Here is a 69,904-nt window from a genome sequence, read left to right as displayed (position 1 = left end):
AATGTTTCCTTAAATTCGAGTTGGAGTCTTTTAAAGCTGAGAGAATATGTACTGCAAAAGAAGCTTATTTACACTGAAAAGTGAAAAGAAGTTAGTAATGCACCCCTTGATTGGATGACACCCGCAAGCTTAAGATTTTCCACGCTGTTGGCACTCAATTAGCCCCATGTATTCAATATAAGCAGAATAAGATGCTGTCACTAATCCCGATCATGCCGCCATCCATCGGCAGCCAGGCCCTGAGAGAGCACAATTGGCCTTGCTCTCTCCAGGGTGCAACGCTGGCCGGCACTGGTGTCTGCTGGCAAAAGCATCAGAGCTGAGTACACTGCACTTTCCTCCAAAAGCGTTTGGCTGGTTGGTGGCGGTGCATAGACGCACTGCGTCTGCCTTCACCCTCCTAGAGTCCAGAGTATTGCATGTGATGATCCAAATTATGGAGAAAACGAGTAAAAACAGAAGAAAATAAAAGATTTGACAAAACAAAATATTTATTTACAGTAGTACATATGCATGTAATGCGCATACAAATATCTTGTCCAGAACCTTTCCTTTAGTAAAAATACCAACAATAACAAAAATAACAACATAACAATAATGATGCTGATTAGTATTGTACAATAATGATGCTGATTAGTGAACATGTCTTTACATTGAAATCACTCATGTTGGACAGTTCCCAACACTGATGACTCTGATCTCTTTCCCTGAGCACCTCCAGACCCCTGCCTCACATTCTGTCATGGGCTTTGGGGCCCCATTCTCCACAGAGATGCAGAGGTGGGTGGAGCGTTCTAAACAGTCCTGCGGTTCTTTACATTTACACTCTGAACCTGGAAACACACAGCAGTCATTAGCTCAGCACAGTCATTCACAAGTATGAACGTACAACAAACCTGACTTTGCCATACGGCATAGCTCATTGTATATGAGAACGTATTTAGTACTGACAGCTCAAATAAACACAGCGCATGACAATATTTAACACTATGACGAGAACATTAAAATATCCTACCGTTGCATTTCTCCCATGGCTTACAGTCCTGACAGGATGTGAAATTGGTCTTTGGCCATTCACATGTGCTGTCCTGCAGCACGGAAAACGTCCGGCCCTGACACTGCAGGGCCCCAAGTTGGCACACACCCATTCTGTCCACCCGGCCAGGACGCACAGAGGCACACACTTGCAGAGAGGGCCTAGGAAATAAGACAGTCAGCCATAGGTTTAACTTATGTATTTCTTTTGAATACATTTGTGTTTTGTATGTGATCTAAGGGGGTCCTAACTTACTTGCATTCATATGGCATTTTGCACACACACTGCCCCTCCCCTGGTTTTTCCCATGGCTTACAGTCCAGGCTTGGTTGATTTTGGACCACTGAAACATATTACATTTCATAACAATTAAACCAAACAACAAAATATTATAATTCATATTTTACATAGATCAGATAGAGTAATTTTTTCGCTTTCTGTGATCCAATGTGACATTATTGGGCAGTAGCAGTGTGTGAACACCTTTTACTAATCGACAGCAGAAGGCCTAAGGCTGGTTCCTACCTATTGCGGCCGTGAAACGCTCACCCTAGCGCCAGACTGTCCACACTGCTTGATGTTTACATCTAATGTGACTGTGAAAACTATTCGTTTATAGAGGATCTGAGAGAGAAATATTCATTTATTTTGCCTGAGAGAAGCACAATGTGCTTAATTTGTAATGAAACTGTGGTCATCGTGGAGTGTGGTAACATGAGATGCCACCATGACAACAACCTAATGCCAGGTTTGGGCTAGAGGGGTATAAAGCCCCCCAGAACTAAGCTGTGAAGCATTGGAACTTTGTTCTCTGGAATGTTGGCGCTTCATCCAATACTTTTGGGATTCGTTAGAATGTCAGGGATGAGGTGGGGTGGTAATCCTCCAGCATTGTGACCATCACTAACACTAACTGTTGCTGAATGGAATCTAATCCTTACAGCAATGCTCCAAAATCTAGTAAAAAGCCTTCCCTGGACAGTAGAGACAGTTCAACAAACTGATAAAGGATAAAGCAGGATAAATTCCTATTTTAATACCCTTGATTTCAGAAGAAACAATGACTGAGCAGGAGTCCCAGTACTTTTGTCCATATAGTGTCCATATTCACATTATTTTTGGTCATCAGCCTTATTTTGTGTTGATATGAGGGCCTGTAGGAGACATATTTGAGTACCCCTATTCTAATTCTAATTTGTAATAGTGTACCAGAGCTAGTGCCTCTTTCAGGCGTGGCACATGATGGTTTTTGCATGGCTGTACCAATGCAGAAAAAAACAAAAAAGAAGGAGAAAAGCAGGCGGAGGTCATGGATTAAGTCATTTTTCTTTTCAATACTTTAAGACACAGTCGCCACAGTAATATTTGCCTTAGCTTTCGTGTAATGAATCCCTGACATAGTGTATGGCTTTACCTGTGGTGCATTTAAAGTTGCTTGGTGCTGGAGACCAGCTGAGGCCAGCGCGGCAGATGATTTCTGGTTCTCCTTGAAACTGCATCCCACTAGGGCATGACAGGGACACACTCTCTCCTATTACGTACGCCTGCTTCAAGGGTGTGGCAATGACATGACTCAGGAGAGGTGGAGCATCGCACGAGGACCCTGAAAAATAACACAAACAGCTAGTCTTGGGTTTCTCAGCACACTGAATAGACGTCTTGGGGGGCGGTTTCAGAGGCGTAGATTTAAAGGAAGTGAATCACCACTGGCACTGCAGATTAATCTACGACTAAGCTGAATCCATGTCCATGAAACTGGCCATTGATGTTTGCTCAGCACTGAAGCATATTAGGAACTGATAGTCGATTCCTGATGACTTACTCTTGCACTCCATTCGTCCTCTCCTCCAGTTTAGGGTGTCTGTACACTCAGCAATAGAGTTCCCAACAATGTAATATCCTTCTATGCAGGAGTATTCAATCTTACTGCCAACTGGATACACATCTTTGGGATTCTAAACACACAGGAAAAAACGTTCAGCAATAAGATTTTTGGTAACACTGATTCTGGAAGAATTCTGTTCAAAGCTGATCTACCAGCAAGTCTGACGAAATACCCACCAAAACAAATCCGTTTTGCAAGGGAAGTGGAACCTGGCATGACTTCACTGGTGCCACAGAGGGATCAAAGCAGTGAGGCTCCAAAAATCTAAAATGTGAGTCACAGTAATTAGGCTAAAGACAAACTAGCATGATAATCCATAAACAATTGATACAATGCATCTTCAGTATCACACCTTAAGTGCTCAAGATCTGGGTCCTCACATGCCTTCTGCTCAGTCATTAGCCCATTACAATGCTTGCCTCCGTTTCTTGGTGGAGGATTGTTGCATGTACGAGTCCTCACCATCCGACCTTGAGAACAAGCCCCCCAGGCAGACCAGCAGCTCCAGCCCCCATGAATCACTCCTACAAACACAGTCAGAGCCCAGTCAGTTTTCAAATCAGTTATCTAACTGTATAATGATTAGTAAGTGAAATACTACACTATTTTCAGTACAAGAAGAACAATAATAATGTAATAGTTCTTTAGAGTGATTTCACAGCCAAACCATCTTGATTTTCTTTTTTTTAATGGAAGAGTCCAATGATGTTCAGTTTAATCTGCCACATGTGAAGCATCCATTCATACTGGGAGCTTAATAAAACTGCTCTTATTCACCAACTGTTCTTAAAAAAATAATCTCTTGAAAACCACTTCTGCAGTTTTCATGAAGATTCTGACAGTCATAAATGTTTTCTTATTTAGCCTTTGTTTCAATCCACGTTTAGGCATTTCTCACATGCCTAAACATGGATTATTCAAAATTTCTCTAATTTAAGAAAAAAGTTAGGAAGCTATTAATGACTGAAGCCCAGTGTTTTCTGGCAGGAGAATGTTAAAATATGACTAACTACACTGAAATGATGCCTGTTTGAGAAAATAATATTTGAGACAATAAGTCAACATTTCAAGATGGACCTGAAAATCTAAAGGAGATGTAGATACAGCTTCAAATTCAAATGTGAAAAGTGCCAGAAAATTCTCAAAAAAAGACATTTGGAGACATGAAATTAGCCTGACAGTATTATGATTATTCTAAATGTAATTGTCCTTATCTATATCTGTAATTGTCTATTTATCTATACTAAATAACAAAATGTCATATCATGTAAAAGTTGGCAAAAGGTTAGTATTTTAGATGCTATGTCTAAAATTGTGAGAAAGTCATTATTTCAACATATTATGTCATTATATTGAGATATTAAGTCACAAAATGAGTTTTTTAATTTCTTCAAGATTCTTATTTAGTATCAACATTTTGTCTCTTCTAACTGACAGGAATGAGTGCTCATGTACACTATACGTCCAAATGGTTTTAGACACCCCTTCTAATGAATGCATTCAGCTACTTTAAGCTGTACCTATTGCTGACACAGCTTGCCTAGTCCCTGTAAAGAAGTACTGCCAATAGAATAAGACTCTCTGAGACTCTCTGCTCATCCTGACCTCACTAAAGCTCTTGTCGCTAAACCCAATCAAATTCTCACAGCAGTGCTCCAAAATCTAGTAGAAAGCCTTCCCTGGGCAGTAGAGACAGTTACTCCAACAGAAGCAGGATCAACTATTTTTAATACCCTTGATTTGGAAAGAAACTGTGAATTGTTGAACATTGTACATTTCTTTGTCCATCAATGACAACAACAAAAAAAACCCAGACAGAAGAGAAAGAAACTGATGATGGTTTTAGATGATTATGGGTGAGGTGTATAGTTATACCTGGCTGTTCTCCGAGGACATGCCCACTCTGGCAGGCTGTGCCACTGGTGTCAGGTCTACACACACAGGAACACACTCCATCACTCAGCACAGGCATACCATTGTTCTGGCATGGCCTACAGTGGCATGGACTATGGTCTTCTAGGAATTCCTCCAGTGCCCTCTTGAGGTGGAGCTTCTTTAGCCCAGCACATTGTACCTCCTTCACCAGCTCATATATTGGCCTCAACTAAGAACAGTCCAGTAAAACGCAGTAAATTAGGACTTGCCAGACAAACATCTTTCAAGGATTACTCCAACTTCCAATCTTTAAAGCAGAAAACACACTTATTTCAAACACATCCTATACAATAGAAGCCAACAGTCAGGTGCTAAACTTGCCTCTATTAGAAATTACCGCTTTATTTCAAAAACTAAATCTACCAAAATTATCTCACCTTCTGATTGATGACCTGAGGGAAATCCTTAACCGAGCCGGCCCATTTAGAGTACATGGCCTGGTTCCGTTCAGGGTTGTCCAGGTCCAGAAGACCCAGGCCAGCCACGTAAGCAGCATGGCCCCCAATTATGTTTGTCTTCACAGGCATTGTCTGGCTACTGTGTTCTGTGGATCAACACATTAGACAGAAGGCACATAAATGATACGTAATGTTTTAACTTGGACTCTTTTAAGAGCTGTAAAATGTAGTGAATGATCAGGAATAAACTCACGACTAGAACTCCGAAAGGACTGGACCAACTTTTCACACTTGGTCGTTGTCTTCTTTCGAAAAAATCGCCTCTTTACTCGAGTAATACACTGATGAAAGTCAATATCTTTCTGACCTACGTTCCAAATAAAGAAATCAGGTGTGAACCATATAGTACACATTTATACTAATAAATATTCCTGAATGATTCTTGGCTTGCAAGTATTGTTATTAAAAACTGGAACTGGTAAATAACTCTTACACTATGTAATTTGTACTGAACCAAATCAGAACTGAAGCAGTACCAATAGTTTGCTTTAATTAAACAGTCATATGTTTACAAAATATACCATTCAAAAGTGTTACAACTGTGTTTGTCTGTATCTTTAAATGGCAGCCCAAGAGGGTGGTCAGCTTGACCTCTTCTAACGCTCTAAACACTGACATTTCAAAACAAGCCACCGGCAAAAACAACCCAGAACTTCTTAGTCCCAAAATGTTGCTATATTGCTAAATCTTTGAGAAATTCCTGAAGCACGTTGTGTAACAACAGTAGACATCTTTCCTCTGGGTGGTGGGAGCAGGACTGAACCCACCTCTCCATCTAGTAAGTGCCAAACAGCCTAAACAAGCTTACTCATGTTCACACAGACTTTGCTTCTTCCCTCTTCCACCCATTTGGATGAAAAATGGCTGCAACCTGCCTAGACCCCTAGGACTAGACGTGTGTACAGAGTTTTAAGACTACACAAGGTTTGAATTTTGAGAACACAGTGAGGTATCACATACTCATCTCCCTCACGAAGCTAGAGTCAAACTCCAGCAGGAGCTGGTACTGGCCCCCCAGAGAGCCCTCTGCCATGTAGTGTGTGCCGTAGAGTTGCAGGAGTGAGCGGTAGGCTGCCGGCTCGTATGTGTTGGGCAGAGCAGACAGGGCCTTCCAGAACTCTTCAGAGAGGGTGAGGTACTGAGGGGCAGTGTTCTGAAACTGAGCTACCTCCACCTCGTTCTTAATGATCACCAAATGGTAGGCCTGGGGAAACAATGGTATATTTTAGGGGTTTTAGATTTAGATTTATTTAGGGGCCTCCTCTAAAAGATCTTCACTGGTTATATTTGGTTTTGTTTTTTAATTATTATATATTGGCTAATTCAAAAAGATGCTTATGTCTTAAAACCTGATGTTTGAACCTGCGGTTATCTGGTATTACATCAACAGCTTAAAGCCATACCTAGTGTAAAACTAAAGCCATAGAGTGTACCCTGGAGCTATACAGACTGTGAAACTAGAGGTGCCCAGTATTTTTGTAGTCTTTCCCCAGTGGACATATTCACATAATTGTACAGTGTACTAGTGTATAAATGGTCTTTACCTTATCCCTCTTTAGTTCACTGTGGAAGGTTCTGTGATCGTGGCCACCTCTGATTCTGTATCTCTCCTCCTCATGCTTTATATAGGACCATGAGCTGTTGTAGAAATCCTCACTAAAATCATTCTCTATTCCAACCTAAAGACAAATGTATGAGAATCTGATATTAATGACAAAATGCCTTGTTAACATTATATGTTCCATATATAACTAGGTAATGTCCTTATCTACTGCTGCCCACCTGAAAGCTGTATCTGAGGATACTCTGTGGAAGTCTGTAGTAGTCTTTGTGGTCCCCACTGAAAATTTTCCTGCACTGGCCACCAAAGCTGCGGGTGTTAATTACACCAGCTTTCAGCTTGCCTGTCAGCACGTTAAACCTGGGAAATACAGCAAATAAACATGTTAGCTTTGGCCAAATTTCTAATACACATTGATGTACAACCGGTTAAACTTTTATACTCCTTCATTCACACTGTAAAAATGTAAATGCAGTCCTTATAATGATAAAGGAACTAATTATAGTATTTTTTATAGTTCAACATTTTTGAGCTGAAGCTGAAATAAATATTTACATTTTCAGCCTGGATCCTCCACCTCAATTTGTTTATTCCCATTTGTAAGTTAAAACCTCCCCTGTCACAGGGCAGTGGTGGCTCAGCGGTTAGAGCTCCGGGATATCGATAACAGGGTTGTGGGTTCGATTCCCGGGCTCGGCAAGCTGCCACTGTTGGGTCCTTGAGCAAGGCCCTTTACCCTCTCTGCTCCCCGGGCGCTGGAGTTGGCTGCCCACCGCTCTGGGTGTGTGTGTACTCACTGCCCCTAACACACGTGTGTGTGTGTGTGTGTGTGTGTGTGTGTGTGTGTGTGTGTGTGTGTGTGTGTGTGTGTGTGAGTGTGTGTTCACTACCAGATGGGTTAAATGCGGAGGACACATTTCGCTGTACAGTCCACACTGTACAGTGACAAATACATGCACCTTTACATGAAATTGACAGTGGAGTTGTAGAGCCCTTTCTAGGATTTGAACTCTTGATCTCCTCACACTTGATGAGCAGCAGTTAGACTGTTGTGCCACTACATAAAAACACAGTTCTGAGTACATTTATCTTACCATTTTTTCTTGGACACAGAAATGTACAAGGTTTCATAGCTCTAGAGCGGCGTAACTGTCTAATTGCCTGCTTGTAGGATATAATTTATTAAAATCCTCTCAACAACACAGCCCCCAATGATGTGCAGTCTGAGACTTATACTGCCAGTGGGCTGAAGGAAATCGCTCAGGAGCATAACATACATACCTATTTTTGATCAATTTTATGCTCATTGAATGAGATGCTGACTGTTTAAATGAATAACTTCTATTTATCAGGACAATTATTGAACAGTTGGGAGGGCTAAATTCCCCTAAAGCTAGCCTTGTAACACCTCTGAGAATATTGTGAAAGTTTTTCAACTTAATACATCTGCCATTCATCTATCATACAATTGATTACAAAAGCCTATAAAAAAAGAACTGACAACCCAAAAGACACAGGGAAACATCAAAAATATTGTCGAGAGTAATCAGCAGTACAGTACAGCAGCGAGAGATTAGCGTTAACGCTGGAGGGCATCTTACCCTTTTCCTATGAGGTCTGAATTGGGTGGAGTTTTATGTGAATTGCACACTGCCATGCTAGACTGAGGACATTGCTGTTCGTCTAACCCATCCTCCTCACAGTCCTGATCACCATTACACACCAGTGAAGGGCTGATGCATTGACCTATACACACACACACACACACAAATTATACACCAGCTGGACGGACCTGGTTAATTATCCATTTGTCTAATTGGTACAATGCATCTGAAAGTTCAGTATTAATGTAAAAGCAGTAAGTACCAGAAGTGCAGCGGAACCTGTCCCCACAGCCTGTCTCCAATGGGCAGATCTTTTTGGGCACACATGCTTGACTTTGAAAGGCCTCCCCGGTGCAGGCACTCCCCCCAAACTGAGGGAATACTTCTACTGAGCGTGTTCGAACCTAAAAGCAAGCAACAATTTTAACAATTCCCAAACTTCTTATTTACTGGTAGCATTTCAAGCCTAAAAAAAGCACTGCTTGTTTATGTCTACCTGTGCTTTTCTGCAGCCGTCACACTCTGACCAGTCTCCATAAGGTCCCCATCTGCAGTGCATAGGCTGTTGACAACTGCCAAAGCAAATATGATGTCAAGCTACATTTCTGCCTACACTTTTGTTAACTGACAGTCAATCAGGCAATAAATGTATAATTCCTAATTCAAATACATAACAAACATAAGCCATTTTTATTACGCTATTAAGTTATTAACAGGCAGAACACTTACCTGACATATGACAAAGAGGTAAGCAGGGCCAACAGGCCAGATTGAGCAACAGTTAGTAGCATGATCTGGAACACAAGCCAGATATCACTGAAAACAACCGTAGCCTTTCACTCTTTATGGATACAGTATGACCCTATTGTTGTCTATTGAAACATGAGTGATTAGAGTATTACACACCGTTAGTGAAGAAGTTGTTCCTCCTCTAAAAATGTACCTTTCCAAAAAAGCAGCACTATGTAGCATTTAACCTTAAAATAACAGCCTAAAATCACTGTGATGCTCCACTGACCTGTAATAGGCCTTAATAGATTCCCTATCATTGCTACTCCAGGCTTAGCATGCTGCTAAGTACACTGTGTAACTTTGGTGAAGCAGGCGTAAATTGCATAACGTCATATTTGTGTTAAATCCTGGAATATTACTCTACCACCATAGTCCACATGCTTCTTTCACTTTCACTGACAGTTCTGTACCTTTCAGTTCGTCAACAAATACTGTGTAGAGCCTGTCCTGTGGATCAAAGCTTGGATTACACCTCCCGAGTGTAGGGGGAGCCCAGGTGCAAGACATACCCCTTCTTGCATAATGCTGCTTTAACTTGCTTTATTCTTTTAGGTATATTGATCATCACTTTAGTTCTTCATTCACAGAAATACCACATTTTTCTAATAGTTAAATGTAAAATTCTATGCAATAAAAGCAAATTTCACAGATTTTTTTAAAATCAATTATTAAAACATAAACAAATTCATTGTAGTTTTATAAAACTTAAAAAGATGGTTTAAAGCATTCAGTTACAGTTTTTGAGGAAAACTAATAATATTTATTTCTGATATTAACACTATTTTACCATCATTGCTATTACATACAAATCTTGGAACACACATGTAGGTTCCCTGGTCATTGTAGGCAACAAAATTGATCTATTTGCACTGTAGACATCATGGCATCTAGTTCATATCACAATCACTGTGCTAAAATCTGGAAGTCTGCAAGTTTCTCCTCAGTAAACCACTTCATTTCAATCCATACTTAATGATAGAATTATACAAGAATTTGAAAATGCTGGTGGAATTCCCCTTTAAGAGAATTTTACTTCTATTATTTTTATGCACATGAATGATTTTGAAGTGCATTCATTCTTCTCACAAACACAGCAATTATGCTGGTTTGGGCCATAACCTGTCTGCGCTTACCTTCATGCTGTACAGCTGAGGGACACTGTTCTCTGGCTGAAGCAGAAAGAGGCGGAACTCATATATCTCGGGCTGAGATTACTCAATGCGGTGATTTCCCGCACTCTGGACTGCCCAGATGACCCAATGAGTCTCTCACTGTCAGTGTGGGACAAGCGCTGTCCTGTTCTTTTGTTTGTGTGACTTCTCTCCTATTTTCATTTTCTGACCTCCTCACAAAAGCTGTCATTTCCAGTAAGCCACTCCAGTGCACTGTTATGCTTTTTGACTAGAGTGTCTGTTTATCAGAATAAGTGTGTCTGTTTATCAGAAAGCAAAGAGTGATGAAATAGTGCTTTGTCCGAAACTCATGGGACCGTCCAGTCCTCGTGGCCAAGGGGAATTGTGCAATGATTATCTGAGAAGCAGTTCCTAAATGCTGGGTCAGCAGTTGAAAGCAGTGAGCTGAATGTTCTAACGTTCTGAACATTTGATAATAATTATCAAACAATGTCTACATATCTAATGCTATTAGCACTATTGGCATCTAATGCTATACTTCTTACCTTTCAATGGAGGTCAGTGTAGAGAGGTTTTATTCCAGGTCATTTGAGATCATTTCTGTTTGTCGGTTCATCATGACATTTTTATAAAATGTAAAGAACAACTGCCAGATTCACATTATGTCAAAAAAGTGAAAAATGACAAAACCTTAATGGCAAAATGGCAACATGATTTACAGGAATATCCATCACAAAGCTCTCTCAGCAGTCTCATCACACCCCCATCTCATACAAACACACTCTGCACTCTGCACTTACTTATTTACTGGAACTGTGACCAACTGCTCAGTCACACTGCACCCACCAAAGACCCTCCTCACTCACACTACACTTGAATTCAATTGTCTATTAAACCTGTCTATTTTAAACAGTGCAATATTGTGTGTGTATTTTGTGTATAGTGTATGTATACTGTATGTATAGTGTCTGTGTGTGTGTGTGTATAGTGTATGTATAGTGTGTGTGTGTATAGTGTATGTATTGTGTATATTGTGTATACTAAACTAAAAATATATTATTATTGGAATTGAATATTGGAATCGTCACAGTGGTTTTAATGAATCTGGCGTTTAGAGTGAGGCACCAAATCGTTGTGTCGACACTGTTTTAATGCTTTGTGTCAAGCGTAACCTGTCTGTACACAATTAATCATGCTATGTAAAGATACAGTGCCTAGACATGCAGCAAGCAGCTTTATTCACAAACATCCAAGTGACACCACACAGCGTAATTATAATCCCAATAAACTGAAGACATTCAGTGCCAAGACATCCATGTGTCAACCCTCTGCCATATTTCAAAAAAATGTTTTTTTAAACAAGGAGAAACATTCAGAAACATCTCTCATTAAATAAAGCCACCACTGATTAAATTATAGGTTTGTCCCCAACTCTGCTTATAAGTTATTTACCTGAACTAATAAATCCAAGTATGTGTTAATAAAAATCATTATATTCAGTTGCAGTTTTCCAGTTTTCCATCACCATAAATGAGGGCTTATGGGCCCTGTTTCAGACACACCATCTTCCAGTGTTCTTGGAGCTGTTAGCATGTGAGCCAGTGGTGGAAAACATGAGCTTTTACTCATGAGGTAAATGTCATATTTGCTGCATAGGCCTCAAGTTTGAGGATACCTGGAAATAATTCAGAAAGCCAGATCTCAGAATGATCCCCTTAATTCTGTGCGCAAGTACTGTTTCATTAGTGCACTTCCTTAGACTTACCTTAAAATCTGTGCCAGTACAAGCTCTAATATCATCGGGAGTTAACCCCTCCCAAACCTCAATGAGGGTGAGCCCTCTGGTCTTGTCTACATCAAACACTGCCTGTTTCAAGAGAATGTTAGCTGTGTTTAGTAAGATACTAGGGATATTTACATAGCAGGATTTTAATGAACAAGTGTCACCCCCACCTTTTCGGTGATGATGCGATCAACACACTGCTTTCCAGTCAGGGGCAGTGTGCACTTCTCTAGGATTTTGTGTTTCCCCCCCTGCAAGTTTGCACATTGGATAGGAGAAGAAATTTAAGCATGTTCACATCATGTTGCACATCTCGGACAACCGTGAAAGTGTTTTACATCAGAATTACCAGCACTGTACCTTGGCTGAGTGTTCCATGGTGACTACTACTTTGGTCCCAGCACTGGAGACCAGGTCCATAGCTCCACCCATTCCCTTTACCATCTTACCCTATACAGACAGTGTGAGAGCCAAAACATTACTCATCTACTATGAGACACATGACCAAGCTCATAAATTAACCAAATAGGAAGGATCTCATACTGGAATCATCCAGTTGGCCAGGTCTCCGTACTTAGAAACCTGCATTGCTCCGAGCATGGTGAGGTCAACGTGACCACTAGAGAGCCATAGAATGAAAAAAAGAAAAATGTTAAGTTTGATTTCCAGCTCTTTGAGTTCAGCTGTCAGTGTCTCGCTCTCAGGACTGCAAAACAGACATACACTATATGTCCAAATGTTTGTGGACACCCCTTCTGTCGAATGCATTCAACTACTTTAAGTTGCACCCATTGCTATCACAGATGTGCAAATGCACCCAGTTGTCTAGTCCCTGTAGAGAAGCATTGTCAATAGAATAGGACTCTCTGCAGCAGATAAACATGAACCTATTGGCACCATGCCAGATGCCAGGTATGGGCTAGAGGAGTATAACCCCTCCTCCCCCAGCACTGAGCCCCATAATGTCCTTTTCACTGAATGCAATCATATCCTCTCAGAAATGTTCCAAAATCTAGTAGAAAACCTTCTTCCCTAAAGAAAGATACAGTTACTCCAACAAAAGCAGGATAAACCCTTTAATACACCTAAGTGATTGAGTAGGTGTCCCAATACTTTTGTCCATACAGTATACATGTCTACAGTAGTTATTGAATACATTATACACTCTTCAAGGCTCTTTAAGTTTTATTTAGCAAAAGCAATGGTGCTATGTCGATTCGTGACACATGGTTGGAACTATTTGGATGCAATAATTTTTGCTTAGAATGTTGCACGGATTTGATAATAAGGTTTATAATTAAAAGGCCCATGAGTTTTTTTTTCATGAGAAATTACATTGTCTTTAAATTTCCTATCAACTCTAAGAATGCATGCAGAAACACAAGGACACAACTCACCCCCTAATCATTGCGAATGATTCATCACTGGAAAAATAGGCAGCTCCTGGAAGAACAGTGACGGTCTCCTTACCTGCGGAGAAAGACTTGATATGTGAAGTAACCAAACCACACAACCACACAAATGAGCCATGTTAGCTTAAATTCCAATTGCTAGTGTGTTTGCTATAAAAAGGTCTGAAATGTGAGTTTATAAAACATTAATAGGCAAATAAATTATCCTATTTAGGTTCCCAGTAGAATCAAGAACTGAGAACATGCAGCAAGGAAGCTTCACTCTGTACCTGCATTAATGAGCTCAGGGTCAACCTCACTTTCTGTGGGATAAGGACCCTAAAACACATCAGCAAATATTTTGAAAGTAGAAAAGTGAATGTCTGTGTTTCTTTTAATAATAATAACAAAAAAGTTAACATAAATGGAGTTATGTCTACCCTAAAATATAGATATTATCAAATTAAATGTATATATATATTTTACTTACTTTACTCACTTTATTAATGTTTAATAAATAGATAGACTGTTTGTCCACATGTCCACACCCCTTCTAATAAAAATAAATCTACTTTAAGTTGCACCCACTGCTGATACATCTTGTCTATCCCTGTAGAGAGGCACTGCCAATAGAATAGGATTCTTCGAAGCAGACAAACATGAACCTACTGGCACCATTCCTAATGCCGGGTCTGGGCTAGAGGGGTATAAAGCCCCCAGCATTGCGCTGTGATGCAGTGGAACTATGTTCTCTGGAACGATGGCTCTCCATCCAAACCTTTTTGGAGGAGTTGGGGAGTTCTGGGATGAGGTGGGGATGAAGTGGGGTGGTGATGATCCAACATCCTGACCTCACTAATGCTCTTGTCTATAAAAGCAATCACAGCAATACTCCAAATGCTTTCTAGTAGAAAGCCTACCCTTGACAGTAGAGACAGTTACTCCAACAAAAGCAGGATAAACTCTCTTTTAATACCCTTGATTTTGATAGAACCAATGAATGAGCAGGTGTCCATATAGTGTAGACAGATAGATACAGACAGAGACAGATAGTGTGGTGTATAAGAATAGTGTTGTAATGTAGCTCACCAGTCCTAAAATGCCATTTTCACTCTGTAGATGAACAGTGATTTCAGGGCTTATGTAATTGCTGGCCAACATCGGAATCCCAATACCGAGGTTAGCTTTTAAGAAGGCAGTCAAGGTATTTGAAAACACAAAAGACAATCCAGTCACTGTTGTAGCTGATGTTGTTAAAATTGGCTTTACAGAAGAATGAAAAAAATAGTTCTTAACTTTAATGCGCATAAATGTAATGAGGATGAAGCAGATCATTGGTCATTTCTATAGGAGCATTTATCATGAAACATTTATGCAGTGTAAAGGGCAAAATGTTTTTCAGGTGGTGCTAAAAAAGAACCCAAAACAAACAAACAATAAAGTCATGAGACTTTTGAGACACATTTCCAATCACTTGTATACTTGTACTATCACACAAACCTAACATCAGGAGGTACTAAAGGATACCATACATCCCATCTTCAAATTCCATTGCTGCTCGTCTAATGATTCTCTCTCGGGTTTTATCTGAATCCTTGGCCTTTGGCTTCTCTGCCTGGGAGGACTGAACTATCCTTTTCTGAACAGATTCACATCAGGAACGTCATTCAAACATTCATGATTACCTCTAGCAGTTATAAACATTTAACTATGTGTCCATTCTTGCCTCTATTCTCTTCTCATAGACGTTGCCTTTTACCACCCGGTCAATGTAGATACCGGGTACATGAATGTCCTCTGCAGCAAAGCTTCCAACATCTACAATCTCCTCCACCTGTGGACCACAGGAACTCGTCTAAGCATGACTTACTAACCCAGACACTATAAATAGATACTCAGTAGGAAGATAGATTTCTACAAACCTCCACTATTGTTACTTTTGCTGCTTTACACATGGGCTGATTGAAGTTCCGTGTTGTTTTCCTGCAATTGAGACAAAACTACAATGAGACGAAACCCTTGAGGTCAGTGAAATGAAAAAACAAGGCCCAGTTTCTCAAAAGCATGTATGTTTAAGGATCATTCTAACTGTGAGAGAGAGTGTTCAATGTAATGCTTGCTTAAGATGCATTTAGGAAAGCCAGCCCAGCTTTAATTAAACATGGGTATACTGACCTCTTGTGGACAAAGTGGGACGATAACAGCATGTGTCAAAAGCTTAAAAATAAGGAATACTGAATAGAGACTATTTATAAAGTACAACAAGGCCTACAAATAATTAATTACGACTTCTAATAACAAATATATATACATATCTTTTTTTTTACCTAAAGACAAGGTTCCCGGCCTTGTCGCATTTCCAGGCCTTAATAAGTGCAAAGTCCCCTGTGATGGCTTTTTCCATGACATAGTGCCTTCCATTAAACTCACGAACCTGTAGCCAGAAACAACAAAGATAAATTTACTGAATGGCTTCCAAACAGCGTGAAAGTAAACAATCCCCTGGTTCTGTAGTTCTGATTAATCTCTCTTTTGGTCATGGATGTCCTGCTCTAGTTGTAAATCAGAGAGTAGAAATGTTCCATGAACACAACTTTATCAAAGACATTATGGCCTACCTCTCTCTTTTCACTGGCGATAGCTACACCACCGTCTTTGTTGTATTTAATGGGTGAGCCGCCCTCCTCAATGAGTGTGCCATACCCTGTGGCGGTGAAGAAAGCTGGTATACCCGCACCACCAGCCCTTATCCTTTCTGCCAATGTGCCCTATGTGACAGGTGAAAAAAGTCAAATGTTCCTAAATAAAAATAAATGGTTAGACAGTCTTAAAAAGGTTTTGAATATTCTAGGAAAAATCTTACAGTTTCTGGAAGCTTTATATGATGTAGAAGGTTCTTTAAGCTTTAAAGCTTTTATCTCATTTACAAATACAGCTCTTTCAAGAGCCAGCAATACAGATGTTCATTAAAGAACGAAACATGTTTTTTCTATTGCAAGGGGTTCCAGGCGTTTTTCAGACTTTTTTTACACAGGTTCCTTAAACGTTCCTTTACTTTAAGAATGGTTTTAACAGAAGGTTCTTTCTGTTTTTTAATATATACAGGCTTTAAACTCTATGGCACCATACCTTATGCCAGGCGTGGGCTAGAGGGGTGTAAAACCCCCAGCACTGAGCTGTGGAGCAGTGGAACTGTGTTCTCTGGAATGATGGTTCTCCAACTAAAACTTTTGGAATGGGTTGGGGATGAGGTGGAGAGGTGATCATCCATCATCCTGACCTTACTAACACGCTTGTCGCTGAATGCAGTCAGATCCTCAGAGCAATGCTTTAACAGCTAGTAGAAAGTCTTCCCGGGACAGTAGAAACAGTTACTTCAACAAAACTTTTAGAGGTTCTTCAATTTGAAACTGTGAAGAACCTTCAAGAAACCTTTTCCTTGAGCTCCACAGTGAATAACCTCCAAATGTTCCCCAAGAAACTTATACTTTAAACAGTGTATTGTTTGATTATTGCTTAAAGCCATAGAGGCTAGGCTGAAGACTTCACCAGGTGACACCCTAGAGCAACAAATGTGTGAAAGAATGATATAGAGGCGCTGCTTTTGGCTGGACAAAGAGTTTCCTATTTAACAGGCTCATTAACTCTGAAATCAGAGTCCATTCATACTTGTAATTCTGGAAAAAAGCATGCAGTACTTCACAATTATTTCTCACTCGTAGTAATAATAATACGTTTTTGTCCTTTATTGTTTTGTGGTTCAGTGCAAAAGGATGTCTCAGAGGCCTACCTGAGGGGTAAGCTCCACCTCCAGTTCTCCAGCAAGGTACTGCCTCTCAAACTCCATGTTCTCTCCTACATAAGATGAGATCATCCTCTTGATCTGTTTAGTCTTTAGGAGCAGGCCCAGACCAAAATTATCCACTCTGTTAGCAGATGTCAATAAAGGGGGATTACACAATTGTATTACACCCTATTGTTCTGCAGTATCTGTATAGGTTTACATATCAGCCTCTAACCCACTCCACTAACCCCCACTTTCCTGTGTTTAGACCGGACAAAGCTATTTCCCTTTCATATTGTCTAACATGCATGGACAGGAACCCAACTGTAGGTAGCTCAGGGCAGTAAAGAAATGCCATAAGAACATAGAGTTCCTCCATTAAGATGATAGAGATTAAGTGCTTGTACCCAGCATTGTTGCTGACAGCTGTAAGCTGTTTCACTCCTGTTTTCAGCAGAGCACCAATGAGATTCTCTGGTATCCCACACAAACCAAAGCCTGAAATAGAAAGGTGAAAATGGACACACTTTGTGAACAATGTGTGTGTGTGTGTGTCATGCAAGGGGCATCAATACAGGAAATAGCACTTTGGAGAAGGAAATGTCTTATCAGACAGAACAGAATCCATTCTTTTCTAAAAATAACAGGTCAGCTACACTTCAGGGGAAATGCTGCCTGTTAACTGTACATGTTGTATGTGGTAATAATCATAAACATACGGTCTTGACATAATAGCATTAGCATTTTAGGTATTTTTAGAGCCATTTTTGTTGTACTTAGGGTGACTAGTGACTATATTTCACATGGCATGCTCTGTTCATATCATCTTCTTATAAAGTTGATACATTTCTAATAAACTGATGAAATGGGCCATGATCACATCAACATTTCTACTATAACCTTATACACAATACACACATAACACATAATGTGTATAATATTACGGAATTCTGTATATTTCAATGAATATTTCCATTTAATCTTCCTTTCTTTTTTCTTTCACACCTTCACACACACATTTTAATTACAGTTTGAGCATAAAGTGAGCACAGGTCCATCAGATAATTATATATATATAACGTCCAGACAATTATCTGATGGACCTGTTTTTTAATATTTTTTCATAATTTTTCATATTCCATTACTACAGCTGTTCTTGCCAGTGTGTGCATGGATTGTGCATTAGTGTGTGAAGGTGTGAAAAAAAGAACGATATGGACATCAATGGGTTAATAACATAATTTTATGTTGAATGGGCCAATAGAAATGCTCCAAAATGTCTTGTCATATCTTTCAACATAAGGAGTTGCCAATTTGGAGACAAAAGGTTTTTTGCATGATGCAGACAATATGTTCTCCTGGCACAGATGTAAAGGAATTCTCTCACCATATGGTTACAAAATCACATAATGGATCATATTATCACTTAATTAGTCATATTAAACATAGTCTTTTGATCACATGGTTTGTGTGTTGAAATCAAATCAGAAAGCTTGTTTTGATAGTGTAATACCCCGGAGCTGGTAACGCTTGTTTTGTAATGAAAACATTACGTGTAATAACAGATTCCGTTAGCTGTTTATTCAGGGTTTAACTATCCAAAATGTATTTCTTAATAATAATGGTGTCACACTAAATTTAGTTTTTTGACAGAAATGGGTTTAGATGCCATTCAGTAGGACATAAAGAGACAAGTTTATGATTTTTTTCAGGGGGAGCAAACCCCAAACTAGTGCACACCTCCGACCAGCAGAGTGGAGCCGTCTGGAATGTCACTGACTGCTTCTGTCGGGCTTCCATAAAAACATGCGCTTCTGGAGTGGGAGGTGGAAAACCAGCAGCTGTTGCATTCCTGAGAAGAAAACAGGACACACACACACATGATAATGGACGCATTCAAAGATGTCAGTGTTTCTGGTTTACTGTGTTAAGCCTGGACACTGAACTGATTCGGGTCAAACCTCTGGAACCCTTTGCGCTCCTGCACTTCTTATTCAGTAATGCATGGAAAACAACGCAAACATAAATCTACTATGGATTATTTAAAAAATACCAGATCTATATTTTCTTCTATTCTTCTATACTGGACTCATTTAATGATTTCTGCTCAGTTTCTGTACTTTCCCAGGGAAGCCATAGAATGCATCTATGCATTGTTAAGTTGTCAATGTTAAAATAATAATTTTGTGACTTATGGGACAGAAATGCCTCAATGTAGTTTCACAAGCCTATGTACAATCTTGTTATTTTGGTTTTTCTGTAGAGCTTGTGAATAATTTGATGAGCTCTGCTCTGATGCAGATGCAGTGCTTTTTTACAGCACTGCAACGGCTCACACAGAAATCCCATAAAATAACATAGCATAACTTAGTTTTTCTTGCACTGCAACAATAACTCTGACGTTATTTGTTGTAATTATTCCCATGTCTTTCCAGATAGTACTGATATCCTGTTCTGTGGTGTGTGTTTAACAAGTTGAAGAGTTGGTTGGCTAGTGTTAGCTTCTAGCCTAGCATGGATACCCACTTGCTTCTTGGCTTTTGCTTTGAGGTGTGCTACTTTTGAGCTACACTTCTGCGGACACTGACACAGGAAAGGCTGCAGTCGTGAGGCCTGGTTAGCGCGGCAACCTGGATTCCCATAACTAGCAGAATCTGGAAGTGATGTGCTGCTCTCTAGTGTCAACAACCTCATTTCCCCCTGAAGAGGCTGTTGCATTTTAATTAATTGCAGCTTTAGATGTGGAAAGGCTTGTGCTTGTAGGCTGTGTGTGTAACTTTTGAGGGTGAAATAAAATGAGCCAAAGCTGTTACGTACCAATTTCCCAGATTTTCTATTCAATGAAGAGACAACAGTGTGGACCACAGTATGCCACTTCCAAGTATGCCAAGGTAGGTTTTAATTCTAGGGCACCTTTTAGTAACTGACAGGCCTCAATGCTCTAAAGTCCACAAAGAATTTCAGTCAGCTGTTGTGACAAGGTCTGACAGGGCTTATCGTAAAGCTCTTCATTTTGAAGGCTTCCATGTAGTTTTGTTCTGAAAGTAGGCCACAGAAGGAGAGTGATTTATTAACAGTGCTTAAAAAGCAGACAAATTATGAACATCCTGGCTCGCTGATGAAAGAAAACGACGCAGTCTTCACGTTTAGTAGAACTCTAAAGAGCAGATGTGGCAATGTGGACTTAATATGCACCCCTGCAAACAAGGTGGTTGTTTGAACAGTAAATCAATACAGTGACATTAGTTCAGCATGTACCTTAGAGGACAAAAGACACTTCAAATCCAAATCATTACTTTTGACTGAAATAGAAGGTGTTCTGCTGCTCCCCTGCTTTGATAATGATATTGAATAGACCATATAAAATGAAATATGCTAATATATATATATATATATATATATATATATAAATTAAATATAAACATTTTTTTGCTAAATAATAAATTAGCAACATATATAAAATATTGCTAATTTAAACACATTGTGTGAGTGACAAAGTGAGACCCAGCTTACAAGATTCACTATCAAAATATATCAGTATTTAATACTGACATCATTTAAACAGAACTAAAGAAATCCAGTGAAAAGAAATGACAGACTTGATTATTGATTATATTTATTGTGAATGTCTGAATGCGCTGAAAGGAGAACCTTTTGAATCCGAAAGTCAAAGCCAAAAGACACAACTTACCTTCTTATACTTAGAAGAGGTAATTCCATGAGCTCTAAATGCTGGTGATATGCTTCTAAGAAATCCAGCTGACCTAAATGGCACTCTTTGAAAGGTCATATCTAGAACAACCGAAGCTGACTATTGCAGATTAGGAGAGCACTTTTTACAAAAAAGACTGGGATTGATCCTGTTGCACTAGGAAGACAAGGGGAGGGCAGATTTAGCAGGGCGTCCACGTACAGCATGGACAAGCACACATCTCCTTTGGTCTCTACTTGAGTGTACTGGTTCGTATAGTGGTCAGTTAGAAATCAGGAATACATAAGTCAGAACTTACAAGTGTAGGCCTGCTAATTCATCTCAATGATTCTAATAGGCCGTACAGTATATTATAATGTTCTCCCAACAGTAACTAGTCTTCTGTTGACATTATAATATAACTTAATATAACTAATGTTCTCTGATATTCTGACCAAGAGTTTGAACTTTGAACAAATATTTGACCACATACACTCTCTAAGCAATTTATTAGGAACACCTGTAGACCTACAATTATCTAATCAGCCAATTCTAATGTTGCAATGCAACATGATCATTAACCATCAGAATATGGAAACAATGTGTTCTCAGTTATTTTTAACTTGTCATTATTGTTTGTGTCAGATGGGCTGATGGGAGTATCATCAGAACTACAGGCCTCCAGTGTTTACTCAGAATGGTGCAATAAGGAAAGAATATATAGTGATCAGCAGCTCTGAGATGGAAACACCTTGCTGATGAGAGAGGTCAACAGAGAATGAACAGACTGGTTTAGGCTGACATGACGGCTATAATAACTAAGACAACCACTCTGTACAATGAACTCTCTACTCTCTATGATGAGCAGAAAACCATCTCAGAATGCACAACACACCGAATCTTGAGGAGGATGGGCTAGCAGCAAAAGACCACGACTGCAGAGCTGAGGCTGCAGGGGGCACAGGCTCACCAAAACTGGACGAAGACTGTTGAAGACTGGAAAAACAAAGTTTGGTCTGAAAATCTTGATTTCTGCTGGGGCATACAGATGGTAGGATCAGAGTGTGGTGCCAACAGAAAGAACCTATGGACCCATCCTGCCTTGTGTCAACAGCCCAAGCTAGTAGACATGGTGTAAGACTTTTGGGAGCTTTAATTACCAATCAGGGTGCATCCCTTCATGGTCACAATTTATCCATATTCTAATGGCTTCTTCCAGCATGATATAGCACCATGTCACAAAGCAGATGTCAAACTGGTTTTATGAACATAACAAAGAGTTCAGTGTTCTTCAGTGGCCTTCCCATTAATTGGATCTGAATTTAATAGAACATTATTTACCAATCCTGGTCCTGGAGGCCCGCTGCCCCGCACTTTGCATTGCCTTTTCTGCTTCTAACACATATGATTGAACTAATCAGATTATTAACAGGCCAGTATTGGGTTAAAGTAAGTGTGTTAAAGCAAAAGTGTGTTAAAGCAATAAAAGCCCAAAAAGGTGCAGGCAGTGGGTCTCCAGGACCAACACCTTTAGGATGTGGAGCAGCATGGAAGTGCTCCTGAAAAATCTGCTGAAATTACATGATGCAATCTTGTTAACATGAGCAAATTGAAGGCCCTACCCAATTAGCATGGTCCTCCTAATAAAGGGTTTGGTAAGTGCACCCACACAATAGCCTATACAGTCAGCTAATTAAATGCACTGCACTAATGTGTAAATAAATATTCTAATTTCCGCCCTAATAGGAGAGCCAATCTATTAGAAATTGAACTAAAGGAAATATGTGTCTGCTCAAAGTTCGTCCCTAAAAGCTGTCAAGTGCAGAACATGCTGTTCAATACAGACTAATTATACCTGCTCAGTAGCATTGCTGAGCAGAGCGCAGTGAATCACATGTTTGCGAGCTGCACATGCCAGGGGTCAAAGATCACCTACACTGGAAAGTATGACAGCTGTAGAGCAATCTCCTCTGTGCCATACAGCTTTTTTTTTAGGAAATGGTTAAGTGGATACTGACATCAGAAGTAGTGTCTAGCACTTTTCTTTTTGACTAGGAGAGGAAAACACAGGCTTAATGTTTTTTCTCTTCATGTTTTCTAGCCTTAAAGGTTGAGACGGGAAACCAAGGACACAAAGGCTGTATTTCTCAGCAATGAAGGCTGTCTTATTTTGGCAGGTCCTTCAAATGAGGTTAAGAATTGTACTCTGTGGTTCTGAACTGGTGAATCCTTTCAGAATTTCCCTCACTTACAACTCTTTATGCACAGCATAAAACCATATGACCTAGGCGTAATTAAATGTTATGGAATGTAAATTTTAGGTAAGATTAAAATGTGTACTGCCTGCTTAGGATGTCTTTTCATTTTAACTCATTTACAGTTATTTACCTTTCTAAGTTTATACTAAGAACTAAGTTTATATCAGTGTAAAATAAAAGTTCCCCCAACTATGACAGTTTGCATTTGTGGATTGGAAGTTACACACAAATTAAACACACACACATACACACACAACTATTTTACTGTAATATACTTGTGTATTCAAAAAAAAGTATACTTTTTTATTTCAATTTATTCTGGCTTCATGTTGTCTCTATTTATTTTTGATGAGATTTTCAAATAAGTACAGTTTCTCTGTACTTTTCTCTGTCTTGTGTGTCAATCAAGCAGTGAAGAGGCGCCTTTGCATTCCAGCACTAGCAAGGTCTCTCATTCCTCAGCTGCAGCCTTGGATTTGAGACACGACTACAGTGAATCATAGCGCATTTTTGTTCTATACAGAGTAAAATCATCAGAGAGTCTTCTGGCTAGCTGAGAGTTTTGATTCTCAGTGCTTGGTGGGGATGGGAGGTAAAACATCATGTTATTATAATATAATATATAATATTATGTTTCTCTGCCCTGCTAACATGATCATAAATCAGAAATTTTAAAGGGAGGAAAAAAGCTCAGTTCAGTTGGGATTAAGTTTACAGTACTTTCAGTCTTTCACAGGAGCTTCTCTGTGATTTTATTCTGGTCTGTATGCAAGAGCTTTCCTCAGCTTTGCCGTATTTGCATGGTGTAGCGCTTTTGAGTCCCCATCCTGATGTAGTGACAGCTCACTACAGTCTTCTAGTCTGAGGTAGTGCAGTTTGTTTTTGAGGGAACAGATGTTGGAGAGAAGAGATTGTAAAAGGACTAGCAGAGACACACACACACGTCCATGCTCACTTTCCCAGTATCCAGGGATAGCCTTCCACATACTTTGGCACAAGGGAAAGCTGCTGTCACAAGGCCTAGTTTATTTTCCTCGTAGAGTCTGGTGTGGATGTGCATGATTGTCTTAGAAAACTGACTAAAAGTATAAAAAACAACAACAACAAAATGTGTAAATAGTGTAAATAAAATCAAGCCTGTTATGTTACCATTTTGAAATCAACACATTGCAAAGTTCTATTTTGGTTGTGCTAAACTCTCATTAGCTAAATACATTTTATTTTATTTTTTTTAATTGTAGGAAATCTATAAGTGGTTGCTACCTGTGTCGGATCAGGGGAAAAAAAACACAAATCCCATACGTCTCATTATGCTGTTTGTTAGCTCAGTACGCTCTCGTGCTCTGTGGTGTGCCCAGGCAATGCTAAGGCTTCTGGGAACATACAGAACAGAACAAAAAAGATGATCAATGTTAACTGACTGTCAAGATATAATTAAAGTGGAGCCCTATGGTATCGTCTAAAATGAGCCACACAAGCAACAGGTCATTCAGTGCTATGATCAGTGTGTAGTCTGAGCTAACTACTGTGCCTCGCTAATGCAAACCAGTTATTCTGCATACATCAACAGTGCTACTTTCTGGTTTCTAGTGGATTTAGAAGTGTTTGGTAAGTGAAGAACCATTGGTCTTAGTCTCAATCATTTTTAGTAAGGTGTGTGGATAGGCCAACAACAGGTTTAGCACCTACCATATTTTAGCTACTTGCTAGGAAATATGCTTACAAAGTAAAAAATAAAAAAATAAATAAAAATAAAAAAATAAACTAGCTAAATAAAATAAGAATAAAGAGAGAGGGTGCAGGTAGATATAATTATTAATAAAAAAAATATTGCTGTTAATTTGCTTTGCTAATATTTTACTTAATATAAGTAAGTACTTAAATATTATACTTACATAATATTACAATATTATACTTACAGTACTTACATATAATATTTTACTTAAATAATACTATATATATATATATACATTTACTCGTAAAATTATACAATTTTCCTGGTTTTCTCACAACACCTCCCTTCATAGTGTTTCAGGCTCCCTTCGCACGTGCTCTCTTAGCGTCACGTGTACCAGCCCTTACTATTCAGACGACAAGAGTGACGGGGGGAGTCGGGGAGAGGGCACGGGGAACTGGGGGACAGGGTATGCAATGCATCGCAAACAGGCCTGGACAAACACCCTTTGTTGCTAATTCAAGTTTTGCCTCAAAATGGACATGAGGCTGAAATCAGCTTGATTTGTGTGTTTGATCAACACACTAAAACAGCTGTTTGTGGACTAATCAATCGAATACATTTCCTACAGAAAGGGACATTAATGCCCTTTACGGTAAACAAGCAATTGTCGTGATTGATTTCCCATATCTGTAGCTGAGAGCATGCTAATTCAGATAAACGCTAATATAAAATCTATACGTCCAAGTCCACTGTATTCATAGGGAAGCCTGAACACCAATCACGTGGAACCGCAAACACGACTTCGGAAGCCAAGTGAAAGCTTGGAAAACAAGGAGCAAAAGCAGCAGCAGCAGCAGCAGCACTGCAACAGCAGGGGTGGAGACTCCTCCTCCTCCTCCTCCTCCTCCTCCTGCTCCTGCTCCTTCAGTGGAAGTGTGTGGAAATGCCTTGCGTTTGCGAAGCACCACGTTTGGACAACTTGACGCGTCGCCTGTTGGAGCGTGCTGTTTATGTCAGGAGCTTTTCTGAGTCACCGCCCGTGTTTTAGCTCGATGCTGGTGGTGTAGTATAGCTCGTTTAGGGCTGCACCCGGGCTCGTATGGAGAATCTGTCGAGGAATCAGAGCTGCATGCAGACCCTACCGAAGAGTGTGTAATATGATTGCCTAGAGCCACCCTTCCCTAAGGAATAGACGTCAAAGTTTAGAAGCTGAAAGCCTTCACTAGGTTCTTACACCAGGTGTTTTGAAGCCCACTCTTTCAGAAGGTGAGTGTTACAATTGGGCATAATTAAGCACTTCTTCAATAAACATAGTTTTGGGGAATAGTGTTTTTCACACTGTTTTTTGGAGGCCATGTAATTTATGGGCACTTTAAATAAGTGTTATTCATCCAAATAAGTAGCCAGCAGGTTCAACACAGCAACAGATTGTATGTTTTACAGTAAGCTGTGACTGACTATAATGCCTAGTGTACTGGGGCAGTCCAGGTTCACAGTAAATACCATATTTAAGCTGTATTTAAGAGCTTTTGTGTCATTTTGTGAGCTACACAGTACATATATACCAAGTGTTGAAGGACTGAGTGGCATTGAGGCCATTAAGGCCATTGAGGTTCAGATTAGTTGCTGTTGCACAATTTTACTCCAAGATAACATGCATGTTTGGGCTGAGCTTACCCAGAATGAGTGATAGCACTGAAAGGACTACGTATTATGACTGAAGGGGACTTAAGCAAACCTTTGTGGTGGGAATATTATGACATTTGGGTTTCTGTAGGATTGTTGTTTACAGCTGAATTGACCATGAGTAAGCCCCCACTCTTAGAGAGCTTCAAGTGCCTTCATGGACCGTGACAGTTACATGCACAGACACATGGAGTATGTCAGTAGGGATCCAGTAGACATGACTGAAAATGAATAAAAACCTTTTAGAAAAAATGTTGCTGTATTACACGAGGAACATTATGCCTACTGCCCTTTAAAGTCTGATTCGACATGGATTGGATATGACTGTGGAAAGTGATGCAGGATGTTATATGTCATCTATTAGATCATTTCAGGATATTTGAAATGCTGTAAATTAATAGAATTAAAAGTGAGATAGTGTAGTCTGTGTCTTTTAGAGTGGCTGGCATGTGAAGAGCTGACTCTTGCCTTATTAGTGCAGAGGGAATAGATGCAGTTCTGAGATGCTGTTTCTGAGAATGCAGCTTCCAGAAGCTGGGAACTGGAGGATGGCCAGGAAACAGATGGGATATATTTTACAAGCTCTGCACAACGCTCAGCTATTTTGCTTAAAATGAATGTCACATTTAGCAATGGCCTGTTTACTCTGTTCAATTGCTTAATGCCGTTAATGACAGATGATGGTCCCGCACATGTTAATAATGCAAATTATTTGCACAAAACTCAAACCAGGCACGTCGGTTACGTTATAAACACATCAGGGTTTTTGTCCATTTCCATTTTGTAGGCTCAGTATTTGTTAGAATTTAGGGAATCATTTGTCAGACAATCTTAATTTGTGCCAAATGTAGTCAATTAACCAAGGTATGTTTGCTAGTGTAGTTGTGCACTGGAGCTATGAGGTTGTATTTGTGTTGTTGGTTGGTAATTGATATTTATGACTAGTATAAGGACATGATAACAGGGGTATAAATGTGTACAGAGTAGGGAACATTCTTGAGATATTCCTGGTAGCTGTGTATTAATCTGTTAACCTTGTCTGCTTAGGAACTGTGTCATGGGAACCGAGCCATCCTTGTTCATCTGTCTCTTCCTTATTGTTGCCGTCACCACAGAAGGACTGCAACCCACAATGCAAGGTACTATGCAAGGGAAAGGTCCTAGTCTTGGATCTGGCCCCACTCTAGTGTTTTACACTTATACCACAACAAAGGTCATAGCGAGTATATTGTCCTTTGAGCACTGACATAAGAAACAGGATGTTTGTATTAGGAAACTCTTTCTGAACACTGAAGAGCAGTCATTACTGGTCGTGAGAACCTACATGAGAGCTCCTTCTCTCTTTGCAGAAGAAAAGCGAGAGCCTCTACAAGAACTTACATTCTCTCTCAAGTGCCACTCAGCATAGTCTGTTTAGAAGATGTCATACAACAATGTATAATTCAGTGTTAAAAATAATGCAGTAGAGTAATGCAGTATCCCCACAGATCCTTAGATCCAAGTCTCATAAAGTCTTTATGTAAGGTTTCTGACAATTATTCATGAGCTCACCAAACAATTTTAGGGTCAAATCTTAGGGTTCTAAATGGGTGTGTAAAATTGCAAGCTACATACAATTTTAATGACTAAAATGTATTTTATGGCACCTTTAAAATAAGAACTAATTATTTTTGTTTATTACTTTTGTTTATGCGTGGTTGGTGTGGCGCAACAGATATACCAGTCAGTGAGCTGTCATGCCATGTAGGAGACAGGGGTTTGATTCCCAGTCTGCCTATGCTGCGCTACACCAATAAGATTCCCTGGGCAAGACTCCGAACACTACATAGGCCCGCCTCTGTAATACGAGTAATCTTGTAAGTCACTCTGGATAAGAGCGTCAGCTAGAATGCCATAAATGTAAATGCCATCATTCTTTTTGGCATTTTTTTTTAGGAATTAAATTCCTTCATTTGGGAAAAGATACTACACAGTACCTTTTAGAGTACTGCCACTTGTCAGTGTTTGTTTTATGTTGCATTGCCTATATACAGTTGATCTTTAATTTATGTATATATTTAAAAATGAAGTAATGCACCCTGCCCTGAAAGGTACACTGTTTGATGGATCAACGTTTGTACATGCACAGGACCATTTTTCTGACAGTTGTCGAGAACAGGGTCAGAAATTGGTCTATTGTTAGTGTGTCTGGTTGTCCTTTTTTCATAATGTTGTTCTGTCTCAACTTTTACTGCAGTGTACAGTATAACCAATGACCGTGAGTAACCTGTGTTGTGAAAGTAGCGCATTTGGTTCTATGTATACATGGCTTCTGCACAGCCTTATCCTGCTTTAATTTAAAATCAAATACAAAGTTCCGTTTGACAATCAGATATTATTTTTGAATAGCGTGGTATATGGTACCTTTACAGTTATAACCCCCAAACCCAGCGCCTGGTGCTTTTCACTGATTAATCCTATAATCAAGATGTCCAGTGCATGCTGCTATTTGCTATTGCTGACTAGAATTTATCTGGAGAAAGAGAACTTTGCTTCTCATTGATATGATAAAGTGCTACATGGAAGTGCATACATGGACATGAAGATAGCCAAACAGAATGCAACTGACAACAACTGTCTGATAGCTGTGACCAGCTGAATGTACAATAGATAACAAAGCTGCTTTTTACGTGTGACTTTTTGAATCTGGCAGTTGTTCTTTACATTGTGTGAAAGTTTCATGATGAACGGACCAAAATTAGAAATGCTCCAATGCACCTGAAATATAATCTTTTTACTTTGATTTCCATTAAAAGTAAAGAGTTGTTTTCCTTCTCCTGTGAAGTTAATTTTTGGCAATTTTTAGAGCTACAGAGCTACATTTTAGAGCTACAGCGTGTTTGCAGGACAGTGACCGTATACTCTGCTCAAGTTTGTATTCAAGTTTGGGTGCATTGGTATTATTTTTATTTTTGCATTGTGTACACATAGGAAAGATTTACCTGAAGAGCTGCCCTGTGACTAAAATATTGTGGAAAACTCTGCAGGATGGGAACAGCGCAGTTCACACAGTTGTCGTGTGAACAGAATCTTTCTTTTTTCATATGTTGAACTGATTACAAAGAAATGCTGTTGAACTTCTTGATCTGGAAAATGCAGTCCTTGAAAAACATTCATCATAATTTCTGTAGCCGTTGCTTAGAGATTTTGTAATGCTTCATTCTGTACATTGGATGTTATTCTTGGATGCAGATAATTGGCCAGGAAATTACCTGGCCTTCTGATCATGGACCATTGTGCATTTAATGGAAAAGGTAGAGAGAGAGCGCGAGAGAGAAAGAGAGCTCTTGCTCTACCATAAAATTTTCTCCTCAAGTGTATGTTAGTAATACATGCTGATGTAGATTAGAATTGAACTAGACAATACACCTATCAGCTACTTCCCTAAAACCATCATCCTCTTTGTGCATTAGCAGCACTATCAGTATTATCAGCACCATCAGCACTTTGTAGTTATAAGTAATAATAGTCTATAATTACAGACTGTAGTGCATCTGTTTCTTTGCATATTTTATTAGCCTCCTTTCACCCTGTTCTTCAGTGATCAGGACCTCACAGGACCACCACAGAAGTGCGTTATTTGTGCACTGGGTCGTTCTCAGCACTGCAGTGACATTAACTTGGTGTGGGTGTGTTTGTGTGGGTCGTGCTGGTATGAGTGAATCAGACACAGCAGTGCTGCGGGAGTTTTTAAACACTGCATCCACTCACTGTCCCCTCTGTTAGACACCCAGTTAACCTACTTAGTTACTCCACCTTGTAGATTTATTTTTTTATTTTTTTTATTTTTTTAAAGTATTTGTCACTGTACAGTGTACAGCGAAATGTGTCCTCCGCATTTAACCCATCTGGTAGTGAACACACACTCACACACACACATGTGTTAGGGGCAGTGAGTACAGACACACACCCAGAGCGGTGGGCAGCCAACTCCAGCGCCCGGGAGCAGAGAGGGTAAAGGGCCTTGCTCAAGGGCCCAACAGTGGCAGCTTGCCGAGCCCGGGAATCGAACCCACAACCCTGTTATCGATATCCCGGTGCTCTAACCGCTGAGCCACCACTGCCCCACCAAAGCTGGCAACTGCTGCATTGGCCGGGAATCGGACCCGGGTCTCCCGCGTGGCAGGCAAGAATTCTACACTGAACCACCAATGCTTACAATGTTAAGTCAGAGACAGAAGCTCATCTGTCGCTGCACTGTTTGTGTTGGTCATCCTCTAGTCCTTCATCAGTGGTCACAGGACGGTGCCCACAGGACGCTGTTGGATGGATAGTTCTGATTGGTGGACTATTCTCAGTCCATCAGTGACACTGAGGTGTTTTAAAACTCCAGCAACACTGCTGCTTCTGATCCACTCGTACCAGCGCAACACACACTAACACGCCACCACCATGTCAATGTCACTGCAATGCTGAGGATGATCCACTTTTCTAATTATACCTGCTCTGCGGTGGTCCTGTGGCCTCCTGACCGTTGAAGAACATGATGAAAGGTGAAAGGAGGCTAACAAAGTATGCAGAGAAATGGAAGGTTACAGTTTGTAATTATAGAACTACAAAAAAACACAAAAATACAAGAAATGGTGATTTGCTGAATGTGAATAATTTCCAAAACATATAAGCTCATTATTAATTGTGGTGTTTATCCAGTACCTGATTTGGGAGATTGTTAAGGTAAATTTAGGTGTGCTGCTAGGGATGGCTGGGGGCATTGAGGAGAAATCTGTAACTTTGCTCCTAAGATAAGATATATATACACACACACATACACACACCCACACATATATAATACCTGCTATTGCATATACTTTATAGCATGGTATAAAGTACCTACTACAGCAGAGACTTAGTAAGAGTGGCCTTGTACATTACCACACCTCAGTTTACCAATTTTTTCATTGTTGCAGCCAATAAAAAAAACATCTGACAACAAGAAAAGAAGAAAAAAGCTGGAATTTTGTAGATATATTTTTATTGTTTTTAAAAACAAGACATTGACGCACCACAATGAGAATTGAATTAATACAAGTCTTTATATGGATATATATGGATAATAATAACTGTAATTCCCAATGTGATCATTCTAGTTTAGACATTAAACATTTTAAAAAGGGGGTAAAACATATCTTGAAAAGCTGCCTTCACTGATTCTCACATTTGTGGCATCTTATTTACAAATCAATTACAGTAAAGTATCGTTTTTTTTCCCTTCTTCTGTAATGTTTCCGTTTTAGATATACAAAGTTTTTTGTCTGACAGCTACAATATCGTATCAGTGTGTCTGCTCAATCTGTCCCCTGCAGGCCTCTCAGAGAAACGTCAGCTTTAGGAGTTGATAAACAGGATATTAATATTTTGGTTCCCAGCCAAAATGTAGCCACTGCTTGCTGCATGCTCACACCCTATCCTCAGCTCCCCTGTTTCATACTCCTCTCCCTATAATGTGGAATAGCTTAAAGAGTTAACCATTACCAGGTTTGGCATATCAGAAATTTTTGTCTTGGCTGTTGTCATCTTGGTTTCCAGGTCATAAACACTGTAATTATGTTCTTTTAAAACTAAAAGACAAACATATATATGAACACAACAAGAAGGTAAATTCTGATGTACTCTGCAAGTGTATAAAGAAGTTAGCAGTGTTTAATCGAAAAGTCATGTTAAATGCTATAGATTGCGTCAGGTTGACTTAATCAGGGATGATCTAAAATAATAATAACTGCATTTAAAAGGATTCCTTTAGGGAGTTCGGGGGAGGGTTTTCTGAGAATGCTTTGGCAGAAACCCCACACTGCCACTCGAATGCTCTTCTTACACATGAAACATACAGCAAGCTCTTCCAGGAAAGCATAACCGATGGCCTCACAGGCTACGGTACAACTAGGCTTTATGTTACCTCCTGTTAGTCCTACAGTGGAAATAAGAGCAAAGGACATCGTCTGCTTTCTGAAAACCTGCTTTTAATGCCATAACGTTAGCACTATTATTAATACTTGATGTATAATTTAGGCACAATTTATACACAAAATATTAACTAAACAACTACTCCCACATTATTGACTGTTCATCTCCTGATTCAGACATTCACCTTGAATTAACCGCTTTTATAGTTTTAACAGTTATTAGTATGTTTTCATTTTATACAAACTACAAAAATAAAAAGATCTGTTTATCACAAAAAGCTTTTTGATTTTTTTTAACAGGTATAGATATGACAAGTTAGTAATGCACACTGATAACAGAATTATAAGGCAGTTTTAAAAGACAATTATTTAATAACAATAAACATTTATCAGCATCAGACCAATGAATAAATATGACTGATTATTCAAACCGATATTTGATGTGTTTGTATTTGTGAAACATATACAACATATACATATACAGGTGATCCTGGACTACTGTAATGTAGTGTTTCTTTTACTCATTTATTTTATTTTTTACTTCTTTGCATTTGTTAAAAAAACAATGTAAATTTTATGTAGTGCTAATCCAGGGGCATTTATCCCCACATTTGTACATTTTATCAAATATGTATATAGATAAATATGTATAAACACTGGCAAAATGACATTATTCTATGGAAGAGCATCAAAGCAGTACTGCTTATGTTCAGCTACTGATCATCAACTTTAAATCTTTAAAAGGTTTCACACACACACACACACACACACACACACACACACACACACCACAAAAAATGTTTCTGCTCAAATTACCCTTTGTATCACCTTTATTTCATATATAGCTTTTCTCCAAAAGATCTCATTCTATCAATTACAGAAGTAAAGTTGCTGCCTCAGTAACAAGTATATTTTTGTGTTTAACAGGCCAGAGTGCACTCGGTCCTCATCTTACTGGCTGCTTTTCCCGGGAGCTGATGACATTTCGTTGCCATTGGGATGCTGGTACTTTCCAGAACCTCACAGAGCCAGGGGATCTGAGGCTTTTCTACATGTTGAAGATGTAATGTCACTCTTGCAATGCCTGTTCCTGCACTTAAAGCATTTCACAGCTGATATTAGGCATCAAAAGAGTTACAATACATGACACTTTTGTTTTTTTAACGCTAACCCCATTCATCTTGCACAGTAGTGCCCTGTTTGATCAAATATGTGTTCATTTTTTGCTTTTGGCTGTGATGCATGTTTGTCATTCTTTGATTCTGTTCCCCATGCAGGGACTCAAAGATAGGTGAAGAAAAATGGAAAGAATGTCCAAGTTACAATTCCACAAGAGAAAACGAGTGCTTCTTTGACACCGTCCATACTGTTATCTGGTTCTCTTACGTCATTCAGCTGCGCTCGCGGACCCAAGATGTGGTTTATGATGAAATGATCTTCAACGTGGAAGATATTGGTATGGCAAGATCAAGTGCAGATATATTTATCTGTATTGGCAAGATCTCATAGCTGACAGCCAAGCATCTTAAAATTTTCTTCACAGCAGTGATAGATGGACAGGATTACTTTACTTTGGGATACATGTCAGGAAGATCTCTTTGAAGCATGGTAATAGGCATGGCTGGATGTATCCTAATAATCATGTTAGCTTTTATCCCTAGATAGACGTCTGGTGCCTGGTGTAGCTAATGGTGTACTCACAAAATGCTACTTGTTCTTCCAGTATTTCCAGACCCACCTGAAGGGCTGAACTGGACCCTACTGGGTATGGCCCCAACTGGCTTAATTTATGATGTGGTAGTGAGCTGGGACCCACCAGCCTCAGCAGCAGACAATGTAAAGATGGGATGGATGTCGCTTCGGTATGAGACGCAGTACAGAGAGAAGGGTTCAGAGCAGTGGAAATCTGTGAGTCTGAAAATACTGTTAATTTTACAGTGAAAATGTAATTTGTCAAAGTGAATAAAAACTTTATGTAAGGGGCTATGTTCCTTAAATGATTTGCACTAGTTTGATTGGCTTATTTATGTCTGATGTAATTAGATTAAATGTAATGACAGTCTTTTGTCATACTTCTTCAGTGAGTCCAGATACACACTTCCTATGTCAGTATTTCGGCTATGTTTCTTCTCTTCCAGATGGACAATGGGAAAGACACCCCAGGCTTATGTCTATGGTCTTAACACTAGTACTGAATATGAAGTCAGGGTGAGGTCCCAAAATGCGAGGCTACAACTTTGGCGAATTTAGTGACTCCATCTTCATACTTGTTTACAGAGAAGGTAATATTAAGGCTAAATGTTGAACTGAAAAAAAGGTAGAATAGCATAATGTATTTAAAAAAATAAACCTTTAATTAACTTTTCTTTTCATTTTAGAATCACGCGTCGCTGTACCTGCTGTGTTAGTCTTTGCTGTTGTTGGTATCGGAATCATCTTGATGCTGGTTGTCGTTTCACGTCAACAGAAGTAAGTGTTTCTATGATCTGTGTCAAACCTTGATTATTCAGCCAAGCAATTTATTGATGTTGTTCAGCATGGCACAAGATGTATGTGGTGGGCAGTAAGACTACATTGACATTATCATGAAACATCACATCACATTATGTCAGAGAATGCCTTTTTAAACATATTGCCTGTTTCTGTTTCAGTACAGAGAGCACATAAGTAGTCCAACATCCTTGGATATTGCTGTGGATATTAAGTGTGTGAAATGAATAAAAATCATGGTATTCAGTTTTTGTGATGTTATATGTCTGATGCAGCTTCAAATACAGCTGCAAAAGGCACTTGGGCTCTGCCACAAGAAAACTTTCTGTGGTTAAGATTTCATTTTCTCTGTTCATTGTTTTTCAGACTTATGGTGATTTTCTTGCCTCCTGTTCCTGGACCAAAAATCAAAGGAATTGACCCAGTTCTCCTACAGGTATTAATTCTAGGGCTGCAACTAACGTCTGTTTCCATAATTGATGAATTGGTCCATTATGATTGATATGTCCAAGCATGCATGCCAAAGTACACTTATGGCTGGCTGATTCTACAAGAACTTTGCAATTCTAATTAAACTATTTTACGTCTAATGATAAATAAATAATTTGTGTGGTCTGTAACGGACAAGTAGACATCAAATCTGACAACAGCAGCACGTCCATCGGCCACAACAGACACAAAACAGTCCTGAGGCAGCTCATTAAATAACCTTCCACATCAAAACACAGAAATGGGGTTTTCAGAACTTTACCCTAGAGAGTATTAAAAGCTCTGTTTTCAGTGATGTAAGCATAGTTGTTGTGGGTTTGGACATTAGAAATTACAACTGTTTTATGTGTCTGTGTTGGCGTGCAAGTCTGTCAGCTCTTCTAACCTTTAAGTAGCCCCTCAGTTTAGATTGAAATGCAGCTCATCCCTTCAGCTAACGGTGTTTGTGTTTGCTAAACTAAAACACAGCTGAAAAGCCAACCGTGATGCGCTATGTTTAACTCTTTTAGTATACTACTCTAGTAGTATAGTTTAACTGCGATTGTAGCATCAGGATGTCCTCTAGGTCAGTGATTCCCAAACCTTGACCTTGACCCTCTGCATTTTAGTAGTTTCCTGCTCTTATATACCACCTTTCACTCAGAAAGGGTTTGTTAATGACCTCTTCAGCTGGATCAGATGTGTTTGGAGTAGGAGTAAACACTAAAATGTGTAGGGCTGGGGGTTCTCCAGGACCAGGGTTGGGAACAGCTGCTCTAGACGGGACAGTCATGCTGCTGCACCACGCTCAGTTTTATACATCTTTCAGCAAACCTTTTAAGTGTTGATAGTGTTTTCATATTTTAGACTTTTTTTAGTTGGGCGCAGTAGTCTCTGCCTTCGCAAAAAAAACGTGATGTAAATGGGAAGGGAAAACGTCATCTAGGCCACCTTGAGCAATATTATACCAGAGGGAGTGCTCTAACGTGAGATACTGGCACTGGTGTATTGCAGTCACTGGCACAAGGCCAATATAAGTGCCATATCTCACATTATAGCACAAACATCATGTGCATTATTATGATTAAACCACAGTTATGATTCATTTTAATGAGAAGGGGGACAGAAAAAAATTATTTAGCCACACTTCTGATGGATATTGATCTGTTTTAAACCAAGAGTGTATGTGTTTATGTGCAGTTTGGGACACCATGTGTGTAACAGCATTAAATCATTAGCATTCAGCTTTCAGCTTTATAATAAATAAAATATTTATTTAGTTTTATATTTTATGGACAGTGTTTTTTGTCTTGAAAGCCCGGGCGGCATTGCTAGGTTACTGGAGAAGTAGTACTTGGAAGAGCTATGGTCAGGGTTCCATTATTGTGCAATATTGGCACTCCCAGAACATCGCTCAGCCTGTCACATTGCAGGGTATACTGTGGTACAATAACAGTTGATATAATAATAATGTGGTATAATAGTAAACAGTTTTTTAGATTATTTTTAGTTTATTCATTTTGCAGCCCTTAAAAAAATCAATTTTGATAATTTGTCACATATTAATCAGTATTCTGACCAACAAAGTCAAGTTTGTTGACAATTTCTATGTCTTTGTGTTCAAAAGAAGGGTCAGCTGACTGAGTTCACATCAATCCTGGGCACTCACCCAGCCCTTCGACCAGAACTGTACAGTAATGACCCGTGGGTGGAGTTTATAGAAGTGGACATGACGAACCAAACGAAACGCTGGAATGCTTTGAGACACCGCTCCTCCTTGGCGAATCCCATGTCTCCGACTCCCCACCATGTCCAGCAGTTTCCGGGACGACGACTCCGGCCGTGCCAGCTGCTGTGATCCCGACCTTTCTGATCATGATCATACAGATGTTCAACAGCCTTCAACCAGTGGCCATGAAAGTTTTCACACCCTGGCTCTGCTAATTCAGGACCTGCTCAGGAACCTGCTTGGCCTGCCACCTTGTACTCTCAAGTGACTGATGTTACACCACGTGGCGAGGTAGTGCTGTCTCCAGAGAAACACAATCTGAGTGACTGCTGCAGTAATCAAGATAAAGCTCGTAAGAATGAGGAGAACAAAAAGGGAAAGAAGCCCCTGATGATGGTGTTCCCTGATGAAAGAGGTTACACTTCAGAGTTGGACACCAGTAAAATGGGTGCACAGCTCTCAGCTAGAGGACACAGTGAGCCAGCTGAAGAAGAGAGATGCTCTTCTGCAGAGCAAAGACTGAATCCTTTACAAGATTATCAGAAAAACATTGTTGACTTGGAGAGAACACCGGTTTCCTCCCCTTTTCCGATCCTTACAATACCAGCTCCTCCAGAATACACCATGGTTGATGGAGTTGACTGGAAAAACAGCCTTCTTTTGAAACCAAACAACCCATCATCCCCTCCCCTTGCTGTTGTGAAATCTCTTCCAACTCCTGGGGGATATCTAACACCAGACCTGCTACAAAGCATTTCTCCAAAATAAATTTAAAGATGCCTGTGCCAAGAATGCCTCGAGATGGGTTTTGGAGCGGGATTGTATTTGTCGTTAGGGTTGCTGGACATTGTTAGCCAACACCAAACAAGCTGTGTGTGTGTGTGTGGGTGTTCAAATAACCGGGCCAAAAAGTGCTTGGTGTGGGAACTAAGCAGACTTTTCATCTGGAATGGTCCTGCTCAAACGTCTTGGCAAGCTGCACCTGATAATGTGATAAAGCTGGTTGGGTGATATTCCAATTACCATACATCATATATGTACTGCATTTATTATTATTATTATTATTATTATTATTGGTTACCACATCCTTAACATAACAGCTAATGCCTTACTCTTGACAATGAATGCTGTGGCAGTGGAATTGTATGGGACTTTGTCTTAAAGCAGAACTTTTAATTCCTTGTTCAATTCTGTATTCATTTCCTAATTTCATTTTCTAATGAAATATTATATGATTTTTGATTTTGCAATCTGTTTTGATCTTCAATTTAGGTATTGTTTTCGTTAGTAAGCTTAACCGATTTCCATGGAAGTAGAGATTGAGCTCATCTTCTGAAGGATGCTATCGTTGCAGTTTATGCAGCAAACCTTTGGGGCATAAATGTAATATTCCCCTTTTTGTTAATATCTTCGCTGCTCGGTGCCTTTTAGCCTTGGAAAGTAGACTTGTGCAAAATGAGGAAATGTTAATGGGGTTCTTCTGCACGTGATTTGTTGCTATGTACATAAATATATCTTTATTTTGTAATAATAAAACATCAGTAAATAAAAGCGAGTATATTCTGATTTCTCTCCTCCTCGTCACCACAGCTCTGAGCCCAGGCAGGAGACGCCAGGGGCTCGCGGACCGCTCCGTTCGGTTTGTAGCTAGCTAGTGCTAACGAGCTCAGCTAACTCAAACAGGGCTGAGCTCCCGGTCAGAAAATGAAGAAAACGGCTGTGAACCTGGATAAACTTGTCCAGGATTTTAACCTTCTGGAGCAAGTACATCACCTGCAAACAAAACCAGTAGTTACAAAAAATGGAGACCAGCTATAACAGCAGGAGTTCATAGACTAGTCAGGGGAGCCAGGTTTGGTTAGCAAGCCCAGGCGACCGACCCGAATGAACTAGCTAGTAATGCTGCCTTCAAGAGCACTGAAATACACCACAAGATCCGTGTTTACTAGCTAGTGAGAGTTGGGAGCGTGTCAAAAACGCTTGTATTTACATTTTAATAATAAAAAAAGTACATTTTAGTTATTTAGGACTGGCACATACGTAAATATACGTAAAAGATACCGATAAACTGGGTAAAACTCATACACGGCTCTTTAATTTGTTGCAGCAATGCTGAATGTAATGCTCTTTTTTTGGAGCCAGATATTAACAAACAAAAATGTATAGCTAGCTATATTTTTCCAGGGCTTTTGACCAAAAATCACGTCGTATACGAGCTCCAAACGCAGGAGGACTTGAACTTCAGAAGAGGACTTGAACACTGCATTAATCCCCATGTTTTTCTCTGTTTGCAAGAAAATAACGGAGTTAAAAGGGACAAATAACATCCTTGAAATAAAGTTAGATGAAATCAACAGGATTTTGAAGTTTTCCCAGAACAAGGAAAGGCATATGACTGAAGGTGAGATTAGCTGATTAGTATCTCACCACGTGCTGCTGATGGCTGCCTGACCCACACAGCCACGTTGTGTCCCTCCACGTTATATTCCACTCATAGGTTCCTCTTAGATTTGATTTATTAATGTTAAGTGTAATTTGCTTTTTTTTCCTCCAAGCTTGCCTGAGTAGAATTGAAGATAAATATCAATCAAATCACATTGGTCAGATATTTTTCAAATCTATAGAAAATAGCTAGCTACTGTATGGGGTACAACCAAGGTTTAGTTAGAGCAAATGTCATAACTTTAGACCAGTAGTCACAGGCTACCATGCATTTTACAGTTTTCTCTGCCCACATCTAACCCGACTGACCAGCAAATCAGTTTAGCAGGAAATCTCCAAACTGTGCAGGTCAGAGATTGCTACTTTAGGGCCAATCAAAACAGATTTTTGGGATTGTGCCTAATGTTTTAGCTGTTAGACATGAATGGGTAAAGAAGCCAAACACTCTGGCATTGCAATGTATATGAAAACACAGCACAGTACACCTAACTGAAGCTCATGGTCTTTGTCCCCCTCTACTGGTAGCTAGTGCATATAACACTAGGGTGGCAAATTTAAAAAGCAGCCACTTTAGTCCTTTGTAGAGAAGACTAGAAGAAGGGGCACTTCTGCTATACTTGTAGACAATTTTACAGTAATACTTAAATATACTTCTCTTTTTATGATTATTATTATTTTACTTATAATCAAAAAATACTATGTGCAATACCCCCCCAACATGTGCAATTAAGAGTCATTTGCTGTAAATAATATTATTGCCTTTTTAATTCTTATTTATATTGTGTGTACATAGTGTAAATTATTTATCTACATTTTTGTAACTGAGTGTCTTGCTATCCTTTCTGCTGTGACACTGAGAATTTCCCCACTGAGGGACTAATAAAGGATTATCTTATGTTATCTTATCTTATCTTATCATACCAAAACTTCATGGGTAGAAAGAGATGGCCTGCTGGACACAATCAAATGCCTTCAGCACAACTTACAACAGCAGTGTGAACTTCGAGGTAAGAGTTCTTGTTATCTGCTTTTCAACTAAAAAGTGCATTCATCCTTTTTAACATAGTGCATGTATCCTGACATGCTGATATGTGCTTTATTACCGTTAACTAGTTGAAAATGAAAAGCTGAAAAGTGCTGTTATTGATATGAAGAAACAAATTGAAGCACAAGTGGAGGTGAGTTGGAGCATCTAAAATGTAATTGGATTAACCAAAATCTATATAATGATAATACATAAGTACTTTGTGTGATTTGTCTCATTTAATGTAGGAAAGGAAAGTGTGTATTCAGTGTCTGGAGACAGAGATGAAAGCCCTGCAAGAGCAACACCAAAGGATGATGGATGAGTGTGCTAAAGAGACACAGAAGAAACGTGAGTGCCAATAGGCATGAGCTTTAGCTTAGCTTTAGCTTTTTTTTAATTAAAAAAGTACACTATATTGAGGATCTGCTGGGTGTCTTTTTAACATGTTACTTTGCTTTAAAAGTGGAGTCTAAAGATGTTGAACTTAAAGAGGCTCTGGACAGAAAGGAAAGCACTTTGGAAGAGATGAGAAGGAACATGAAGGATCAGAAAAAAGAGAAGCAAAGTGAAATCATTAAGCTACAAATGGAGGTACATCCAGAGTAGTTTGCTAAGTTTACTAACAGCAAAGAGGGAATAGAGGCAGATATTTGCATTTATAAAGCTTGGAATTTTATTCAACTGCCCTAATTACAATTGGTGATGTGCCTCAGGTCTGTTTGCTAATGAATATCTGAGACCTTGTTAAAAACAATCTGAGCGCAGTCTGCACTGAAAGTTGCTGAAAACCTTGTTTTATGGTTACCTGCTGAATGTCACACCACCAGGCATCTCACTAAAGCTGCAAATGACCAGGGTTGCATTTCCTAGAATCCCTCTGAAACCCACATGACTCACTGAGCCAATAGTGAACTGTTCCCACGCTCAGCATACTTACCTTGCTCACTTGTACTTCATTTGGCCTTTGTATAAATGCCTGTTTGGTTCCTTCATTGAAAAGAATTAGCGTTGCTTAGCCTTGACATACTAGGGTTCATCCTGGTTTTGCCAGTTCATGCTGTTTTTGGATGGCATCTCCTTTTTAATTTTGGTTTCCAGTTTGTGTCTGTTTACATTTAGACTATCACCTGTTTTTCTTTCTCAACTTTTCTCTTGTTTATTGTCTCATGTTTTGGTTATGGCTCTTCAAGGTTTTGACCTGTCCTGGTTTGCTTACTCATTTTTTCTGTTGCCCTTCAATCATTAAGCGTTGTTCCTTATTGTTCCTTGAAAATGCATTTGAAATTATCTTGATAACTTAAGGTCACTGGTTCATGGTCAGTCCCTTGTCCCTCATACAGTACATTACATTGTTGTAATCTGTTTAAAAAATAAAAAGGCAATGAACATTAAAATTAAACTTGACAGGCTGAAACAAACAAATTTATTAATGCTGATTTTGTTTTTATTATGCTTTGAAGTTCAGTGCTAAGCTTGCAAGGGCTCAGAGCGTGATGGTCACTAACCAACAGCAGCCGCAGGGCTCTGGACACCTCGCTCAGAACATCTTTAAAAGGGTGAGTTGAACTGCAGTGTGCTGTATGGCACTGTACTACATTATTACAGTGAATATGTGAATGAGCATGTGTGGTTATTTTTGTATCAGTGAATGTGTGACTGTTTTCTGTTGGTTTTTTAGAAGTTACAGTTTCTACAGGAGGAGAAGAACAAGGAAATTGAAGCTCTGCGTCAAAGAGTAAAGGAACTGGAGCAGCAGAATCTGCAGGGTTTATCTGAGTCACGTCTGAAGAGGAGAAAGATGTAATGGGCTTTCCAGTTGTCTTACTGCAGCCTGTGAAGGATCATATATTTATTCATTTATTTATTCATTGCTACAGTTCAACGAAAAACATCTTTATTCATTTTTGTCCATTTTTAGTTTTCTCCTTGATTTAAACCCTGTAGCTGTTCTGTACCCTTTGTGAATACTTCTGGGTGCATTTTTGCCTTTCCTTGCAAAGTCACCATTTTTGAGATACATTGGACAGCGACAGTACATACATAATAAGTACCTAATGTTCTGTAATACAATGTTTGTCTACTCTGTTTAAAGTTCAAACTGTAGTGATTGCTGTGTATAAGCAGAGGCCTTGCAGAGGTCAGTGAAGGACAACAAAGGACTTTGGAGCTTGGGTTCATCACAAATAAACACAGCCACCGAAAGCCTGTAATCTCATCATTACAAACACCTTGCAGTTCTACGCCTCCTCCATACACACATGCACACAATCACACAAACAAAGCGTTAAGTAAGTAGTATTAGAAACCTGGACAGCATTTTGAGGATTTAACTGCATCAAGATGTTTCTTTATCTGGGTTTCTGTTGAAAACCTCCAATTGCAACCCTCCTAACATGAAGCACTACATACATGGCTAGAACATACTGAATATTTATAAAAGAACAAGAACCTTATTACATGTTCCCACCCAACTTTGAAGAATTGTACAGATCATTTGGATATCATGCACATGTTCCTTCAGTGTTCACATCAGAAGAACTGTACACACCTGAACATGCTGGAATGTGCCGCCCACAAGACTCATGAAGCTAAGTATAATCGCGTTATCTGCTGATGTCTTCTGTGTGTCAAAGAGGGGCCGCACTAATCTTATTTAGTAGTTACATAATGTCTGATCTGTCCCTGTACCTGGAGTACACATTAAAGATCAATCCCATTAAGCACACGAGTGGCTTTAGAGTCCACTAGACTGGCTGCCCAAACATTAAGAACATCTTGTTGTTCATGACATAAAATGTATGTAGCCTATAAAAATCTAAGTGATGGTTGAGTGTGTTTGTCATTTCATCTCATTCTGTCTTTTCTGCTTCAGAGGCCTCGCACTAAAATTGAGGAGGATTAAGGTCTGCCTAAATAAAGCTGAGAGATTAAGGTACATGACACCAGCATAATCCCCCCTTCGATACAGTGGGAGGGAGTTGCGTAGGATGCATGTGGGATCTTCCCAGGAGTTTAGTGTGGAACACCTTAGAAGTCAACAGAATGAAAGAGAGGACAACAAGGAAGGCTTTGAAAAATGTTAACTGATGAAGATGTGGAAGGCCCTGGCTCTGTTACGACTGGAAGAAGAGCCATACCTTAATCTAAACTCCAAAGCATAATAGGTAAGAAACAATGAAGATGCATCAACAGTTCATTAATGCATTTTTGTGTTAATCCTGTTAAACAATAGCTAAAACTATTGTTTTTGCCAACATGTCGCTGTTGGAGTGGATTGAGTACAATGAAATGAATAGATTTAAAACACACCAGTGGCAATGTTCACTACATTCATAGAGAATGATCTTTTTGTTGTTGTTGTGATTTTAGCTTTTAAGGACAGCACAAATGCCTGTGAGCAATTCTCCACAAGTGCCACGGCACAGCCTGTATAGCCTGACGGACAGCTCTGATTGTGGACCAGAGAAGGAGGAGGAAGAGGATCCACCTAAACGTCTCACACCCCTGGAGAAGCTGACACTGGATATGTGCCACGATGAGAATACCATCAAAGAACTGACTGTGGGCAGAAGGGTGGGCTTCTACAAAGTCCGTGGTGAGATCGGATGTGGGAACTTCTCAAAAGTCAAGTTGGCCTTTCATGCCCTCACTAAAGGTAGGATGTGGAAATGTGACACGGTTAACTCCTTTGAATTAGTTCTTAAAAGTGTATTATTCTGTAGCTACTGTAAATTGTTCCCTTTGACTGAAAGTCATGAAAGCAGGAATGTATGAGCTTAAATTAAATGGAAGTATTAATTGAATGAGACAGCACAGGTTTCTTGCCAGGGTCTATGTAGAACTTTATTGGTGACGGTCAAAATAAGAGGATAAATGGATTTGTGTGTATTGACCTTATTACTTCTCCACATTGCATATTCTTTGTAGACAAGGTTGCTATCAAAGTCATGGATAAGATGAGGCTGGACCTGCAGACCCAGAGGATGCTGTCCAGAGAGATCTCCAGCATGGAGAGCTTGTATCATCCAAATGTACTGCGTCTTTACGAGGTGGTGGAGACGCCATGTCGACTGTACCTGGTTCTGGAGTATGCTGGAGGAGGAGACCTCCACAGCAGGATCACCTCTCAGGGAAAACTCACTGATCCAGAGAGCAAGATTGTTTTTGCACAGATCCTGTCTGCTGTAAAGTACATGGTCAGTTCATTCATTGTCTCTTTCCACAAATGTGTTGTTTACATGGGCCCCCTAGTGGTGTAGATTCCTCTGTGTGCACTTAAGCCTCTTTGAAAGAAAAGATTATTAGCTTAGTAAACATAATATACTACATGCTGTGATGCTTCTGATGCATTGAATCTTATGTTGGGTCAAATGTGTCAACACAAAGCAGCGATAACACAGGTCCAAATACACAGTGCTGCATCTGATGTTCAGTGATGACACAAGCACAGGCATTCGTTTAGTCAGTTATTTTACATTTAAAAGTATTACATAATTTTACATTTATTATAGAAAGTACTCGTTCTTGCTATATGACTTTGTGCTTGTGGAAAATATTGTCTTACTATATTTCCTGTATATTTCAGCATGACAACAACATCATTCATCGGGATTTAAAGGCAGAGAATGTCCTCTACTCCTGCAGCGCATGTGTGAAAGTGGCGGATTTCGGCTTCAGTACGAGAGTCAGCAATCGCAACCAGATGTTGGACACTTTCTGCGGCTCGCCGCCATATGCAGCCCCAGAACTGTTCAAAGATGAGTCCTACTTGGGGCCACCTGTAGATGTGTGGGCTATGGGGGTTCTTCTTTTCTTCATAGTGACTGGCACCATGCCATTCCGTGCTGACACTGTTCCTAAGCTGCGGCGCTGCGTAATAGAAGGGGCATACATCCTGCCTGTATGGGTGTCGGCCCCATGCCAGTGCCTGATCCGGGGCATCCTGAAGCCTGAGCCTTCTGAGCGCTACGCCTTGGACCAGATGCTGGGCTGTGAATGGCTGCTACCTGTGGAGCTTTTCCGTCCTGCCTGGCCTTTATGCCAGCTCAACCCTGTGCACCTGCTGGAGGCTGGATCGGGAAGGTTGAACCAAGAAGAAGAGGATGTGCGTGCCATCCTGCAGGAGCTGGGAGTCACTGAGGCACACATCCTAAATAACCAGAGCAGGAAAAGTCGAAGCCCATTTACAGGTATGTATCGCATTGTGTTGCATAGGATTCAAAGAAACAGTGGAACTGAGCATCCTCCTATGATCACAGGTGTGGTCAAAGACCCTAAACGGGACAGTCTTCGCGCCTACAGGAATTTACGCCACACATCAAAACTATGTGTCCTTTCTTAACCCCTTAAGCGTATGTCCACATCCTAAGGCTAATATTCATTACGTATGTGGGGAACAATGCAACATGATTTGAGGTTAAGGTTCATGAGTTTGCAGCAAGTGCGCACATGGAGTTCACTTGCTCTAGTTTACAAGGTTCATAGACTTGCATTGCAGGCTTGGTAACCTGCTTCTTATCACACTTACATGTGCTTTTTATTCATTTATTTTACTTACACCTTGCCCTTAATGCATCATTTTATCGCTTAGGTAAGCTCCACATTTTGTCCAGTCCCTCATTTAGAACACCTGAATACACTACTTACTAACAAACTAATTAATTAACTAACTCTGCAGAAATGGCCTTTAAAGAACCCCTGTTCTGTGTGTTCTTTTTAATTAACCAAGTTAACCGCATATTAAAGAACTCAATTTGCAGATATCCACAACATGGACAAGAGTATTGGGATACCTGTTCATTCATTGTTTCTTCAGAAATGTAAAAAAGGCATTAAAAAGCCTGTCCAGGAAAGGCTTTTCCAAGATTTTGGAGCTGTGCTGTGAGGATTTGATTACATTCAGCAACGAGAGAGAGGTCAGGATGTTGGATGATCACCACTCCACCTTATCCCACAGTTCCACTGCTCCACAGCTCAATGCTTGCATTGGCATCGCCTGGCGCAAGACATGGTGCCAATAAGTTCATATGTATATGCTTCAGTCAGATTTGATTGGCAGTACGTCTATACAGGAACTAGACAAGCAGTGTGTGTACATTTGCACATCTGTGTCAACAATCGGTGCAACTTAATAGTGTATATTTTAATGTCTGTTATTATTTTTCTAAACTAAATGCATTGTTTGCTTTGTGAATTTGAATATACTGTATAATGGAGAAAACAAGACGCGTAACACATCTCCCAGGTCCTTTTACTTGCATACTTTATGCATACTTTCCATGTTTGTATATAGCTTATCTTTTCTATATTTATTTTATTGGATTTGACTGTCACACCTGCACCAGGAAACATTCCTTGTTGACCTGGTATAGATTCAGATAGTTATCTAAATGTGTTTTTTTATTTTTGTTAATAAATGCACATTACTGCATTTGCTTTGTTATTTGTATGGTCTTTCAGAATGCAAAACATTGCTGTGTTTAGGTCTACATTCATGCAGAATTAGAAGGTTGGAAAGTTATGTTTTTCCTACATATGAAAATATATAGCAGCTATATTTCATTTGCTGGGCTGTTTTTAAAAGCTATACTCAAAAAGAATCTCTGAGCTCTTGCTGCCCCTCCAAGAATAATCTCAGCAGACCACCTAAATGTTTTTACACTGATTTAAACAAAAGGTGCATCAAATCTGGCTTAAAAAAAAAAAAAAGAGCAGATGTTTCTCTTTTCACCAAAACTATCGCTCACTTCACTATTGCGTATGCATAATTTCTTTCATTGGCCTCCATCCATCAGGGATGAGCGTTGCAGCAGGCTTAGTAAAAGCCACAGGCAGTTTTTTGTGATAGTGAGGCCTAATGGTAGCCCCCTCCTTCCCTGCCCCCATGGCCTCTTCTTTCTTCACCTCCCATCTGCTCAACATGGCAGATGGAGGTGCGTGGCAGCTCAGACATCTGCCTCTCCAACAATGGGCCTCTTGTTCAGACCCCCAGTTTGACGGGACAGCGTGCTGCCATTGTGTTTGGGCTCTGCACATGCAGATCAGGGGCCACTGCAGCAGGCAGCTGGCACTGTTCACAGCCCACCATACAAATTCACTCAATGAATGAAAACTTGGGCAACACAATTTGCCAAGAGCAGCAGCAGAACAACCTTTCAGAGGAAAATAAGCACATGACTCAAGATTTCATTTTAAATGTTTATTTTTGTTGACAATTAAAAACAAGTTTTCTGACAAGTTAAATTTAGACATTTGACATCTCATATTTCCAAAGTGAAACCTTGAGATTTTTTTTTCCATTTGACAAGTATTTCCAAAGTGAAACCTTCAGAAGTTTTTTTTTTTTTTTTTTTCCCCTCAAATATTTCCAAAGTGAAACTTTTGGATCCCCCTTCTTATTTTTTTCCTTTTCTGACATCACAAATATTTCCAGAATGAAACCTTTGTAGATGTTTTTCTCCTCTCATACGCAGTACAACCTAAAGTGAACCCTTTAGAGAATAAGACCCTTCTGGAGAGTGGAAAGCCCATAGCCCACAGTGAGTCGCCTTCAGTGGCTTCACTGGGGAAAGTGGGCGTGGTGGAGTGCAGTCCGGCTCAAAGCCCCGCCTGTTCGGCTCGAAGCTCCGCCTCCTCTGCGCCTCCAACGCAGCGCCCCGTTCTCCGCCCAACTCGCTTCCCCTTCCTCTCCAAACCTCATCCGCACAAAGAATGAGGGCCGTCGGCTCGCTCTCGGCCCGGGCTACCCCTCACTCACACAAACGAGGAGGGGGCTCGGCTCGACGTGCGCGAGGGCACGAGGAGCGACACGAGCGCCGCCCGGGCCTGTCCACGCGCGTGCGCGCGCGCGCTATGAGCCTCCACAGGAGCTTCATCAGAAATAATCCTCGATCCTCAGAATGAGGAGAGTATTTCCTTCAAGACTTGCAGCAGCAGCAGCAGCAGCAGAGGGGCTCAGCGCGCGGGCAGGGTCACCTCAGGAACCCACTCGTGACAGCTGCGGCTCTCTGCGCAGAACACGTGCAGCTTTTCTAGAGCAGGGTCTTCCCACGAGCCCTCGGTGGGGTTCTGTTGGTGGAGGAAAGAAAGAAACACATGAGCGACTTGCAGACAGAGCAGTGTGTGACACACACACACACACAGGATATGAGCAGATCTGACGGTCACGCGCTTTAAATGAATGTAAATGAACCGCTTTGCGTACCGTGATGAGCACGCAGTGCGCGTCTTCCAGCTGCCCAGCTTTGTCTCCCAGCAGCTCGGCGAGTCGCTGGGCGTCGCTGACTCTCACGATGCTGATGTCGTTGTCAAAGCAGAAGGCCTGGATAAGGGTGAAGTGGATCTGCAGGGCGATGTCGCACTCGAACTCCTCGTCCATGGCCAGCACGCAGAAAGACACGCTGTCTGGATCGCTGCAGAGCAAAGAGAGAGAAAACGTCAGAATCTCGGTACATCCAAGTAACAGCGAGCTAAAACACGGTTCATTTCAATGCAGAACAACGACAGCTAACTCTACTTACACATTCATGACTTTAGCAGACTCGTACACGCCGATGGTGAGGCACTCGTTAGCCTGGGCAGACTCCAGGGCTTCTTGCAGCGCCTCTCCGGTGCGGCGAGCCTTCTCGCTGCAGTTCTGCACGGGGATCTCCTCAAAAGTCATGGTGATTCCGGTATTGTTTATCCACGAAAGTAGACGAGAAAGAAGTTGCAGGTTTGCAAATAGTCCCGAAAGGATGTGGTGCTGAATCAGGAGCCAGCGTGCAGCTTTTATACGCTGCTGGCTCGTGGCAGCTGGTGAAAGGCGCGGTTCCTGATTGGCTGAGCTGTGCAGTAGGCAGGCGGGTGGGCGTCCCTATTGGTTGAGCCCAAGGGTGTATTGGTATGCTAATAGCTATTGTCACAGTGTGGCTCGTGGCAGATTGATGGAGATCATGGTTTTTTTTAGGGGGGTGAAATAGTTTTAATGTTTAATAGAATTATTTAGTTTGTATGAACTGAGCTGTGCAACACGCCTAAACGTGGCAATGTGAACCATGAGCAGTGCTTCTGTTGGACGTCTGTGAAAGTTAGCAACACTCGCTAGCAAATACATTCCTAATTTTGAACATTTAATAATTCTTTCTAATAATTAATATTAGAATTATACGAGCCTACATGTTTACAGTGCTCAGCGATTCCACGTATTACGGTTTTCTGGCCGAAATATTAAAAAACAAGTTTAGCAGTAAACATTTAACTTGGCTAAAAATAGAAAGAGAGAAAGTGTGTGTGTGTGTGTGTGTGTGTGTGTGTGTAGTGGTGTATTGTGATGGTGAAAGGGAGCGAGCACACGGCCATAGACACACCCCCCACACACCCCACCCCTACCAGGCAGAGGGGCAGGTGGAGTGTGGCCATCTGTGGATGGGCTGAAACGGCCCTATTGTGAGTGGAGAAACTTTTATTATTAGAGTTGTATAGAAATGCAAATGAGTCGCGCGTGCCGTGACGCCCCGCTGGACAATCCGCCTCGCGCCGGCCACGAGTCACGTGATTCGCTGGCAGGCAGCAGGTTTTGGGCAGTTTTTTGGGGGGCAGTTTTGCAAATGCATTGAATAAACTCACATATGCAAAATTTGGGTTGGTCGCTTTATTGACATTTATGACATTGAGAGCACATGTGTGGCAAGTGTCTTTTAACAGTATGTGTGCTTTATTAAAAAGAAAAAAGTATAGACTGTCTTTCATAGCACAAACGTGTGAATATAACTAAAGTAGAGCAAGGAAAACAGATACAGGCATGCAAACCTTAACTAAATAATGAAACTAGTCTGTAAGAGTGCTGAATGTCTTGCATGTTTGCACGAACGTATGCGTAAATGCATCACTGCAGATAAGGCAAACTAGCTAAATGCAAACTGTACACAGAGTTCAGATAGTAATGTGGGGTGGCTCGAGCGAACAACAGACTGGCAGATTCAGGCCTATTGTTAGCATGCAGGAGCAGATGGAGGGGCCTCCCCCCACTCGGCCCCATTCAGCCCCATTCAAGACCCTTCCATAACCCTGCAGCACCGACCAGTATTGTTTATTCACCACCCTGAAACAATCCAAAAAAATATCCAGCTATAGATTAAAGTACACTGTAGTCTGTCTCGTTACAATAAGAAGTCCTCCTCGTGCAGGAAACATTTCACACACACAGTGTAGTTAAGTCTGCAAAAAGTCTGCTGCATTTTGCGGCAGCCTGTGGTTGAATACGTTCTGTAGTCGAGCTTTAAACTGTGCTTTCATGCAACCGAGCAGCACCCAAACTTAATGCACACTGGCGAGCTGCACGGTGCAGCTGCTGAGGCGCGTGCAAGTCGCAGCACATCTGCAGGGCGCAGTGACAGGTGTCAAGCAGAGCTACTCCGACGCGTGCAGTCAACCCAACCCCCCCCCCCCCCCCCCCCCGCGCGCGCCTTAACACACACACAGTAAGCTCCTGTCCCATTCAGTGCTGCTGTGAGTCATTATCCCCAGAGCTACATGAGCCGCGTGCTGCCAGCTGCCACTGAGACGAAGAACAGCCAGCAGAAACTTTCATCTGACTCAGTCTACTGAATCCTCCAGCAGTGAACGCTCCAGCACTGTGTGATAGATCTGTAGCAATACACAGGAGTTTCTACAGGATTCACATTATACACATTCAGACAGTTCCTACAGTTTACTGCTGGAAACTACACAAGTAATACAAACCACTGTTAGACGTAATTAAGGCATGTGATAGGAGAATATTATGGGTTATTATAGAAGTGTTATACAGCATAGTAGAGGTTTATCTTCTATAGGTTTCATCTTCTATAGCTCAAGTTAGTAAGTCGTATAAGTTAGTCTGTATAGTGTATATAGTGTTATAAAAGATCTGAAGTCATATATTAAATAGTAAGTTTACATTTAGTATGTTATAAGTCATGTCAGTTTGTATTGCAACTTCATGTATTATATATGCTCTCATGAGTCATAAAACTTAACTTTATATAACTTTATATAATCATATATAATCTATATAAGCATATATAATAGACTAATATTTATAATTTGTGATTCCTTATATATATATATATATATATATATATATATATATATATATATATATATATGTGTGTGTGTGTATATATGTGTATATATATATATATATATATATATATATATATATATGTGTGTGTGTGTGTGTGTGTGTGTGTGTGTAATTATATATATTATATAATTCATATATTAGGTCATAAGTGTATATAGTACATGTATATAGTAGATATAAATTGGGTCAACTTAGATTTACAGCTGTTGTTCAAAATATAAACTGTGGTTGTCTTTTCACTTTGAGTTTCGATTAATTCAGCATGTTTACCAAACTCTTACCAAACTCCACATATGAGGACAATTCTGCAACTTTTAACAAGTGAATTTTTATGCTGTTCTCACATCTTATCCCCTGGCTGTGTTAATAGGTAATGCATGAAAGAGTCAATGCACTCGGGTCATTTTGTTCTGTGTCTTGTTTCTACAGCGAAATATTCTATTTCTAACCCTAAAAAGCAGCTGAGGTGAGTTCCTCGTGCGTCCTTTGTCTCAGACTCAGATCCCTCAGTCGTGAGGCTGTGAATAAGAGCGCAGGCTGCAGAGTGTTCCTCAGGAACTGATAACGATCAGAGAGCTTCTGCTTTATTGACCCTTCACCCCCACCCACCCCCTCCGTTGCCTTAGTGACAGAGAGGCATCCCCAGATGGCACGCGCCCCGAGTAAAGCCCATCCACCTCGGCGCGAGCAAACGAGCAGCGCGTGTGTGGTATTGTCAACCAGAATTAAAGCAGAACTGGGATGAGGCACGAGCTCTGCTTCGCTGTATCTGACCGACATGTTTAAGGGTGTGCATGAGTGTCACTCAAACTGATATTCAAATAAGCAATATTCAAATGTTTTTGTATAGACAATTAATAAAATCACCCGGGTGCTTTGTTCTTGAGTTTAGAGTCGTTAGTTCTGGAAAACAGGTCCAAGCGCTTGCAAAGGTTTAGTATTTATTCATTTACAAATTATTACAATTCGTATCAATAACTTTCAAAGTAAAAAAAGTGACATATCGTTTTCCAGCAGTTTTAACTCGACAAATAAATAAATTACAAAATTGTTATAACTCAACAGCTTAAACTGTCATCCTTAGACTTCTGAGTTTAGTACAAACACTTGAATTATGTAAATTCAAAGCAACGTTTTTCTCTGTGTGAAGAAACGTTTATGCAGTTTATGTAATCTATGTAATTTATAGTCGTATAAGTCAGTTTTACATAGTAACTAGTAGTGGTAACAATATATATGTAATATATATGAAATGATAAGTTGTATAGGTTTATGTTGTAACTTTATAAAGTTGTAAGTCATATAAGTCTATAAGAATACTATAAGAACATATATATATAAGCTGTTTACGTCTGTTTGCCTTAAGCTGAAAATGTGGCGTATCTGGTTGCATTGAAATACTGAATGAATATTGATACTCTTGGTATATAAAAAGCTCCTTATCTGGACAGGAAAACACTTTGCTTAGTAAAACACTCATATTAAAATAAATAGAAATAACACTCAGACGAACAGTCATTGATTCCATCACTGTGTTTATTAAATCATCCCCAAAGCTTTCCATTAGAGTCTAGTATTCTTCTTCTCATCTAACACCTGCTCTGTTAATCAGGTCAGCTGGTGATGGAATCGAGCACATACATCCACGCGTTGGCTGAAGGCGTCCCGGAGAAACCTGGAGCCACAGTGTTCTTCACTAGATAGTTCAACTACTTACTTGAGAAAATCTTGTAACTTTTTTTTTTTTTCTGTATTCATGTTTACTTCCATCTGCTCTAATGCGATCTGATATATGGATATATATATATGTGTGTGTGTGTGTGTGTGTGTGTATGATAGACAATATTAACATTATCCATATATTTATATAAGTATTGATTAATATATATTGTTAATTATAAGGAAATCACTTGGAAACGCTCACACACTTGAATCAAATAAACTCGTGTTTATTAATTGTGTTCATCAATCCGACCAAAAGTCCAAATCTCTGTTCCTTGCACTGGACTTCGTTTACAGGCTTTTCTGAAAAGCTCTGCATGTCAGAAACGAAGCCGGATAAAAGCGTAAAAGTTGCTCGTGCCTGAACTCTGACCCTTTCATAAAGAAACTTTTAGATCTCCTGATTATCTAAAGGCACGCGCCTATTGCTCACCGGTCAGCCAATCAGGTGCCTCGCTGGACCAGCGCGTGCCACGTCCCTCCTATAAGTACTGGTCGCGTGCCGGACTCTTCACACACTCTCTCTCACACACACATCTTACCGAGACCTAATCAACCCCCTTTACTGAAACGTTAGCGGACAGTGCTGCTGTAAAGCCGAAGATGGTGTCCGAAGGCGCGTGCCTGCTGGAGGCTATGATGTGCGCACAGGACGAGGGTCGCCTCACAGCCGGAGTGTACGAGTGCGCCAAAATCATGAACGAGTAAGTAGACTGATTGCTAACCACTGTAGACTATCCGCAGCTGCTCTGATTACAGGCTGGAAGTGGTAGCAAGCTCGTCCAGTGAAGCTCAGTTGATTCCCAGCAGTGCCGGGGAGCAGGGGTCGGGAGTAGGGGCTCGAGCTAGTGTTGAGTCAGAGTTGTGGAAAATGAAGGTGTTTTTTATAGATCTGTACTGCTAGTCAAGGAGAAGGGCTCATAGCTGTGGGACCATCTTAGACCTTATTAGATGATAATGACTATATAAACGTACACATTAGACATATATGTAAAGTATATAAACTTACTGTATACATTTATACCAGTATCTACTGGCAGTGCAAAGAGGTAGTCATACTTGGGGCCTAGCTCAGGGGTGCCCATGCTGATGGGATCCCGAATGTCTATGTCCAGTGTCAATTAGCCAGGGGTCATTATTCTGCATGAGCCTGGTCACTTCTTAGGTCAGTGTTCTTACACTGAGATGCTCTACAGCCGAATATGGACTAACCTCAGCATCTGCAAGTGTTAGGCATGCCATCAGTGCTTTACGCTTATCTGCTTATTAACGTTTTCTCTCTCTTTGCTCTGCAGCGATCCAGACAGCGTGTCTTTCTGCGTGCTGGCCATGGACGAGGAGTTCGAGTGCGACATCGCCCTGCAGATCCACTTCACCCTTATCCAGGCCTTCTGCTTTGACAACGACATCAGCATCGTGAGAGTCAGCGACGCCCAGCGACTCGCCGAGCTGCTGGGAGACAAAGCTGGGCAGCTGGAAGACGCGCACTGCGTGCTCATCACGGTACGCAAAGCGGTTCATTTACATTCACATTTAAAGCGCGTGACCGTCAGATCTGCTCGTATCCTGTGTGTGTGTGTGTGTGTGTGTGTGTGTGTGTGTGTCACACACTGCTCTGTCTGCAAGTCGCTCATGTGTTTCTTTCTTTCCTCCACCAACAGAACCCCACCGAGGGCTCGTGGGAAGACCCTGCTCTAGAAAAGCTGCACGTGTTCTGCGCAGAGAGCCGCAGCTGTCACGAGTGGGTTCCTGAGGTGACCCTGCCCGCGCGCTGAGCCCCTCTGCTGCTGCTGCTGCTGCTGCTGCAAGTCTTGAAGGAAATACTCTCCTCATTCTGAGGATCGAGGATTATTTCTGATGAAGCTCCTGTGGAGGCTCATAGCGCGCGCGCGCACGCGCGTGGACAGGCCCGGGCGGCGCTCGTGTCGCTCCTCGTGCCCTCGCGCACGTCGAGCCGAGCCCCCTCCTCGTTTGTGTGAGTGAGGGGTAGCCCGGGCCGAGAGCGAGCCGACGGCCCTCATTCTTTGTGCGGATGAGGTTTGGAGAGGAAGGGGAAGCGAGTTGGGCGGAGAACGGGGCGCTGCGTTGGAGGCGCAGAGGAGGCGGAGCTTCGAGCCGAACAGGCGGGGCTTTGAGCCGGACTGCACTCCACCACGCCCACTTTCCCCAGTGAAGCCACTGAAGGCGACTCACTGTGGGCTATGGGCTTTCCACTCTCCAGAAGGGTCTTATTCTCTAAAGGGTTCACTTTAGGTTGTACTGCGTATGAGAGGAGAAAAACATCTACAAAGGTTTCATTCTGGAAATATTTGTGATGTCAGAAAAGAAAAAAAAAAATGATAATTTGAAAATCTAATTTGAAAATATTTGAGAAGAAAAAAATCTGAAGGTTTCACTTTGGAAATTTTTGTCAAATAAAAAAAAAACCTCTAAAAGTTTCACTTTGGAAATACTTGAGAAGAAAAAACAAACAAACAAACAAAAAAAGACGTCAGAAAATGGAAATATTTGAGAAGTCAAGAAAAAAAGAAAAATAATTTATTGTGGGAATATTTTATATAAAAACACTAGAAAAAAATAATATAAAAATATAACAAATAAATGGCAAAATAACTGATAACATTTGAGAAAAAAGAAAAGTCATGTTTCAATTTGGACATTTAAAATATCAAAGGAAAAAAAATTAAAACAAAACTTATTTATTTTTTAAATATAAAAAAATATTTTAAGTTAAAAGAAAAGGAAAAAAAAGGTGGAAATATTTTACATAAAGATATTACTTAAAAGGGGAGGGGATGAAATTTAAGAATAAATAACAAATGTGTAATGTTAACAGAAAAAAATGTGATCAAAAACAAAAATATATATATAAAAAAACGTGAAATGTAAAAGAAAAAGGGAATTCACATGTATGATTTCAGAAGATGTCAAACAAAGGAAAGTATTTTAGATATTTTAGAAGAAAAATGTTAGATATTTGAAGAGAGTCATTTTTACTGTACAAATAGGGACTAATTTTACACTGGTTTGGAGCGATGCCTGTTCTGTACTGTGAATTGTGTGACATTTAATGTGAATAAATGTGACTGAAAAGCACAACCTGCTTAATCTGTGTTATTTTGGTCAGTTTGAATTTGGTTAGTTCAGGAAGAGTTCTGTGTGGCCTACTCAGGCAAGAACAGCTAGAAGGCTGCATTCTCAGTTCCTCACACAGACATATAGTGAGTCAGTTCACTCACCTTAAAGATCAACATCCTGCACTTTTACACTTCATCTATTTCATTTCAATGAGGATTTAGTAACTAAAGCTGAGATCTTCAGATGCCTGCAAAAACAAGTTAGAGAACTCAGTTTTTGCTTTATGGAGGGTAACCTTGGCCTCCATCACCCCATCCTTATAATCACCTGCGTCGTCTGGATGTCACAGTTTATGTAATATTAGGTAAAAGCAGGCTAGGACAGACCCATATGAGCAGGGAGTTGTTGTGGCAGGTTAATTAACAAAATGACACGGTCTTGTATCTATTGCTGTTCAGAAGCAGGGCAGTCTGAGATAGGCTGATGAAACACCATGCTGAACATTCAATTTCATTGTTGGCTCACAGACTCAGGATCTTACAAACCATACTTGAAAAAGCTCCACCTGTGGAAACGTCTTCAGAGCTCATTTATTTAGTTATGCCTTCCAGATCAGATAGAGCCCAACTGACAGTAGAGAAGTTCAGTAGTCTCAATGCTGAAGCCCACAATTTCAGTTTCTTTGAAGGTGTTCAAGTGTAAAGGGCAATGCTAATCCTTCTAAATTCAGCTTAAACTTTATGTTTGAACTAAGTAAGAGGCAGTATTTTATAATGTGAGGTTAAGGAACTTGAAGTAGCTGAAGTAGCTCAACCTAAGCTGAACTTCACTCCATCAGCCAGAACATTAGTACTACCGACAGGTGATGTAAAAAATACAGACGATCTTCCTCTACAGTGGTACCTGCCAAGGAGGGATGTATTAGGCAGTACGTGAACAGTCAGTTCTTGAAGGTGATGTGTTATAAAAGCAGGAGAAATGGGCAAGCATAGAAATCTGAGCCACTCTGACCAGGGCCAAACTGTGATAGCAAGAAGACCGATTCAGAACATCTCCAAAACACCAGGATAACCGCTGAACGGGCAACAGGGTCCTGGGCACCTAAGGCTCACTGATGTGATCCACAACTTACAGGACATGCTAAAGGATCTGCTAACATCTTGGTGGCAGAAATCACAGGATGCCTTCAGAGATCTTGTGGAGTCCATATCGTGAATGGTCAGATCTGTTGTGGCGACACAAGGGGGACCAATTCGGTATTAAGCAGGTGGCGTTAATGTTATGGCTGATTGGTGGATATTTAAATACAATTGTAATGAGTGAGGACAGTTTGATAACAGTCCACACATTACTACTGTAGAGGGCATGGTTATGGCATATTTCAGTCCTGGTTGCCTGGATCATATCTTGCACTGAAACAGTCAATGTGTTACTATTACAGGGGGAATGACTGTTGCACACTGTAGTGACTGAGCAACAGTGCTGATTGTGTCTAATGTTCCATTCTGCAGTGGTACAGTTATCAAAGACCACAAAACTATAAATGCAGCATTGTGGCCATTATTCATACATAAAAAACAGGTAATTGGTTCAAGACACTATTTCTAACCCTTTGGGTATATCACCCAAAAAACACAGATATTGACTGATTAAGGAAGGCAAACCGAAGCCCCTATAACTAGAAGAGGAACATTTCTGACTATTAATCACCACAAACTAGAGGAATGTGGTTATCTTAAAAAAATGAATGCTGCTTCAAAATCATTGCTCAAACATCCATCTGCATGAGTAGACCTGACAGACTGATTGGCCAAATCAGATTATTAGCCACTAAAATTAGAACATACTCATGGAACATACAATGACCGATAAAACAGCAGTGGAGGACGCAAGCTCAGAGGTTCCTCAGTGGTTCGCTTCACCACTTCCTCCTTATGCTACGGTATATCAATGAAATGCTATTGATATCAATGAAATGTCAAAATGAGTTAGCGATATCAGTGAAGAGGATTACTAATGCGGATTTCACTTCTTAATAAGATCTGTGGAATAATGAAGCTCTCTGACTGGCCCCTTATGACTGAAGGCCTTTTGCTGGAGTCTCAGATAGCAACAGCTTGTGATTGGCTGAGAAAGTGCCATCTGGCTGATGAACAGCAAATCCCATGTGAGCTCCAATGTCTGATAATGTTGCAGGCAAGAAAGAACCTACAAGTCAGGTACACGTTAACACAGGCTTCACAGAACTGTGGTCGTTGTGTTTTTATTGGTCATTGATGTTGGTAAAAGTTAAAATAACTCAAATATTAAAGCAAAATTAATCTCAGAATCAGAATTGTTTCATTTACTGGGTAAAAGAATAGGTCTGGTGTAAGTGTCAGCATGAAGTTCAATGAAAAAACTAAATGAATATTAGGATACATATTCTTATTACATAAGAAACAAACAATCATGTATTCATTGCATATCTTTTTATTTTTAAATGTTACATAGTGTTGGGACTGTACTTATAACTTCATATCTGAAGAAACAGGAGAAAAGCTAATATTTCATCACTTAGGCCTATATTAAAGGAATAGTTAACAGGCTAATCTCAGTTACACCATTTTCCCGTTCCCCTAAACGCAGTTGATTGACTAAGACATGTTGGATGGCTGAGGTATCCTTGCATGGTTTTGTGCTGGAGCTACATGACTAACTCTCTATGTAGGCTCAGTGCAAAACTAAAGAAGCAAACGTCAGACCGCAAACATTTCTTGCCTGACTAATTACATTTAAGGAAGCAAATCTGTGTTACTTAGATTTTTTCCAGTAAACTAATTATTTTACGTCACATCTTTTTCTGCCCAAACCTCTAAAATCCTAACTTTGCCAATTCAGTGAAAACATATTATTCCACTCTCAGCATGACATGTTTTAAAACCTCTCCTGCACCTTGTTGTAAGAGTGAACAGCTGAACTCTGCAAGCGCTCTGCATGACCTCTGACACTCCAGCTCTGATCCAGACTTGCAAAAGGGTAAAGAAGCAATCAAATAAGCCCCTGCAGAACAATGCAGCAGCTCGCAGGCGGCCCTCATTGTCCTCTTCCACACCATGAGCGCTTGCAGACTGCAAACATGGCCAAGCCCCCAAACCCTAGACTCTTCAGTCTACCCGGCAACTGGGCCACAAAAACCTGCTCCATCTGCTGCTGCGCATAATGAGCTGTGGTTTAGGTGGAAGGGAGGGATTGGAGGGGGGAAGGAGAGGAAGAGGAAGAAGAGGACGGCCCTGTGCCTGGCACAAGCCAGCTCCTTTTCAGCCACACTCCCTTGGGGGACCTGCTACTACCCCCACTGAGCAGCCTCCACAAAGGCCTCCAACAGGGCTGACTGGGTGCTGTGTGGGGGCGTGCCTTTTGCTAGTGGCTCAGGGGGTGAAGGCGGGCCAGCACACAGTGGAGATGAGGCCTGCTGTCACGTACCTCACTGACTGATGTAACTTATTGATATGAGCCACAGCAATGCTATCTCAGCCTTTCTGCACATACCGTATCTTCATAATTGGCTTATTAGTTAAGAGTAGCTCAGTGAGTTTGTTGAAATAGTAGGCTCATTATTCAATTAACTGACATTAATTCTATTGTGCTATTGCAATTCAAAAACCTTGTATCTCTACATTATGGGACCTGCTCATTAATTATTTCTTCTGAAAAAAAACAACAACAACTATTTGTAACTATTTGTACAGTCCAGCTTAAGGAGCATTTCTGTGAGGATTTGATTGCATTGAGCGACCAATTCCCCAGATCATCCCAAACGTATCAAATGGAGCACCATCATTCCAGAGAACACAGTTTCACTGCCCCACAGTTCAATGTCGCAGCCCATGCCTGGCAATAGACATGGTGCCAATAGGTTAATATTTATCTGCTCCAGAGAGTCCTATTCTATTGGTAATACTTCTCTATGAGGACTAGACAAACTGTGTGTGTGTGCATTTGCACATATGAGATAGCAATAGGTGCAACTTAAAGTAGCTGAATGCATTAACTAGAAGGGGTGTATGCCCAAACACTTGGGCATATACTGTATATCTAAATTACTGACTTAGCTTAGTGTACTTTCTATTTATGGCAGGTTCAAGTCTGCCCTGTCCTACCATGCACTTTCATTCTGCTGCTTCGCACTTGCTGTGTCATTGTTTGTGTTATTTAGCTGTTCTGATGCAAAAGCAAAATGCTAATAGAGCTGAACTGAATTAAAGAGCATGCAGACTTCAGGGAGGCTGCCTTGATGAGGCATGGGGGTACTGTGCAGTCCTCCTTTCAACTGTCTCAGTGCACGAGGGGGGCTTTAACTGCCTTGTCACAATATTTCATTATCCGTGCACCCGCCCCATCGCCCCCACCGTCCCTCTGCTGTTCCTACAAGAGCTCTTCCTACCACATGGCTCCCTCCTGAGTGGCTTTTCAACCCCTCCCTATCCCCAATCCACCCGGCTGGAGTAAAACACTGGTGAACTGAATTTGCCCCTGGAGCAGCAGCAGATGGTTGTGAAGGGTGACTAGGACAGGAGCAGCCCCTTGTTGCCCCGGACACGGCTATCGGTATTCCTGTTGTCTCAACAGATACCTTATCTGGAACAAGCTTCGACGTGCTGTGATAGAAAGAAAGCGAAATAGTCAGTGGTCGGCTATCTCTGCTTTAATTGTGATGCAAACAGAAGCAAACAGCCGCTTTGATGCTCTGTACAGTGTTTGTGTGTGAGTAAACATGTGTGTGTTTACATGTAGCATTTCTGACCAAAAACAGGGTGGGTAGGGTTTTGCTGAAGGGGGACTGGAACTTTGGTTTAAACTCCATATTGTTTTTTTAACTTTACAAACAAAAACACTTAATATTTTGCAATTGCAATAAATCTCAGCACATTTCAGCCTGAGAGTTAAATAACCCCCTTTGTTTGTCTTGTAAAAATAAGATCTTATGCTTAGACTTATATTTTAGGTGCACTCATTTCTCCAGTAACAGCCATTACCATTGCCGTCTGCAGCTCCTGCAGCTCCGCTTTCTTCATGCTAATATCTACAACTTCTTAATTGGCCAGTTGCCTTCCCCCTCCCCACTATGCTAGCCTGGCAGTGCAGCAGATTATGGGCTGCAGAGTGAGGGGCTCCAGTCTGCACTCTATGGTAATCACTCATTATGTGAGCCAGCTGTCTCTTTGCATGCGGTCAGAGGGTCAGGCCTCCTGCCTAATGCTGGCCGTCTCTGCACCAGTGTGGCCTCTCCTCTTCTCCATCACCTGCTCAAACATCCATCTGCATGAAGAGATTGGCCTGACAGAGACTGATTGGCCAAAGCAGATCATTGTATGAAATTAGCCACTGAAGTTCTGCCTCTGTATGGAACATACAATGATGGATAAATCAGCAGTGGCGGACGTAAGCACAGAGGTTCCTGAATGGCTCTTAGCTTGGATGTAGAGTTCTAGATGAAAAAACTGCACGCGTGTAGGTTCTTTGAACTTTCAAAAGGTTCTTCACACTTGAGCACATTGTTTACAGAAATGATTCTTTGAAGAACCATTCATTAAAAGTTATGAGGGAACAAAAAGAGCTTCTTTGATGGAATTGATGAAAAGAACCTTTATTTTTAAGACTGCAGTTCAGAACTTTAGAATCCTTATCTGTCTACTTTGGACTTCTAATTGCTCGTAGTCATCCATCAAGCCAGACCAACTGATGTTCTTTAGGTCTCGCTGTATAAACACCATTAGACAATGAAAAGGCTGCAGGTAACAGGTGTGGAGCATGCGCTTTGTGTACTGTGGGTGTTTATGCACCTTTGTCTGGTTCTAAGCACACGCAGACTGAGGAAAGATAAGATTTCAGACGGAAGCATCGGCGCTGTCACATTAAGTGTGCAGATCAAGGGTGCACAGTGCTGACACATGCTGCCAACTGTTGCCAAAATACAGCTCTATCACCCAGATATTGCTACGGCCTTGGGGGAACAAACCGTCCTCAGTGGCCTCTCCTTCTCAGCTGTCTATCCCAGCGCTGGAGCCTTGACTGGCTATGGTGTGTTTTGGGGGGTTGACTCAGTCTGTAGTGGCCAGCTGTGCTAAGGCTGTGCCGCCAGGCCCCGAGGCTCGCAGAGGAGCCATATCAGATGCTCAAAGGGGAGGTTCAGAGAGGACAAAAGCTGCAGCCTCCTCTTTTGCTCCAGCAAAGGGCTTTTTGGGGAGGGATGGGGGGCCAGGGAGGGGGGCAGAGGCGGAGTTAGCACACAAAAGTGCACTGAGCCCCCCTGTCAAAAGGGAAAAAGAGGAAGAAAAAACTGCCCTCTTTTGTCGGAGGTCTGAAAGAATGGCGTGGTACACTGGCAGCTGCTGCGCCTGCACAGGACATCTGAGACGCTCCTTTTCACAAACACAAAGTCTGGAGCGGAGTGGAGTGAGGTGGGGGGGATGGGGGCACTGAGGGAGGGGGGTATGTACAAAGCAAAAAAGGCACACTTAGCAGATACGAGCAAAACGTGGCAGTGAAGGCAGAGAGGAACAGGGCTTTGAGGAGTGGGGGAAGGCTGCCTGCAAATAAACTTTCAAAGATGACAGCCATTAATGTGAGGATATCCATCACCTCACAAAAGAGTCCTACGGGGCAGCCATATGGACAGAGGCACTTGGCCTATTGTCTAGAGATCACCAGCACCTTTTACTATTGCTTAACCAACCACCAGGAATTCAACAACAGAGGTCTTCATATTTAGCTTTGGGATATTTATGGGTTTATATTTATGGCCCCTCAAATTAAGGCTATCTGCAAGATAATAGTGGGCTTTTACTGTGAGCTTTAAAGCTGGCACACAGTAGGAGTACAGAAGACAAGAAGAACATGGCAAGTGGAACTACAGCTGCTTTGTTTACTCTCAATCTAAAGTGTGCAAAATTATTCATTTTGTTGCAAAATGTGCATTATTTATCAAAATAGTTATTTCTGTACACATTTCCAAAAATGTATGTTTCCGGAGGGTCACCCTTTAAAAAGGTACCGCAAGGGGTGTTTATGACAATTTAAAAGTACCACTGAAACATATAAATGCTTTTTGCAGTAAGTCCACTTTTTGCATGTGGTATGTAGAACTTGTATGTAGCTTTTTTGGCACAAACTATGACTTTTTGCTATGAGTGTATTCTCTATAACTGGGTGCACATGGGTCATATCACCTTATAAAAGAGGTACTAAGTGTCATTGGATCAGATTTTGTAATGTAATGAGATACACTCATTAGAAGTGGGACATTTCATAAAATAATGCTTTTAATAATCATCATTTTAGGCCTATGACATGCATGTGCCAAACACTGCCCCATACCTGATATGCTACCCCATCTCAATCTAGTTGCTTAGATTTTTCACTGCACTTCTGAACCGGTCCAGCATTTCACCCAACTGTTTCTGCAATGCAGAAATTTCAGCAAACAAACATAATTGTCTTTCAATATTTGTGTATGTACTGTTTTCCAGGGAAGCTCTAAGAGAAATTTTGCTGCTATACTATTGCCCTGTCCGTTGAGTCCCACAATAACAATTTGGGTCCCTAATCTCTCTTTTTTTTGGTTTAATCACCTGGCAGAGGAGCATTCTTTAAACAAAGACATATTCAAGTTGTATAGTATCACTACTCAGGCCCTGTATATCTAATAGCTGCCCTGGCCAAGGTGTGTATGGGATCATAACAATGGGCTTGCCAGTCATAAGCATGTATGAGATAACAGCTCAAGCTGAGGTAAAAGAATCTAGCTAAAATTGTACAAAATTGGCATGAAGTCCAAAAACACCACTAGAACCGTATTTCTTCTTATATCTAGCATCAGTCAGCATAGAAAAGATTTTTGGTCTGGAATAAAACCTTAAAGCTCCAATGCGTTATGTTTACAAAAGGAAAGCAGGTCATGAGCTGAACCAACAAAGACAACACAATAATGAATATATTCATATATCAATATATTAATTGCCTTGCATATACTTAAACAGAAGTAAAAGATCTATACATCTAATAAATAAACACACACAGAAGTTCAAATCAATCAAAATTATTCCTAAAAAATGAGTAACTGAGCAAAGGTTGTGGGTTTGATACCTGGGGTCGGCAAGCTGCCACTGTTGGACCCTTGAGGAAAGCCTCTCACCCAATGCAGCAATGTCTGCCCACCGCTCCGGACACACGTGTTCACAGTCACTGTGTGTGTTTGATTATTAGTGTGTAATGTGTGTGTTCACTGCACGGATGGGTTATATGCGAGGGCCAAAGTTTATCTGTGTCCAACACAAAGGTTCAATATGGTCGTCATGTCTAGTCATTCACAACTTTCTCTGCATACCAGGTTCCTGTGGCATTCATGGTGGCATTTTTCTGTTGCTGTGGCCTAGCTCGGATTCGAACCCCGAACTTCTGGGCAGATGCTTTCATCATGCGAAAAGTGGCCTGACAATTTGGACAATGACTTGTGTCTGCTAGGCGGGTTAACAGTGTTTGGCTCATGATGATCTGGTGCTCTTTGAGGGCCCTCCAGTGGTCAGTTTAGAACATGACAGACCAAGGTTTCCTCTCTAAATACTCTTCTCCTAAGCAGTCTTGCGAGCACATGCGAGTAGTCTAATAACAGCTCCAGACACCTCAACAGCATGGATCACTCTTTCCAAGTAAGGTCACACTGGATTCCTAGAATGTATGTTTTTTTTTTTTATGAGGTACATTTTGATATCACACTTTGGTGAACAAGTGCCATATTTCATTATTTCTGCCAGGAGGACTAAGTAGAGGTTCTCTAGTGAAGAACTGTGAAAAACACCCATGATGCCTGTTTTTAAGCCGATTAAAATACAGACTGCTAAATAATTAATCATAGAAATGTTTACCTTTAGGAATGGTATGGGATGTGGGACATCACTGGGAAGCTAAAACATATTGCTGTAAGTCAAAGGGAGGGTTTTCTATAACAAAGACTAATTGCAACAGAATAGAGCACAGTAGTGAAAACTCTTATCCAGAGCTACTTCGAAATCCATGCAAAATGTGCAAGCTACAAGAACCTCTAAGCTAAGGTACAGGGGAAGAAAATAAATACACAGAGGTGAAGTGCAGAGCACTGTTGAGAACAATGACCAGATGGCTCAGAAATAAAGTACAAAGCAGTGCAGAGGTGAGTTTCTCTGATAATGCCTGAATAGATGTGGCTTCAGACCACAAGGAACTGAGAGACTGTGCGGGTGTGGACTTCAGGGGGATGCTTGTTCCACCACTGAAGGGCAAGGACACTAAAGCAGCGAGGCCAAGCCCTTTGAGGCGTGCAATATGAGAACCAAACCTTTGTATGTGGATTCTTCTTGTGGATTGTTGTTGCCTCCACAGGAAGCCAATGAGGTGATCTCAACAGATGGGAGACACAGGAGAATGTCTGAAGGTTATGTTGAACACAAGCTGCAGCATTCTGAATGCTCTGTAGAGAAGAAATAGCATACGAGGGAAGGCCTTAATGAACTGATGTAATCATGAGTCTGAGACTTAAACAAGAAGTACGCTACTTTTGTACTCTCGATATTGGGTGTGTAAAATCCTACTTTCTTCAAACCTTTTCCATGGTAAATACAGCAGGATTCAGCTCGCTCTTCTGGCCAGTTATTTATAAAATTAATTAAATAACACTTTAGATTACTTTTGTTTTGTATTTGATATGTCAGGAATTTATTTTTCAGAGCATTTTTTTTTACACAAATGAAACCATATAGAACAATATGTTTAACCCCTTTTGTCTTTCAAAATTAGAAATATATAGGTAGTTTTCCATTGCATGCAGTGCACAGACAATCCACCAAGAGGCAAAAAACATGCACAGGGTACTATTTATTTTATGTACTATTTATTAATGTAATTAAGCAGTACTTATTTAATTGCATTATGTATTATTACATAATTATTTTATTATATATTACACCATATAATTGGTTTGATCTTCTTGCTATTTTTATATATCATTTAATAATTATTTAAAATAATGTATTATTTAATTATCACACTGCTGTTGAGACCGTTTGAAACAGAGGTCTTGTACTCACGTACATCAAATATGATACCCTGGATTTTAAAGGATACAATACAGCTGTTGTGAATGATCAGGGAATATTAGGTAGGTTGTGCAAAAAGCAAAGTGAGCCGTTGCTTCCACCTAGTGGTTACATGGCGAAGTTACAAGTAACCGCAATAATCCCGGCACCAACAATACTGGCACTACTGCCTATAAAACTCTTCACTGAAAACCATCATCTGGGACAAACACTGAAGGCTAAAAGTAAACGTGAAAATGAATATCTAACAACATGGTCTTAATCCTTGGTTGTGGTAATGCTAAAGGTGGTTTTACTTCTCTGTTGTTTGGGGTCCAAGAAAAGTCCTAATGGAAGAGTAAAACAAAAAACAACAAAGTTAGTGTGTAAAATGACAAAGCAGGGCCAGACTATATTCTGAGTACTATATCAATCATTTTAGTGGAGACACACGGTCTGCGAGTCGGAACCGGATCGATAAAATATATTTCGAGTTCAGCCGCTTATTAAATGAAACGCACACCGACCTCTTGGAGCAAAGGCAGACAGTCAAGCCCAGCAGCAGAGCCAATGAAAGTCGCCACCTCAGCTGGGGGGCGGGACAACAGGGAATCCAGCACAGAGGCAGAACCAATCAGAATCTTCATTTTGGCCAGGGGCGGGACCTTTCCCCCACACACATATATATATACACAACTCCAATAATTATTTTCTTATTTCTTTTACCCCCAACCCCCATACAACACCCCTGTATGTGTGATACGTTTGTGTAGGTTATATCCCCTACTATCCTACCACCAAGCAGTCTACTAAGTCTACTAAGAAACCACACTGTGAACGCTAAGTCAAGGCGTGTGTTTGGCGTCAAAAGGAACCTAATTCTTTTGGACAGGGAAGGCATGATGTAAGAGTGAAGCCTCTCTTATATCATGCTGTAGTCGCTGCCAAAAATGCTTGACCTGATATTTAGTGATCACTGAACCCTTAGATGTGTTTCTGGCGAGGAAAATAATGTTGGCAAGCATTAACTGGCCTGTAACATTAATGTGACATGGTAAGCAAGAAAATATATCAACGCATCACTGGCATATAATAATAATAATAATAATAATAATAAAGACAGATGGTTTGGGTTAGAATAACACATTTCTGTTTTTTTCTAAACTCTGTAATGATCTTCTTTCTTAGCTATGTTCCAAACCCAGATTCCAACAGATCTGACGACACTACAGTACATTTATACTGTACTATAGTGGGCACCTCTAGTAAGGAGAAGGCCACACAATACATCAAAAGTATACTAAATATATAGTATACTAATTATACTAAGTATACTATAAATAGTATAAGTATTAGTGTAATATGAAGTATACTAATTATAGTAATACTAAAAGATATTTGGAAAAGGAAACAACGATTTTTGGGGGGCTCTAGAGTGTGTGGAGAACATACAAAGACAACCTCCTGGATAACCACAAAGTATTGGGACAACTGCTCATTCATGGTTTCTTCTGAAGTGCATTCACAAGGTCAAGGTCTTTGATGATCTCCACCTCACCACATCCCACAGGTATTGGAGCACCTTTACTCCAGCGAAAACTGTGCCACCCCAATTCTGAGATTATTTACCACAATGTGATGCTTCATATCAATTTACTCATGATCTTTCAGTGACAAAACTACACATTACATTTCTCTGGGGCTATTTTTATGTGTGCCTTTTTAATCCACAAGATGTGATGACAAATGTTTCAGTAGAAATGGTACAAACAAACTTCTGAAGTCATGCATCATTTTGAAGTCTGAGTCAGGCCAAAATAAGGAATTCTGGGCCTAATTCTGGTTGGACCCATGGAGAAAAGCTAATGGTTTTTCAAAAATCACTGCTATTACATCCTGTGGTAAATAAAATTTCCAGAACCAAATTTATTGTTCTGCTAACATTTTCTGCACACGATTCTCCATATTACATGGTATTTTAGTTATATTTAAATACTGCTACTACTTTTGAAGCTCAAAAAGTTGTGAAGAATTCATGTGCTTGGTTAGCAGGTTGTACACAACAGTTCTAAACTCAAGGTTGATTAAACAGGCAAGGGTTGATCAATTATTATTTAGCGAGCACAGTATCCTCACTGTGACAAATCAAGGGCTGCCAAGTAGTGCTGCTAAATATCAGTGCACACGAATATTATATAGAAGAAAACGTAATACATAAATACAGTAATGCTCACCTACTCCACAGTGTACAGGGTCTAGTCTTCTAGTGTCCTGTGCTTAATGGCTGCATAGTCTGTTGTACAGTGTTTTGTTGAGAATGCCTAAAGGTAAACAATAAGACTGTGTATTTATGCTTGTTCAACATCTGAAAAGTCAACTAATGAGGTTAGCCTTCAACTGTTCAAGTGCATTAGCAAGTTTCACAAAGAAATGTCCCAATGGCCAAACAAACAAGAACCAAAGACAGCTCACAGGGGTACTGACAACATTCAAAATTCAGTAAGGTCCAGCTAGAGAAAATTTCCTCAAGGTCTGGATCATTATAATGTCAATCCTGAATTATGATTCAGTGCCATATCTGGTATACTGAAGTAGTCTAGTAGTGATATTTTATGTAGCCAACAACTGAATGTCCTCAACACAATAAACCGCTTAGTACACAGTGAGAGAACAAGACTTCACAAACTGAAGAAGTATTTAAGGAGGGGCGGATGAGTGGACGTACAATGCAGTTGTGAGTGCAGAGGTACAATCATGGCAAGTGTTTGTACTGTGGTGAGGAGGACCTCTGGTGTTGAGAGGGAAGAATAGCAGGGACCGGTGTCACAGCTGCATGCATGTCTGCAACTAAGCTGCAGGAACACTAGCTACTCAGGTCTAACACTAAGCTCAGTGGTTTACACATTAACTACAAAGAGGTTATTCAAGGTTTTTTTTAGTAAAGGCAGAACAAGCTATAACAAATAATTTAATAAAAACACTGCTAAATATCTCCCTACAGAAAACTGGCTTAAACCCATACTTCCATATTTGGACATTAAGCAACATGTCTTCAGTGGTCAATTAAATCAAATCAAAAAACATTTTTTTACCCCAATTTAGGTCGCCAATTCCCAGGCCATACATATTCTCCCCCCTA

General features: G+C 40.5%; 7 protein-coding genes across 7 annotated transcripts; 4 read left to right on the top strand and 3 right to left on the bottom strand.

Moving 5' to 3' along the window:
* Positions 1 to 473: 473 nt before the first annotated feature.
* Positions 474 to 10,505, bottom strand: c7b (complement component 7b). Its single transcript, XM_072662317.1, has 18 exons — positions 10,405 to 10,505; positions 9,209 to 9,273; positions 8,976 to 9,051; positions 8,742 to 8,883; positions 8,477 to 8,621; positions 7,097 to 7,235; positions 6,859 to 6,993; positions 6,275 to 6,518; positions 5,508 to 5,621; positions 5,234 to 5,400; positions 4,797 to 5,025; positions 3,274 to 3,445; positions 3,098 to 3,185; positions 2,859 to 2,991; positions 2,451 to 2,639; positions 1,292 to 1,379; positions 1,016 to 1,197; positions 474 to 833 (listed from the first exon to the last, which is right to left on the bottom strand). Exons 1-18 carry the CDS (start codon positions 10,408 to 10,410, stop codon positions 664 to 666), a joined length of 2,484 nt encoding a protein of 827 aa, XP_072518418.1. The 5' UTR covers positions 10,411 to 10,505; the 3' UTR covers positions 474 to 663.
* Positions 10,506 to 12,043: 1,538 nt separating this feature from the next.
* On the bottom strand, positions 12,044 to 21,152 carry LOC140539583 (succinyl-CoA:3-ketoacid coenzyme A transferase 1, mitochondrial-like). The gene is made up of 17 exons (XM_072662318.1): positions 21,054 to 21,152; positions 19,103 to 19,214; positions 17,770 to 17,860; positions 17,369 to 17,504; positions 16,197 to 16,346; positions 15,906 to 16,012; positions 15,501 to 15,561; positions 15,305 to 15,412; positions 15,106 to 15,217; positions 14,668 to 14,762; positions 13,869 to 13,917; positions 13,585 to 13,657; positions 12,731 to 12,806; positions 12,548 to 12,637; positions 12,358 to 12,438; positions 12,170 to 12,271; positions 12,044 to 12,079 (listed from the first exon to the last, which is right to left on the bottom strand). Exons 1-17 carry the CDS (start codon positions 21,150 to 21,152, stop codon positions 12,044 to 12,046), a joined length of 1,578 nt encoding a protein of 525 aa, XP_072518419.1.
* A 4,770-nt stretch (positions 21,153 to 25,922) lies between these two features.
* Positions 25,923 to 38,852, top strand: ghrb (growth hormone receptor b). The gene is given in 14 exon segments (XM_072661251.1): positions 25,923 to 26,255; positions 27,723 to 27,814; positions 33,542 to 33,677; positions 33,892 to 34,070; positions 34,338 to 34,522; positions 34,753 to 34,773; positions 34,775 to 34,831; positions 34,833 to 34,896; positions 34,993 to 35,083; positions 35,471 to 35,540; positions 37,200 to 37,299; positions 37,302 to 37,376; positions 37,379 to 37,507; positions 37,510 to 38,852. Coding segments are annotated over 13 exon segments (1,749 nt in total). The 5' UTR covers positions 25,923 to 26,255; positions 27,723 to 27,732; the 3' UTR covers positions 38,070 to 38,852.
* Positions 38,853 to 38,976: 124 nt separating this feature from the next.
* Positions 38,977 to 42,574, top strand: LOC140538763 (coiled-coil domain-containing protein 152). Its single transcript, XM_072661252.1, has 8 exons — positions 38,977 to 39,065; positions 39,597 to 39,702; positions 40,682 to 40,750; positions 40,857 to 40,921; positions 41,016 to 41,118; positions 41,234 to 41,361; positions 42,231 to 42,326; positions 42,449 to 42,574. Exons 1-8 carry the CDS (start codon positions 39,006 to 39,008, stop codon positions 42,572 to 42,574), a joined length of 753 nt encoding a protein of 250 aa, XP_072517353.1. The 5' UTR covers positions 38,977 to 39,005.
* Positions 42,575 to 44,157: 1,583 nt separating this feature from the next.
* Positions 44,158 to 46,111, top strand: nim1kb (NIM1 serine/threonine protein kinase). The gene is made up of 3 exons (XM_072662285.1): positions 44,158 to 44,425; positions 44,698 to 44,966; positions 45,356 to 46,111. The coding sequence occupies exons 1-3, from the start codon at positions 44,158 to 44,160 to the stop codon at positions 46,109 to 46,111; spliced, it is 1,293 nt and encodes a 430-aa protein (XP_072518386.1).
* Positions 46,112 to 47,983: 1,872 nt separating this feature from the next.
* On the bottom strand, positions 47,984 to 49,551 carry LOC140538977 (growth arrest and DNA damage-inducible protein GADD45 gamma-like). Its single transcript, XM_072661557.1, has 3 exons — positions 49,290 to 49,551; positions 48,974 to 49,181; positions 47,984 to 48,837 (listed from the first exon to the last, which is right to left on the bottom strand). The coding sequence occupies exons 1-3, from the start codon at positions 49,430 to 49,432 to the stop codon at positions 48,724 to 48,726; spliced, it is 465 nt and encodes a 154-aa protein (XP_072517658.1). The 5' UTR covers positions 49,433 to 49,551; the 3' UTR covers positions 47,984 to 48,723.
* A 4,681-nt stretch (positions 49,552 to 54,232) lies between these two features.
* On the top strand, positions 54,233 to 55,371 carry LOC140539241 (growth arrest and DNA damage-inducible protein GADD45 gamma). Its single transcript, XM_072661900.1, has 3 exons — positions 54,233 to 54,300; positions 54,892 to 55,099; positions 55,258 to 55,371. The coding sequence occupies exons 1-3, from the start codon at positions 54,233 to 54,235 to the stop codon at positions 55,369 to 55,371; spliced, it is 390 nt and encodes a 129-aa protein (XP_072518001.1).
* The last annotated feature ends 14,533 nt before the right edge of the window (positions 55,372 to 69,904 follow it).

This window comes from Salminus brasiliensis, chromosome 18 (genome assembly GCF_030463535.1).
Source record: "Salminus brasiliensis chromosome 18, fSalBra1.hap2, whole genome shotgun sequence".
Taxonomy (NCBI): Eukaryota; Metazoa; Chordata; class Actinopteri; order Characiformes; family Bryconidae; genus Salminus; species Salminus brasiliensis.
This window is presented reverse-complemented; position numbering and strand designations above follow the sequence as displayed.

What these genes read in the sequence shown, in the direction of transcription:
- c7b (XM_072662317.1), bottom strand. An exon ending in CCAGATCTTGAGCACTTAAG is followed by an intron (nt 3,186 to 3,273) that starts GTGTGATACTGA and finishes CTCACATTTTAG; the next exon opens with ATTTTTGGAGCCTCACTGCT. An exon ending in AAAATGCCATATGAATGCAA is followed by an intron (nt 1,198 to 1,291) that starts GTAAGTTAGGAC and finishes CTTATTTCCTAG; the next exon opens with GCCCTCTCTGCAAGTGTGTG.
- LOC140539583 (XM_072662318.1), bottom strand. Translation starts at nt 21,152, where the DNA reads ATGACCTTTCAAAGAGTGCCATTTAGGTCAGCTGGATTTCTTAGAAGC. An exon ending in CCTCTTCTAAGTATAAGAAG is followed by an intron (nt 19,215 to 21,053) that starts GTAAGTTGTGTC and finishes TTTTCTTCTCAG; the next exon opens with GAATGCAACAGCTGCTGGTT. An exon ending in TCATTCGCAATGATTAGGGG is followed by an intron (nt 12,807 to 13,584) that starts GTGAGTTGTGTC and finishes ATGGCTCTCTAG; the next exon opens with TGGTCACGTTGACCTCACCA.
- LOC140538763 (XM_072661252.1), top strand. Translation starts at nt 39,006, where the DNA reads ATGAAGAAAACGGCTGTGAACCTGGATAAACTTGTCCAGGATTTTAAC. An exon ending in ACAGCAGTGTGAACTTCGAG is followed by an intron (nt 40,751 to 40,856) that starts GTAAGAGTTCTT and finishes ACCGTTAACTAG; the next exon opens with TTGAAAATGAAAAGCTGAAA. An exon ending in AAATTGAAGCACAAGTGGAG is followed by an intron (nt 40,922 to 41,015) that starts GTGAGTTGGAGC and finishes CATTTAATGTAG; the next exon opens with GAAAGGAAAGTGTGTATTCA.
- nim1kb (XM_072662285.1), top strand. Translation starts at nt 44,158, where the DNA reads ATGCCTGTGAGCAATTCTCCACAAGTGCCACGGCACAGCCTGTATAGC. An exon ending in CTTTCATGCCCTCACTAAAG is followed by an intron (nt 44,426 to 44,697) that starts GTAGGATGTGGA and finishes TATTCTTTGTAG; the next exon opens with ACAAGGTTGCTATCAAAGTC. An exon ending in TGTCTGCTGTAAAGTACATG is followed by an intron (nt 44,967 to 45,355) that starts GTCAGTTCATTC and finishes TGTATATTTCAG; the next exon opens with CATGACAACAACATCATTCA.
- LOC140538977 (XM_072661557.1), bottom strand. Translation starts at nt 49,432, where the DNA reads ATGACTTTTGAGGAGATCCCCGTGCAGAACTGCAGCGAGAAGGCTCGC. An exon ending in TCTGCTAAAGTCATGAATGT is followed by an intron (nt 49,182 to 49,289) that starts GTAAGTAGAGTT and finishes TTTGCTCTGCAG; the next exon opens with CGATCCAGACAGCGTGTCTT. An exon ending in CGCACTGCGTGCTCATCACG is followed by an intron (nt 48,838 to 48,973) that starts GTACGCAAAGCG and finishes CTCCACCAACAG; the next exon opens with AACCCCACCGAGGGCTCGTG.
- LOC140539241 (XM_072661900.1), top strand. Translation starts at nt 54,233, where the DNA reads ATGATGTGCGCACAGGACGAGGGTCGCCTCACAGCCGGAGTGTACGAG. An exon ending in TGCGCCAAAATCATGAACGA is followed by an intron (nt 54,301 to 54,891) that starts GTAAGTAGACTG and finishes TTTGCTCTGCAG; the next exon opens with CGATCCAGACAGCGTGTCTT. An exon ending in CGCACTGCGTGCTCATCACG is followed by an intron (nt 55,100 to 55,257) that starts GTACGCAAAGCG and finishes CTCCACCAACAG; the next exon opens with AACCCCACCGAGGGCTCGTG.